This window comes from Pinus tabuliformis, chromosome 4_1 (assembly GCF_031772625.1).
Source record: "Pinus tabuliformis cultivar Carrire ecotype Pingquan chromosome 4_1, CPIR1, whole genome shotgun sequence".
In the NCBI taxonomy this organism is placed as follows: Eukaryota; Viridiplantae; Streptophyta; class Pinopsida; order Pinales; family Pinaceae; genus Pinus; species Pinus tabuliformis.
The window spans coordinates 668,973,242-669,045,330 of record NC_142303.1 but is presented as its reverse complement, the minus strand read 5'-3'; positions in this window follow the sequence as shown (position 1 = coordinate 669,045,330).

Sequence of the window (72,089 nt, the reverse complement as noted above, 5' to 3'; positions counted from 1 at the left end):
TGGATGCATTTTAATAGGTCTAGATAACATATTTGCAACTTTATTGTGTATGCCCTTTTTATATCTGATGACTAAATGAAACTATTGTAGAAAACCCATCCATCTATAGTGTCTTGATTGCTGCAACTTAATTTGGGAGTGTAGATATTGAAGTGGTTGATGATCAGTATGTATAACTGTCTCTTTTCCCATTAATTAATGTTTCCATTTTTTTCACTCTCTGTACTAATGCATACAATTCTTTATCATATGTAGGATAGTTAACTACTGTAAAATTAAATGTCTCATAATGATAACATATGGGTTTACTGTGTTGTATCAACACTGCTCCCATGGCATAGTCACTGGCATTTGTTTGGATCTCAAATAGTCCTTGAAGATCGGGCAGTGCTAGTACTGGTGCTATACTAATCTTTTCTTTCAAGGTGTCGAAGGCTTTATGTAGTTTTCCTCCCCACTGAAACACCTTGTTCAATCCTATTAAAGCATGTAAGGGAGTTGCAATTAAAGAAAAGTTAGAAATGAAATTTCTCCAATATTGTGTTGCTACTAAGAAGCTTCTCAATTCTATAGCAGATTTGGGTTTAGGCCAGTTTACAATGACTGCAACTTTAGAGGGATCTATCTTCAATTCACCACCCCCTACTATATGACCCAAATAATTCAAAGATGTTTTGCCAAATTCACATTTTGAGATTTTAACATAAAGTTTTTCTCTTTTCAAAACATCTAGTGTCCGCATAACATTATTTAAATGTTCTTCCCACGTTTTGCTAAATATAAGAATGTCATCCAGATATACAATAACAAAATCTCAAGAAAAGGTCTGAGTACATCATTCATTATTCTCATGAAAGTAGGAGGAGCATTAGTTAAGCCAAAAGGCATAACTAGCCACTCATACAATCCCTACTTTGTTTTGAAAGCATTCTTCCATGCATCTTGTTCTGCAACTCTGACCTGATGATATCCACTATGCAAGTCTAACTTGGAAAAATAAACAGCTTCTTTCAATTGATCTAATAGATCATCTATGCGAGGAAGGCGATAACAAGTTTTTATCGTTATCTTATTCAGTGCTCGGTAATCAATGCACATTCTCCACAAGCCATATTTCTTTCTCACCAAAACCATTGGAGACCCACATGGTGATGTGCTAGGTCTGATTAACCCCTTCTCGAGCAACTCTTGCACCTGCTTCTTGATTTCTACATTCTCTAAAGCGGACAACCTATACATTTCGCTGTTAGGCAATGGAGCATCTTGCTACAAATTAATATCATGCACTATTTCCTTTTTGGGTGGTAGACCTTTAGGTTCTTGAAACAAGATATCATATTCTGAAACAACTTTTCTAAATCAGCTTGTTGTTTAGCATCACAGCCCTCAAATACACTGGTTTTATCAGGTTTCTTTTCCTTTACAACCATGAGTAAAAATTGTTTGAATGAATTTACAATTCGTTTCATCTGTCCTGAGTATATGAGAGTATAATTATTCTTGAGCTTATGAGCCCTTACAAAGTATTCGATTCCATCTTTAACGAGTAGACACTTGTTCTCAGATCTATAGAAAATAGATTTTCTATCAACAAGTAAGGACTTCCTAAAACAATTTCACATATATCCAGGGGAACTATATCTAACTCAACCTCATCTACAAATGCTGACCCAAAGGAAAAGTTAAGTTTACATAGTATGGTCACTTGTAGTTGTGCTTTATCACTTAACCAACTTAATGGGTATGGTTTCTTGTGAGGTGTAGTCAGTAATCCCAAATTCTTTACAATTGCTTCAGAAACTAAATTTACTTGTGTGCCACTATCAAACAAAGTATCAATATTTTGATGCTTGGAAATAACTCGAATATGGAAAAGCTCATGTCTTTTTCTCTCATTTTCTTCATCATTAATAGATTGTCCAGAATTACTAATAGATGCTTTATAATTTTTACCTTTTATAGTTGTGGCTACAATGGTTGTTTCATCTCCTGAGTCCGACCCCAAATCTTTCTGAATAGTTGCAACAGTCTTCTTCTTCTTTCCCTTGAACTTCTTATGTCTCAGCTTCGGATGCAGAATCCAACAGTGCTCATCATCATGCCCATCCTTCTTACAATGAGTGCATGAAGACTTACTTTTCTGTGCAGTGTTGGCCTTCCTCTCTTTCCATTTCTGCTTTGTTTTCTCCTTATTCTTGCTTGCAATGGGCTTGGATAATCCTCCAACTTCTGGGTTCCAATTATTTCCTCTAGCTTCTAGATGTGTAGCTTGAACATATACCTCATCTATACTAGTGGGATTAAACATGAGGATAGTGTGCCTCATGTAGCTGTGTAGACCACCTATGTACTTCAACGGAGTCTCAGGTGAGTCTAATGAATTTCCTAGAATCAAAGCTCTTTTCCTAAATTCTTGGGTGTAACCTTGTACACTTTTCCCTTTCAATTGGCGAAGAGTTTGCCAGCTCATCATGGCTTGCTGCATGTAAGCTAGTGGATAGAACTGCTTTTTGATTGCAGAAACAAATTCATTCCAAACAGAAAGAATCTTACCATGTTTCTTCATGTCAGATTGTGTCCTGCCTTCCCACCATACCAAGGTAGTTCCTCTGAGGCGTAGGCTGGCCAGCTGAATCTTACTCTTGTCTGAGTCGATACTTTACACTTTGCAATAAAGATGTCTTCTTTTTATGTTTAGGGCTATTAGGAGGTGTGAGAAAGTTTTCTTCTTTCCCTTTACCTTTTGAGTGGTCATGGAGGAGAGATTCTTCTTCTCCTTTTTCTTGTTTGGAGCCTGATGAATCTTCATCTTTATGTTTCTTGAAGTCCTTATACATTTCCTCTACCATGGACCTCATGGCCAGGAAACTATCTATAAATTGGGGATTTGGTCCCAAGGGACTTTCTTCTGACATTTTCTTCTGAGGATAGACTCTTCCAATCTTCAGGTTAGTTTCGACCAACTCTCCTTCTCCTAATTTAAGCTTTGATCTAGTTAGCATTCAACAACAAATCCAGCACAAGCTTGTCTAACCTTAAACAACCTAGAGCTCTGATACCACTTGATCTGAAATCACTCGTGAATGATCTTAGTTAATTAATGAAGGTATTACACACCCATGTGCTGGGGTGTGCCTATGTTATTTTAAGCAATGGATCGATAAGATTGCGAAATACACAGGCACTTGAAACAGTAAGAGAAACACAGTAAGCATATACAAAAACACAACAAATTTTGATAAGGAGTTCACCCAATCCTCCTGGGCTACATCTCTTGGTCCAGCCTTCAGTGGTGGCCTTTTCTATTGTGTCTTAAAGTAGATATTTTACAATAAGGAGCTCAATTTGAGTCTCACTTAACAGGTGATGATCAATAGAGTGGTACTTTGATCCCCCAAGCCTCTAGAGTACACAGACTCCCCCTACCGAGTCTCGACCTCAACTGGTCTCAGTGGTATGAGTCTAATTTGGTACTCAATACCTGACAGGTATACATAGAGGAGTTACTTGAACCTCTCAAGCCTTCTCTGGAGTTCACAGACTCTCGAACTCTCTCTGTTATGTCTGCTCGATGCTGCCTTTTCTCTGCAGGTCAGTTCGGCTTCTCTGTTCTCTGCAATTCACTTCTTTCTCTCTACTTCTGTTCCCTCTGCTCTTTGTCTGTCCGTGGCTTAAAGCCAATCTGCTCCCTGACTGCTCATTTCTGCTTCTCGGCTCTCTGGATCGCACGCCTTTGTCCACTGGAATTCCCCTACTCTGCGTCATCATCACTGTGTAATTCTTCACAGAGAGGTGGCCACCTGTTTCCTCACTAACTGAGTGTTAGTTCTCTTTGAACGGTCATTATTTCCATTGCTCCAAGATCTCATGCAAAACTACTTCCTCTGCCAGCTCAGCAGTAATGTTGGACCTCAAATCTCATGCACCTCAGTCTATTCCCCTATCAAATCCGGTCTTCCATCGGGTTGATTCTCTACCATTGATCTGGAGCCTCCAGATCCGACAGTCTCCATTTATATCCTGCGGGTAAGTTGCTTGATCGTTACTCAAGCGATGTAAGTGGTTTTCTCTCTCATCTGTTGGACGTGTGTCACCTGGTGTGTGGCATCATGCTGAACTCAGCCAAACCCGCTTACCGCTCGAAGTGCATGCGATATCCTGCCAATTTTGGGCACGGGACCCGCCTTCTAATGGTTTCTGCACGGTTTCCTATTTTCCTCGTGACCGAGTGCTCGGGGCTTTCCTTTATTGAGAGTTTTTCCCTGCGATAGAAACTGCCTCTGTTTTCGGATCTGGGCTTTTGATTACCAATTTTCATCCATGCATGGTCTCCATGGCCCAATGGTCAGCGCGCTTTGACCGAGGGTCCTCGTTGTTCCGTGCTGGCCCCAAATTTCCATTGTCCAGAGGTCATTTCTGATAAGCTCGTCATTCATAAGATTTTGAAGCCTGACATAATTTGAAACAATGATGGAAATGTTTAAGGATCCAATTCGGATCACTTCATCATGCCAAAAATTCATGCATTATCAATTCGAACTTGATTAAGTCATTCTCATAATCATAAGATAAGTCATCTTGTCACTAGGTGCAAATGTATACATCAAGGATGAGTCATGCAGATTCCATTTTTCACGCGAAATCACAACTATCATTATTTCAACTGTTGTAAAAATAAATCATCATGCCCATATAGTATCAATATCAGAGTAAATCAAGAATCGTCAAATCAAAACACTAGACATCATGTCAATTCCAAATGCTATCGTAGAGAGATCTATAGTGAAAGCACATCTCAATTATTAATTCAAAGTTATTGTCAAGCATCATGAAGAAACATTTTTCATATATACCAGTAGTGCCAAATCATGCCAACCTCTTGTAGCACAAACATAGTGACATATCTATATGTATGTCCTAGTCACCTGCAAACACAAGTTCAGTCTGCATGTTCATGTTATGGAAAACATTGAACCTTTTCCTATTAGCAAATGTTGTTGTTATCTGCAATACATATGTGGTCCTAATGTCTTCTAGGTTACTATCTCATTTCATGCACAATACTTCATTATATGATCAACAATTTAACGCAATAACTTCATAAATCAGATAACAGTGGCAGAATATGTTAGGAACATCATTATTCAGAGTTCAGACAGCTTCAGATGATGGTCAACAGTAGTCAGCCCCTTGGTCACTCTCTTCAGGTTAGCATGGGAGTGACTTTAGCTGTCTGGATGTTGTCTAGGCCTTAGCATGTGTACGACCAGGGATCTAAGACTCTATTGTAGATCAATACTGTCAGATGCACATAAATGATACCTCAGCAACATAGAATACAAGTAATAAGGGTAACAATCTTGAGAACCGATTCTCCCTCCAACTGGGGATCAACATCATTCATCTTGATTCACGTAAGCAACATGTCTCGACTTGACTCATGCAACAACAAATCTATTAGATCATAAAAATATGGCTATCAGTATCATGACATCAATATTTCATCAAAGGTTAGACTCAAAGTAGCAGATAGATGCAACATCATATCTCAAATATTATGAACACAATAGCATTTTCTGTCAAGTCATTCCATCCAATTACTACATCTAGTTTAACCATATTCCATAAAGACAATACCATAGGAAGTAAGAGGTCTAGAATAGCAATCTTACACTTATACCTCTCACATCAAGGTTATCATGCTCTTCATGACCAATGAGATCCAATTAGGTCATTCAAAAAAGCTTTATAAAACCAACAAGAATATTAATCATTCTTTCCATATGCTTTTCACAATCATTACCAGCAGACTCATGTATAGGAGTCAAGAGTATCATTTTGTAGAGCCAAGGTGCTAGCCTTCTTTATAGGATCAAGATATCCAGCAGATGGATCATAGATGTTAGCAAAACATCAAGTGTATAAATGTATCAACATTAGATAACCTCATGGAATTCAAGAAGGTCAAAATGTTCAACACTAAGTGCATAATTTCATCATAGGAGACATTTATCCAAGTCGCTTTCATATGCATGTATGAGCTATTAAATTTTATTCACAACCATAAATAAAATATTTCGATAATTTGGACGGAGAAGCACGAGCTATGAAGACTGCAGCAATAACCCTCTGGTTCCATCCCTGCTCTGTCCTGGATCCGCACGCGGCTCTACACTCGCCCAGGCTGGGCACCGCTCGCAGGAGGTTCGGCGGTTCTATGAGCAGCGCTACTGGGATTCCCAGGCACCATGGGCTCTTTGCAAAGGACTGCGCGCGCAGACATTCATTTCTGCAGAGGACTTCCGGCAGGAAGAGATCGGAACTCGTTGGCGGCCGATCGGGGCCCAAATACCAGGGGTTAGCAGGCCAATTTCTCAGATCCGCGGGTTTTGTGCTCAGATCCGGCCTGGATCTACACGATCTGGCCAACATTCGAGAACAGCCAGAACCCAGGCAGCAGATCAGTGGCAATAAGCATAGATCGGGCAGAGGGTTTGTAGATCCAGACATGCACAAGGAAAAACGACCCAATACGAGGCCAGATCTGGAAGATGGTTTACAGACAGAGCACACGGAAGTTAGACGCGACATCGGTCTAGGCGGATCAGGAACTCAGTCAAAACCCAGGCTACAGGTATCAACAACTCTTTTTCAGATTTTTATTAAAACCCCTGTGGGGAAAACCTGTTTAGTGTGGGTACATGCAGAAAGCACCATCTTGCAGCTGAAACAGCAAATATGGGCAGTAACGGGATACCCGGTTCAGATCCAACATTTGGTCAGCGGTAGGTGGTCCCTCCAGGATAGTAGATCGCTGGAAAGCTATGAGATAAGTCCAGGATCAATCATTTCTTTAAACCTTAGGTTGAGAGGAGGGGCTCTGCCTCAGGGACAGCCAAGCTCCTTAGGAGGAGACAAGGGGAAAAAGACAGCACCTCAGCATCAACCCAAGGGAGGTTCCTCCTACAAAAACATTTTACAGGGCAATAGAGAACCAGCGTCCTCTCCAGATCAAGGCGGATATACACCTAGGCCATACATAGTAGATCAGCTAGGGCAAACTCCAGCCCTTAACTTCGATTCTACAGGGCTTGATGATTTCGTTAAGTCCTATGAAACGCAGGCCCTAATCTGTCGTTTTAACAGTTTCTGGCCAAAACCAATGGATCTATTCCACTGGATCTTCACCAGTTGGACCATGGAATGTGATATACATCTATGCTCCAAGGGGTTTTTTATAGTAAGATTTGCATCCAAGGAAGTTAGAGATACAATCATCAGTGCTGGGCCTTGGTTTTGGGGAACATCGGGGCTGTTTATGACCCCATGGTTCCCAGACTTTGATCCAAACAAAATGACTGTATCCAAAGTACCAGTTTGGGTCCGCTTATACAACCTTCCCCTTCACTTTTGGAGTGAATGAGTACTGGAAGGCATCGGGAACAGTATAGGGAAATATATCAAAACAGATCTGGAAAGGATTGATGAAAGGGTCTATACTTTTGCACGTATTTGTGTGGAAGTAGATCTAAGTAAAGGGCTGCTAGAAAACATAAGGCTGATCTACAAACAACAAAATTGTTTGCAAGCACTAGATTATGAAAACACTGCCTTCAGATGTAGGCTCTGTAGGCAGACAGGACATTTGCAAAGCACCTGTCCAGAAGTCAAGAAAGTAAACAACAAAAAGAAGCAGAAAGGGAAGAAGAGGAAGGGATGGCAATTTCCACCCCTCGTCTCAGAGGAAAAAGAATCAAAAGCAGAAGAGGAAGATACCCCCGTAGAGAATGCCGAGGTCTCTCAAGGAACAGAGACTCAGAAGGGAACCACATCAAATGACAAGGCTTCACAGTTCCACAAAAATCAGGTAGAGAATGCAAGCGAGGATCTGAATATGGGAGGGACCAAAAGGCATCATCACTCAGACACTTCAGATTCAGACAAGGAAACAGCTATACAGAAAGCAGAAATATAGTTAGTCATAGCTTCGATCGAGCACACTCAAGGAGAGTGGCGCAAGGTCGAAAAGAAAAATGGGAGAAAAACTTGAAGGGTGAGTCCATTACTCACTCCCAGATTCTAGTTTTTCTGCCTTTTCCCCCTCCTTCTCTCTTTCTCTTTTTCTTCTTCTAATGCTCGTTAGCTTTTAACATTGCATGGGGTGCGAAAGCACTTGAGCCCAATGGGCATGATATAGAAATGCTTCAATGCATCTGCTAGTGTAACTTTTCATTTTTTAAATAAAAGGTTACCGATTTTTTTTCTTGGAAAAAAAAATGTATGAGCTATTAAATAAATAGATATTCTCATCATACCTTAGGGCATACCAAACCAATAGTTGAACCACAACAAACCATGCATATCTCAAATACTTGAGCACCTACTCCATAGACATAGGCCACTTGAAGCACTTTATTACCTTTTCATCCAGTACCTATTTATCTCTTTCCAAATATGCATCTCAAAATGATCCTCAAGAAGGATCTACTCATTACATCTCATCAAGGAGGTTAGAAACATTCATATACTCAAATACATATGAAGGAAGTACAAGAAATAAGAATAATCATCAGATCTATAAGTCTAACAAGTAAGAAGTGTCATAAGTCAAGAAATACTAATCTTCAGTGAGAGGTTATCATCTCCCTCTTGAACCAATATTCAAGATCCATCATTGTCCATGGTCCATATACCAATTTTTTCTTCAAGTATCCAATTAGATCTGTTAGGGATTATCCCATCTAGGGCTTCATTGAATCTTCATCAAGTGCTTGAGCATCTTTACATAGACCATGTTAGAGTTTCATATATCTAATCTCAAGTCTTTGCCATAAACCAGGGTTTTTATCTCCAACCCTAACCTCATATAATCCATCAAACCCAAACCATCAAGATGCCTAGGGTTATCTTCAAACCTTAGAATCCTTTTAGGTCTCCACCATCCTCTTCTTGCTTCCATCAATGGTGTCATCATTGGGGTGATCTCCATGGATTTTCTTTAGCCCAGCTCTGATTCCATGTTAATTTTTCTTAAGGTGACATTGTTCTTTGGTATGATAGTTGCATTTCATCATTAATACATTAAGTTCACCCAATTTAATCATTACATTATTTAAATCTATGTCATTATACATCAACATATGCAATTATATAGGAAGAAACATCATCATCATCATCATCATCAATGCAACATAATATAAAAGGGATAGTAGGAGAAAGCATGCACACACATAAAGACACCAGGATTGATCTAAGACCAAGGAAAAACCCACTATGGGAAAAAACCTTGCAAATCTTCTTCTTCTTAGATCGTCATCAAATGATGCAACAAAAGAGAGTACAATGATCCATCACTTTATCTATGTAGCAAAACAATAACGATATCTATGAAACAAATCTAATCATGCTAGGAATAATAACCCTCATACCGATGATCATAATGTGCTAGCACAGGCTGATGTAAACTATTGTCATTGTGCCTAACACTACTGAGTTTTGTTGTCAATGTCGAATACTGCTGAGTATTGTTGTCACTGTCAATGAGACCAATACATATGTTTATAGTGGAAACTAAAAAATCGGCTCTACAGATCTACAGATCTGTATAATAGTAAAGAGAAACCAAGATCAACTTGATCACTAAATCTAGTTGATTCCAAGATGTCAAAACCTTAGATCTGAATTGGGTTTCCCTCATCAACATATGTATGAGCGACTAAAATTTTTGGATCACTCTCACGTATATAGTATGCGAGTGATGGTGACTACAGAGTTGCTCCCATGAAGTCTCTATGTATGAGAAACTGGCACTAAACTGCAAAGACCTAAAGTTTCTCCCTAACCAAGATATATTATCGACCAAAAACCAAAGTTGCACCATTTCTAAGTTGTGAAAACGACCGAGATGACAGGGTCACTCCCAAGGCTACATGGTGTGAATGACCGAGGACTGGAACCTTCTGATATGCCTCTTAACACAAATTCACTCCCATAAGCCTCTATGCTAGTATCCAAGGGTATATAGTCACTCTCATAGGCTTGTGTGCCAGCGAGCAGGGACCAGAATGCCTTTTATGTGCCAACGACTGAGATCTAGAAGACCCTAACATAGAGTGAACCTTTCGCCTATGATTTCAAACCCTTGAGCAAATTGCTTCCGTCGAACCTATGCAAACCAAGAAAAAAGAGAAGAGAAGATATCTCCAAATGATCTTGAGGTCTCTTCTATTTATAGTATTTCCTGAGGGGTCACTTGGGGTTAAGAATGACCCAAGCAGTTACTCATGTGGTTAGGGCCGACCCATTCCATAATATATGTATGAATAAAATAATTCATAACACAACTTCTACTTGATCGAATTGAGTGATATTTAGGTCAATTTTGGTCCTCTCAAAAATAGGAATCTAATGAAATCATTATCTTGGTCATTTGATCTATCCAAGGTGTAATTTTACCGCAGTTGAAAAAATTAACACTCCCTCTCAACTATAGAGAATTATACCTGCCAATATCTATCCATCAAAGAATATGCCATTCTGGATTCTTTGAGGGTCACCATGTATCATCACGAATCATTTATGTTATGTAGTAATCATTCCATGTCCATCTCAAGTGTCTCATCATCACAAATCATCATTATACATCTCAATCTATCCTTTGCTTATTCCTGCTTATCGCTTGATTGTTTTTCTCTTATATTGAACATTCTCATATCTAGAAGAAGAAGAATTTGATACCGGAGGGGAGCTCAAGCTACCAACATATATCCATAAGGTTGCTATCTAGAATCTCTACTGTTATAGCTCCAAATCTCACTCTTATGGTTTGTGATGTTGTACTCATGGCCTAGGGCAACCCCTCCTTCCAGACCTGGTCCTAAAATTTAAAAAATAGTTTTTTATCCCTTATACGTGACATTTCCCTGATTTAAATGCATGTATATGCGGGTCTGTGTATATCCAACCCGCGTGTATGTATTAAAACACTTAAAAAAATACAAAACTCCTTATTTTCGGGCGGAGATCGCGGGTTTTACCTGCTGATCACCTGTTAGTGCCCGTGGCCCAACTATTCCCAACCAACTCCTAACTAAAAAAATACTTTGGAGATGGTATAAAAATACCTCAAAGGGAAGGCCTAAGGGAGGAGAGAAGAGAGAGAAAGGTTATGTTGAGATTTTTCCCTTGACCAGGTCTGAAGTCCCTTGTGCCTTCTGCACTTCCCCCATTTTGTACTGGAAACCTTTGTTTCCTTGTGTGTTGATGTTCATCCACCATTTATGACATCATGGAGAGAGTCATGGAAGGAGTTTGTTAGAGGCTTGAGGCTGGAATGGATCTGGAAGGAAGCTTTGCTTGGAGCCTGCTGAAGGTGACTCAGGTGAAAATATTCCTTTTTATGTACTTTATTTGTCTATAATAAAAGAAACACATGTCTTGGTTCCCGAAATGAATCTTCTTTATGTTAATGATATTCATGTTTAGAATTCATGTGTAAATGGTTGTTTGGATTTCATAGCTAACTACCTTTCTTTATAACACGAAGATGGTTTCTTTATAAGTTTTTGTCCATGTACTACTGTGTTCTTTGAATTGTTTGTTTTGCAGGACAAAAGAGAAGAAGGGAACTCCAAGAAGGGTTTGGACCCTAAGGGCCTTCTCAAACGTAGGACCAAAGGTACGTACCCTTATCATAGAATTTGCTTACAATAGCATAATGGCTGTGTGAATGCATGTTTCTTTGAATAGATAACTTTTAGTCTGCTAGGGTTTCAACCCAAAAATCCCTAGGGGAACATTTCCCTCTATCAGAATTGGCGACTCCACTGGGGACAACACTCTTGTTGTTCCTAGTTTGGGTGTTTTTCAAGCCAATCAGGGCTCAGCTGCCTTGTCTGCTTGTTGTTATTGTCTGGCCTGTTCTTGAACTTTAAGCTTTGCCAGTTTCTTCAGTTTGTTTTTTTTTATTTTTCTTGAAGCTTTTCATATACGCTATTTTTCTTAGATACAGAGGCGTATACACACTTGTTTCTTTGAGTGAACCCGCGTATACGCAGGTTTCCTCATATACAGTCACGTATACACGCAATCTGTACTTCAATACAGTTGCGTATATATTGTAATTTTCAAGATTTATAAATCTTTTTAGTCTCTGAAGTTTCGTCTGGTGGTTTGAGTCAGTCTGAAACAGTCATTTTCCAGTATCAGTTATTTGTTTTACATTGAGCATCTTGTTCTGAATTCTCTCTGATTATAAGGAGTATTGGTCTTGTTTTTTTGTTGATTGCAAGCATCATCGTTTTTTGCTAAAGCACACAAGATTTCTTGCTAGGAATCTTGGCTGCTTTGTTTCATCAGGGTAGGAAGATTGATCACAATTTTTGTGTTAATCTTGCTTTTGGTGACTTTTTGTTTGCTTGACAAAATCATTTTTTGTGACCATCCACTTCTTTGTTTCACGAAAGTTGTTGATTGACACTTTCTTGGAATTTGCCTTTTTGATCTTTTTGGTTTTCATTGCCAAAGCTTTCATTGTTGCTTTTGATTGTTAAGAGCGATTGCAAACACATTTATTTTTGTTGAGTTTTCATCCATTGTGTGGTGTCGATTCGCAAAAGTGTTTAATTGCCTATTCTTCAATCACAAGTTTCGGTGTTGTTGAGAGCATTTTTTCTTTGAAAAGACTCTTTTGTTTGTTACTTTTGAAGAAAATCTTTTTGAAAAACTTAGTTTTTGCTTTCTTGAACTTGGTTTTCATTTGGTTTCCTTTTAGTGAAGTGAAAGTGCTTTATGTTTGTCTTAGAACTTGTTTTTAGTGTTTAGACGAAATGAATGGTAACATCTCATATTCCATCTAGACATTTTAAGTGGCAAGATAAAGATTGATAAGCAAGCAACTTTCATTTTTTGTTGCATCAACATATATTTGTTGCATTAGGATAGATTTGCATATCTTTTTAGGCATCCATAGTTTTGTTAACTTTTGTGAGTGTGAATTAAAGAAAAGAAAAGAAAAATTTGTTTTATTAGAAGTACCTCTGAACCCTATAGAAATTGCTCTTCATCGAAAAACAAAAAAGTGCATGTGCATGTAGTTAAGTTTTTATTAATTTCTTTTGCGTCAAAAAACACCACTAGTTTCACTTCCGTTACCTTGTGACTTAAAGAACAGCCTAATAAAATCAAGCGCTAACTAAAATTCACTAGAACTTTTTGTTTTAGTTAGTTACACCAAAACGATTAGGATTTTAGGGCCTTGGATTAGGCGAGTGGAGAGTTAACTCTCCAAGGCCATATAAACGTCAAACATAGGAGTCTGAATAACGAGAGAAAATCCAATAGCGTTAGGAAGACCAGGAAAGCTCCAGATCTGGGAGTTAAGCACGAGGGTCTATGAAGACAGGGAAGAGAGATACCCCCTCTCCTACTTGTCCGAACTTACCTCACGACTGTTCTGCCTAGCTTTTGTGACGAGTTGGTATCCATAGTTGCTACTCCTAGGGATCTACACAGGTGGCTGCGGAGGGGAATCCCATGGCACCTGAGGTCGATGTTGCATCACTCTCAATGGTACTACTGGAGGGCACCCTTGCGAAGCTTGGGGGCTTGTACCGGCGCAGGCTGTTGTTAGGAGGTCAACGTAACTTCCTCTGTTACCTTCGCTGATAGGACTGGGCCGTCATTATCCCAGACTATCTTCGGAAGGCCCCTTACTCCACTTTATTGTATTTTAGTGTCCGGTCCTCATCACCTGGAGCGGAAATACTTGGAAGTTGTTTGATTGGCTGATATCTTTAGGGACTTTATAGTGTGTGCTCTTTGTTCCTTGTATATAGTTGGCTTTAGGTATTTTTGTCTAGTCACGTTTGGACTTTGTGTTCTGAGTGACCGGCTTACCACTCTACCGATCTTGAAAGGCTTTTGGTCATTCTTTCAAAAGTTGTGGAGTTGCCTCCTCAAGGGCAAAGGTTTTGATTGCTTATCCATATTCCTTGAAAAGTTATTTCTATATTCCCGTAGGGGAAGGGTCTTTGGATCAGTTAGATATGGCTAATATTCCTGTGGAAACCAACCAAGGTACCCTTCCAAAAGGAGATCCTTGTGCTTTTCCTTTCTTTGGAAACGTTGGTACTCCCTTGATGGCCACTTTGAATATTCCTGGGTTGAATGTTGGACTACCCATTTGGCTGTGGTCCACTTCGAATATTACAAATGCTCTTGAAGCTTCTCAGTTGAATGCTTTATTTCAAGGGAATCACATGGGTGCTAATTGTTCATCTTCTTTCAAAGAGAAATTTGGGATTCCTTCTTCTCCTCCTTCTTGTAACAAGATATCTAAAAAGTGGAGAAAGAGGAAGTCAAAGAAGAAGAATAATTCTATCCTTTCATCTTCAACCTCTGTGAGTCATGTTGGAGATGAGCCTTCAGCCACTGCTAGTCATGCTGGGGGCACAAGTCTAGTCACTGCAAGTCACACTAGCACTTCATCTTCAACCTCTGCCAGTCATGTTGGAGATGAGCCTTTAGCAACTGCAAGTCATGCTGGGGGCACAAGTCTAGTCACTGAAAGTCACACTAACACTTCATCCTCAACCTCTGCCAGTCATGTTGGAGATGAGTCTTCAGCCACTGCAAGCCATGCTGGGGGCACAAGTCTAGTTACTGTGAGTCATACTAGAAAAGAGTCACCGACCTCTGCAAGTCATGTTCAGGACTCTCCGCAAACCACTGCTAGTCATGTTGGCGGAATGGAGATTGATAAGAAACCTGGACGTAGAAGTTTTAAACCTAAGTTCCCTTGTAAGATATGCAAGGGAGACCATCTTACTCATTTATGCCCTGGTATTCCAGAGGTTCAAAGGATATGGTCTGAGTCTGAAAGTACTTCTACTCCTCAATCTGATATGGTTTCTCATCAATCCCATCAATCATTGGTTGATAATGTGGTAGAGCCAGTGCAATCGCTGGTCGATTACACTCCTCTTTTGGGGGGTGAAGTGCCTAACAAAAGAGTCTGTTTGATCTCTAGTACAGAGTCTTCTAGTATAGGGGGCATTCCGATTTCTTCAAATGTTCCCCCTCCAAGTTCTAAGAGTGTTTCCTTTAATTGGGATAGTCTTGTTGAGCCTCGTCTTCCTTCCGCTGCACCTTTCCAAATAAAGGTCAAGGTTAATTCCACAAATGTCTATCGATGTATGGTGGATGAAGGATCCTCTGCAAGTATTATATCCTCTTTGACTTGGAAAGCTTTGGGTTCCCCAAAGTTGTTGACAGCTCAGAGTCAGTTGTTATCCTATGATAGAAGACCTGGTGAATCTATGGGTGTTATTCCTCAATTGCCTATCACTTTAGGTGGGAAGACTGTCTTAATCGATATGATGGTGGTTGATAGCCCTTTAGACTTTAATATGCTACTTGGGCGTGATTATGTCTATGTTATGAATGTTGTGTTGTCTTCACTCTTTCGAGTAATGTGCTTTCCTCATAACGGTAATATTGTCACTGTTGATCAGCTTGCATCTGATAATCACCACCCTAATTCGACTTTACTGCAGAATGCCCCTTGGTTTGTTCCAAGTGTTCAAGTAGACTCTACCCCGCCACGGGTGAATTATGTGGCATTGAGTCCTCAATGTTCAATCGCTTCTGAGAAGGATCCTTTGACTTATTATTCTCCTTCTTGGGACTTGGTCCCGGTAGTTGACTGAGAGATTCTTCCTATAGGGACATGGGACCCTTTAATTCCCTCTTTTGATCCTTGTAGTTCTCATGATTTCTCAAATCTTGTTTTGCCTTCACAGGAGGAACTCTTTGAAGCCATGAGTCTTGACTACCAAAGGAGTCCTTGGTCTGAGCCCTGCAAGGGGTTTGTTCAGCAAAACTATTATGCGTAAGCCGCAAGGCTGCGTGGTTCCCTGTACCATATTGTATATATAAGGTACGCATTTTCAAGTTTTGTATTCTATAACATAAGATTTTATATGAAGTTTATATGTGGGATGTATTAACTTCGTGTCTATTGTTCCTATTTATGTTTACAGAACTTGAAATATTTCTCCTTTGGAAGTTTATGGTTGGTCTGTTTTGATAGGTATTGGTTCTCGAAACTAGCATATAGGTTAGGTTTTTCCACCTGCATTGTGCACTTATCAGTTTCCTTTCCCATTTGGCCTTAGGATCGACCCCACCAAGTTATGGTGCGGAACCTTCTCAAAACTTAGAAGTATCATGACTTGTGTGGTAGAGCCTACCTTATCATGGGTGCCCTAGTTAGTACCTTGTTGTCGCTTGGCACTCATGCTGATTTTTCATCCCTAGGCTCGTGAGTCCTCTGTAGTCCCACCATGACTTATGCGTTGAAGACTCATTCCTCTTTGCTTCTTCACTTCGTTTTGGCCTTATACCCTAGAGGCTCCTTTGTGTTGAGTTGTACTACTGCATTGCATGTTTACCACTTGCACCTTTTGGCCTAGAGCCGGCTTCACTTGGACTCGTGTTTAAGCCAACTTGTGACCATGACGACTGCAAAATCAACCTTGCATACCTTTGACTTCTGCAGCTTGACACACCTTGACCCGTGGAAGGAACACACCTTTGAGTGTCACTGACCAGTTTTCACCTCCCTGCATTGAGCATAAGAATGTTCCTTTCCCAGGAACTAGATCATTTGTTTCACCGACACTCGTTCTTTCCACTGTACCATAACATTCTTTTATTCTTTTTCATCTTAACAAAAAAAGACAAAAAAATAAATATTCCAAAAAGAGCGGGAACGGGACATTATTTCCATTTATTGTTGGCAGCTAGAGTCAGTCGTGTCGCCCTTGAACAAAGCACTCAAAACAAAGTCTCCTCCACATGGGTGGGCTTTAGTTTGACTTAGGTACGCCATAACCTTTTTATTGAGTCAGTTCTCCCCCGATTGGTTATCTCTTCCAATCATATGGAGGGTTAGTTCATGCCTCCTGCATGACGAACTTATACAGAGTCATCATATGCTGCCACATAGTCACATTGAGTCGTGCTTTTGTTCAAGGGAAGTTAGCCTCAGTCGAACTCTCTGCGGTGTCTCTTGACTCATTTTTTAGTCGGCCATCCCTGGTTGTCAGTGTCATGTCTATTATCACATCAATTATATTGGTCCTTTACTCGTTCCGGTTTGAGAAGGTCCCCATTGACTTCTTGTTGGCGGGTCTTGTCCTTATCGACGACGACATCTTGCTCTGAGGACAGGCCTAGAGCTGCACCCTAGCCCTATTTTCATTATTGATAGGTCACCTTGTGCTCATCATTGATCAGTATCATGGGTCTTTGACTGAGTGGTTTCCCTTGTGTTCGACATCAGCTTACATTATCACACATTGGGATTCGTGCAGTACCTTGGTTTCCATTTGACCCTATTGGTGGATACCTCGCCTCTGTGTCAGCTTTCATTATTGGTTGGTTCAGAGGGTTTCTGCCGTGCGCTAGCCACATCTTGTGTAAGCCGGAAACGTACTTCGGTTGGGTTACTACATCTTTTTCGTCCGATTCCTTCCACATTATTGGCCTACGGGTTACACTCGCGCTAGATTTATGAAGGATGCCTTAATGCCTTCCTTCTAGCGGATCTTTCCCTATCGACTCCGACTCATTTCTCTGGGGCAAAGATCTAGAGTCCATTTGGCAGTACCTTGGGGTTTGTAGTCATTAGTGGCAGATCCTTCACTATCAATAGTGGGAAACCATCATTGTCTCCTGATCGATAGATTCTTACAGGTGTTCGACTCCAGCTCATCTATTCACACTTGTTAAATTGTATTGGGTACCTTGACGCTCATTATCATTATCGGTGAGTAGTCTCGCGTTTGTTAACGGTATACATCAATGACCGGTAATCAAATGATTTCTCACATGGTTGACTTCATATCATTTATTCCCATGGTGTAGAAATGTACCACGGCGGTCGGTGAAGACCTCAGGTTGTATCAGCATTCATTGGTTCACTTGATAGTTGCTCTTGTTGCTGCTAGTTGATACCTCTCCACTTTATATGTTGCAGTCAGTCACGGCGACATTCTATATGCTGGCACCTAATTTTGCAGTGTAGTACCATCCTATTCCATCATGTTCAGTTGGTACCTTTTGGGATCAGTCTTTGATATCAGTGATCCATTGCATCTTTCAGCATCATTGACAGTCTTATATGTGACATTCAGACATGTACTTGTTCATTATGATCAGATGATCCATTATGTATCTTTTAGTCATTTATACTTGTATACTTAGTGTATCCGCTTGTACTTGATATGCGGACATGCTTTACTTTTTCTAAGCATGGGTATGCCCGCCTCAGACAGTGTTTCTTTCTGATCTCCTTTGGTGGCTTGGCAAGCTGAATTCTGGTGAAGTCCTCCTCGGTTTTTGACAGACTTCCTTTCCATGTACTCGCATAATATATTTTGGCCATCACGTACCCCTTTTGACCTCATATATTAGGGGGCATCTGTTATAGCTCCAAATCTCACTCTTATGGTTTGTGATGCTGTACTCATGGCCTAGGGCAACCCCTCCTTCCAGACCTGGTCCTAAAATTTAAAAAATAGTGTTTTATCCCTTATACGCGACATTGCCCTGAGTTAAACGCGTGTATACGCGGGTCTGTGTATATCCAAGCCGCGTGTATGTATTAAAACACTTAAAAAAATATAAAACTCCTTATTTTCGGGTGGAGATCGCGGATTTTACCTGCTGATCACCTGTTAGTTCCCGTGGCCCAATTGTTCCCAACAAACTCCTAACTAAAAAACTACTTTGGAGATGGTATAAAAATACCTCAAAGGGAAGGCCTAAGGGAGGAGAGAAGAGAGAGAAAGGTTATGCTGAGATTTTTCCCTTGACCAGGTCTAAAGTCCCTTGTGCCTTCTGCACTTCCCCCATTTTGTACAGGAAACCTTTGTTTCCTTGTGTGTTGATGTTCATCCACCATTTATGACATCATGGAGAGAGTCATGAAAGGAGTTTGTTAGAGGCTTGAGGCTAGAACGGATCCAAAAGGAAGCTTTGCTTGGAGCCTGCTGAAGGTGACTGAGGTGAAAATATTCCTTTTTATGTACTTTATTTGTCTATAATAAAAGAAACACATGTCTTGGTTCCCGAAATGAATCTTCTTTATGTTAATGATATTCATGTTTAGAATTCATGTGTAAATGGTTGTTTGGATTTCATAACTAAATACCTTTCTTTATAACACGAAGATGGTTTCTTTATAAGTTTTTGTCCATGTACTGTTGTGTTCTTTGAATTGTTTGTTTTGCAGGACAAAAGAGAAGAAGGGAACTCCAAGAAGGGTTTGGACCCTAAGGGCCTTCTCAAACGTAGGACCAAAGGTACATACCCTTATCATAGAATTTTCTTATAATAGCATAATGGCTGTGCGAATGCATGTTGCTTTGAATAGATAACTTTCAGTCTGCTAGGGTTTCAACCCAAAAATCCCTAGGGGAACATTTCCCTCAATCATCTACCAGCGGGCTACTACCTGGATCATCATCAGTCATCATTGGAGAGCATATCATCAAGGTGTGCATCTCAACTTGGAATCACAACAGGGAGCAATAACTTCCCCCCATATTGAACAACAGGATAATTTTTTAGTCAATTCAATGTTCTTAAATTTCTTACATAAATTATCGACTGGAGTTGGTAAACTTGTGAAGTGCAAGTGCACTATATATACTAGAAGACTTTTTTAGTTTATTAATATGATGATTGTGTTTGTTTTAAGGATTTTCTTTATTCCTATTTTCCTAATGAAATTGAAGATTTACAATTAAGTTCCTACAATCAACTCTTGAAAAGGAAAGTAAGACAAGCTATCATGATCCTATTTAACTGATTTTGTTAGTTTCAAAAGAATTACTATGCAAGGTGATGGAAAAGCAAAACTACTTCTTTAAGATAAATTGTGTTTTTGAAAAGAAAGAAAGTTATTCTGGAATCTATAACTAAACTACTTATGTTCTAGAAAGACAATTATTTCTTCTCTTCAAAGAATCACTTCTATTCAAGAATAAATTTATAAAGCAATCTATGTTAAGATCTACACACTGCAATTAAAAATTCTACTTGAAGTAACAAAACAAAAGCATAAGGAATGCGATCTAATCAAACATATTTGCTATGAAAAGAAGAGGATTATGTACATAGTCCTATTTTAGAAAGCATAAAAATGATGTGAAATTGACAAACAACAAATGGAAGATTGCAAACAAGTAATTACAAAGAAATGGAAGCTGCGATAATGCAATTCTAGAAATAATGAAAATGAAATGAATTAAGATAAAAATAAAAGAAATAACCTCGACTGTTTGCAGGGGCCCTCCACAAAATAGCAGGTTTTAAGACTTTAATTCAATAGCTAACTACGCATGAGATTGACAAGAATACTTCTTCAATTAAAAAGAACAAAGTTATGAAACTTCAAACTGTCAATTAAAGATTACATATATGCATCTTGGCTTTTTGTTTACAGAGTTATATATATAGAATTCGTGCTCAATGGATTGAGACTTTTATGCCTTAAAAACTTAAATCAATCCTAATATGAATTCTAATATTATAACGGAGAAATAACATTTCTCAACGATTTTCTATTTGGAAAGAAAATCAGAGAGTCATGATCTATTTGAACTCTTGCTGCTCTGTTTATCCACGTATTGACCTGCTTCTTTGACTGTGCCACTGGGCGATTTCCTTGATGATTTGGCTCGGGCAAATAGGAGGAGATCCATGGAAAGATAAATCCCCATCTGCAAATATTCTTGTTTGCTCGGTTGGTGTACTGGAATCCGACAAACCATGGAGATAGCTGTGGAATCATGAAACAACTGCATAATCGTGTTAATTTTGTAGATATTACAATCTTTTAACGTAATAATAAGGCACATTAATAAATATGAAAAATAAGACATCATAGTACCTTACCATGTCAAAATCTATAGTTTACTATTTATTTGAGTTGATAGCAACAGTAAAAGGAGGAAAAATGGAGGGAAATGGTGTCAAAAACAAAGCAGTCATGAGAATACATTCCCTTGTGCCGAGATCTTTGCATGTCCTCACGCAAAACACAAAAATGATGTCTCCTATTTGATTACTGCATTTCTTTTGAGACACATCCAACTTCATCTTTTTCCCTTTCTTTCCAACCACTGCCATCCTTGGCTTTTTCATGAGAATCTTGTACTTCATGTTGATGACTTGTCTTTGTAGAGCTCTATTTCTCTGCTTCAGTTTCTTATTTTTCTTATACCACAGACTTAGGTGTAAAAGGATATTGTCACTCTTAGCTATTTGGATTTCACTCTGCACCTTTAGGGTTTGATTCTCCTTCTGAATGTACATGTTTAGTGTCTCCAGCTCGAAAATTTCTTGTTTTAAAACATTTATTACTGGAGGTTCTTGTGGTTTACTAAACTGGACTTCTTCTTGATTTGATGTTTTTTCCGCATCTCTTTTCTCCAGGGACTCAATATAATCATAAATCTCCTGCTGTACAGGATCAATTTCAGGTGTTCTTCAGCCTGGACTCTGAGGAGGTGTGATGAAAGTTGGCAGAGAAACCCTTGAATCTTCCTCTGCTTCTAAGTCGATATGCTCCATACTTTTTGAAGGTTGTTCTTTTGTTTTTGGATTGAGTCTAGTACTTCTTCTTAAGCTTGTCACAAGAGGCATTTGAATTTTTGTTTTCTTTCTTTCTATCTTAGGCTTCTCTGTTTTGGGTGTACTCTTTGTCTTTTGGCTAGCTTTCTTTCTTCTAACATCTTTCTTGTTTATATTCTCTAAAATTTCTACAAGAGGAATGTCATCCTCTGACTACTCCTGTGACTGTTGTTGTCCTTGTTCTACTGGTTCTTCAATTTTTCTTTTTCTCCCTCTCTTGGTTTTGTTGCTACTAGGCTAGTCTTGTTCCACTGGTTCTTTAATTTTTATTTTTCTCCTTCTTTTTGCATTTTCGTTGCTCGGTTGTTCTTGGTTATCTTCCTTAAAATGGTTCCTCACTAAAAATATTTCCCAATTATCACCCATATTTTTAAGATGAAATTCAACAAGGATTTTAACAAGACCATGGTGATACATGGTGTTCTCTATAAACTGAATTTTCCTTTGAACATTCCTTGACATCTTTCTTAGACTATTAAGTAAGAAATATGGAAGATTTATTTCATTATCCTTAATAAAATTCATGAGTAGTCAGATATCATAGAAAAACATGCATCCAAACCTCCCTTCACAAGTAACAATTTTTTAATTATCAGAAGTAAATTTCTCCACTTATTGTTCAATTTTGTTCTCGGAATTCCCTTCTTGAAAATGGTGGTGTCCATGCTAGGGTTCTTCAGAAAATCCTTCCAATCCTCTCTCTCAATACCTCTATTTTAAACCATTTTTCTCCAATTTGAGGCAATCCAGTAGCTTCGGCAATAAAAGATTCTTCCACTATAAATTTTATGTCCCCTATATTGACTTCATCCCCATCAGAGGCTCTGGTGAAGGATTTGGTTACTTCTTTGTGGAAACCGTCAAATTTCTCCACAAACTCCAGCCACTGCACTTTTTGCAACAATTCTCTTTTCTATGGATATCCTTCTAAAAAATTTCTTCCTGCTGGTTCTATTCTGACCATAACTCCCATGGCTGAGAAGCTTTATCTTAAGATTGTTTGTTTGACAAGGTTTGAGGGTTTCATAAGTTTCCAGATTAATGAGGACAAGAGTGTGAATGATGGGAGTGTAAGTGGTAAGGGTATGAAGAAGTGCAACATAATCTAACCGTTGAGAGCATGAATGAGCATGATTTGGGTGATCGGATCAATAAAATTGGGATGTGGGTTGGAGCGTAGGTATAATGATGAGGAGTGAATGGAAAAATAGATCCAATTTGACACGATACTCTCAACTCTTAGTAATAATGATTTTGAATTTGGTAGTAGGATGTCTATATAGTTCATACATTTAATGTTTTTTATCATTATTATCAAATTAAAGAATTTCATACCTTTGAATTATTGCGTTCTAACCTTTGGTTGTCGTCCTTTGTATTGTCTTCAGGTGTTTTGCAGTGGAGGGAGTCAATCACTCTTTCAATTATTTCATCACAAATTTCTGTCAAATTGGCTGCAGAAATCTATTAGAGTTGCAAAAACTCAATAATTATGTAGATATTTTATTTTTTAAAAGAAAAGAGTAGGACATAAAGAAAATGGGTTTAGAACAGATGTGAGGAAAATTTAAGGGGTCAAAAATTGATTTTCACCTTAGATTTTCTATATAAACATGCCAACCATTGTTGGCTTTCAAGTTTATACATTTATTTATTTTAAGAAAAAGACTTTTAGAGATCAAGTTGGAGAAGTAGGAAAATCCTTCTTCACCAACTTTAAATCAGTATTATCTTCCAACTATTTGATAATTTCTTCCTTAGTCAATGGCTTATGATAGATTCTCAGTCGATGACCATTCAAAAGAAAAGTGATGCTTTCTTTATCAATAGTTCTGATCCTAACTGCACCATTGTCAAAGACTATTTCAATCTCATAAGGCCCAAGCCATTGAGTTTTAAATTTCCCTTGGAAATATTTGAACTTTGAATCAAACAGTAATGCCCAATCTCCTAGATGGAATTTTCTCTCTTTGTTATATTTGTCATGCCATCTGGATCTCTGTTGTTGAACTAAATTGGTTCTTTGGATTGCATCTTGTCTTATCTCATCAAGTTCATTTAGTTGCTCCATTCTTTGTTTTTGTGCTTCTAAAAGATCAAGACCCAATTTGACTATTGTCTTGAAAGTTTTGACTTGAAACTCAATAGGAAACATGACTTGTTTTCCATAGACAAGATCATAAGGAGTATGTCCTGTAGTATTTCTCCATGTGGTACGATATGCCCATAAAGCTTTTGGAAGCTTTTCTTCTCAATCTCTTCTATGAAAATGCACAGTTTTGGTGAGAATTGCTTCAATGACTTTATTGGTGGACTCCACCTGTCCATTTTCTTGAGGATGATATGGAGTAGACTTTCGATGTTTGATTTTGTATTCCTCCATTATCTTTTGTACCAACTTGGATGTGAATTGAGTACCTTGATCTGTTACAATTTCTCTTGGAACACCAAAATGAGTAAAGATATCCTCAAAAAGAAATGAAACTACAACATTTTCAATAGCAGAAAGAACTTCTTTAGCTTCTACCCATTTTGTAACATAATTAGTGCAAACAAGAATGTACCTCTTTTGTCTTTAAGGTGGATTGATTGGACCAACAAAATCTAGAGACCATTTTTCAAGAGGCTCAATAAGTACCTGAGGTTGTAGAGGCATCTCATCAGAAGGAACATGTTTCCCCATCCTTTGAAAACTATCACATATCTTAACATACTCTTTGGCATCCTTAAAAAGGGAAGGCCAATATTATCCTAAGAGAAGGAATTTGTAGGAATTTATTTTGTTAGTGAAGTGTCCTTCACATGGCTCATCATGACAACCTTTCAATATCTTTGGTACTTCATCTTCTCTTACACATCTTTGGATGATCAGATCTGGACCTGTTTTCTACAATTATTCATTTATCCATGAATAATATGCACTAATTTGAATTACCTTCCTTTTTTCTCGAGGAGACAATTATGATGGTAATTTTCTTGTAGCTAAATAGTTAAAAATATCTACAAACCATGGATATTTAGTAGATACTACAAAAAGATATTCATTGGGAAAATTATCTTCTACAAGCATGTCATTGTTATCATTTTGAATCCTTGATAAAAAGTCAGCAACTGTGTTTTGTTTTCCAAGTCGATCCAAAATAGTAATGTTAAACTCTTGCAACAACAACAACCATCTAGTGATTCTGCCATTAGTGATTGATTTATTCATTAAGTATCTAATTGCAGAATGATCAGTATGTACAAAAGTTTCATAGCCAGTAATATAATGTCTGAATTTATTGATGGCATGAACAACAACTAAAAACTCCTTCTCTATGACAGTATAATTTAACTCTGTAGGAGTCAAATTTTTACTGGTGTAATAAATGGCATATGGAGTTAAGTCTTTTTGTCCTAGTACAGCTCCTAAAGTTGTGTCTGAAGCATCAGTCGAAATGTGAAAAGGTAATTTCCAATTTGGTCCTCTAAGAATGGGTGCTTCAGATATTTTCTCTTTTAATGACTCAAAGGCCTTTTGGCAATCAGAATTCCAATTGAATTCACAGTCTTTTGTGAGTAGTTTGAAAAGTGGAGATGCAATTTTTGTAAAGTTTTCTATAAATATTCTATAATAACCAGTGAAACCAAGAAAAATTCTAACATCTCGTTGATAGGTTGGAATTGATAATTTAGAAATAACTTCTACTTTAGATGTGTCCACTCTAATTCCATTTCCTAAAATATGGTGTCCTAAAACAATTCCCTCAGTAAACATCATAAAACATTTTTCATGGCTTAATGAGAGATTTTCCTCTTTACATCTAGTGAGAACTTTTTCCAAATTTTTAAGAGCTTCTTCAAAATAATTTCCATAAACTGTAAAATCGTCCATATATACTTCCACACAATCATGAATTAGATCAGAAAAAATGCCTAATACTACTCTTTGGAATGTTGCAGGAGCATTACATAATCCAAAGGGAAGTACTCGGTAAGCATAAGTTCCCCATGGGCAGGTAAAGGTGGTTTTATCTTGGTCTTCTGGGGCTACTTGGATTTGGTTATACCCACTAAAACCATCTAAAAATGAAAAATATTTATTTCCTTCCAATGTATCTAAAACTTGATCTATGAAAGGAAGTGGAAAGTGATATTTTAAAGTGGATTTATTCAATTCCCTATAGTCAATACACACTCTCCATTTTCCATTATTTTTAGGAACAATTACAAAGGGTGAAACCCACTGACTATCTAATATTGGATAGATAAAATTGACATTCAACGGTTTTTGTAGTTCTTCCTTAACAATTTCCCTTAGATTTGGATTCATTCTTCTTTGAGGTTTTCAGATTGGTTTTGCATTTTCTTCAATGTAGATATGATGTTTACAGGTATTAGGATCAATTCCCTTCATGTTGGTGTATTCCCATGCATAAGCAGATGAATGTTCTTGTAACATCTTGATTAATTCTTTCTTTTGAAATTCTTCCAAATTATTGTTGATATTCAAAGTTTTTCTTGGAAATATTTCAATTGTAGAATTGCCAAATTTTTCCATAGAGTGCAAGGATAGTTGATGAGATGATAAATATTCAATATTGCATTGCTCTTGAAAACTCTGACTAGATTCACAATATGATGAAGATTCATTATTTTCCATTAAATTTAAAATTTGATCTTCTTCATCTAATTGTGAAGTAGCAAAGATTGGTCTTATATCAAAGTCATCATTTATCCATTCTTCATTTTCAACCTCTACTGTTGTTTTTTTCTGGTGGATATAGTGTGAATTTCTTTGTTGTACTCCCATAAGAAATGAACATATCACCAGATCTACAACTTATGAAAGCATCAACTGTAGCTAGCCATGGTCTTCCTAGAATCAATGGATGTCCTCCTAAGTTATTCTTGGGTGTTAAAATCATAAAATAAACAGGGTATTCCCAAGAATCTAAGGATACATATATGTCTTCTAATACACCATCAGGTTTGATTACAGATCTATATGCCAATTGTAATAGTGTAGGTGTATATTGAAGATTAGAAAGTTTTAATTAATTCATAGTTTGTTTACTCATGATATTTATGGTTGTTCCTAGATCAATCAATGTATTTGGGATCTCTACACCATTGATGTGTGTTTTCACAATGGGACTTCCTAGATCAAGATATTTTTGAATTGTTGTTTTACCCATCATGATATCTGCAATTTTTCCAACAAGTTGGATTCTTTTGATTTCTTTTCTCTTTCTTCTAGGTCTTTTTATGCTCAAGTCCCTAATTTTTTTTTGCAAAAATTGGTATTTCCATAATGGCTTGAAGTAAAGGAATCTTTATGCAAACATTCTTCAATTCACCTAACATGTCGTAATCAAGCAATAAAATTTGTTTTTATACCCCTTCATCATTTTTTAATATTTTAGGGAAAGGTGTTTTTGAAACAGATATTAAAGGTTTTTTCATAATAGGAGTTGAGTTATTTGAATGTGTTGGAGTAACTTGTTTTTGAGTTTCTTCTTTTTTATTATTAAGAGACTTTTCTTCTTCAGGGATCTTTTCTTTTTCACTTTCTTGAATAACAACTGAGGGGGACTTATTTTCTAATATTCTACCAGATCTAAGTTGAACATTATTTAGATCTAGTGGAGTTATCATGTAGGTTTCAAAATTTTGTCCTTCCATATTGTAAACAGGTTTTGAATTTTTATTATTGTTTGGATTTGGAAGTGGTTGGGCAGGCAATTGATTTCGTCTTTGAGGAAATGGTAATGAAAGTTTTGGATTCACATTGTGAGATTGAGTTTGTTGAACAGACTGAGGATAATATTGTGGAGGACAAGTAGGATATGATTGTTGAAATTGTGGAAATTGAGGATATTGAGGGAATTTTCCAAAGGATTTTTCCATCCTTGTGACCAAGGTTGTGGCTAAGGTTTCCAAGGCATTGGGGCAGTCCAATTACTTTTTGAAGATTGTGAAAATGGTTGAGTATTAAAACATTCAACTGTATTTGGCTGTGGATTCTACCAAGATCTTTTAGCAATAAAATAGAGAGGATCTACTTGATTTGGTACTCCTTCTTCTTGATAAACAACCTTAAGTCCTAGTATTGAGGGACATTCTTTTGTATCATGATTTTCCACATAAACAACACAAGTTTCTATACTTTTTAAATCAAGAGGACATTCTCTCAAGGCATTTTTCTTTCTGCACTTAGAAAAAAAAATGGACAATGCAACATTTTCAACTTTTTGCTTGTTTTGTATTTTAAGGGTGTCAATTTGTTCACTAAGACTCCCTAAAATATCTATTTTAAAATTATCAATAAAATTTCCTAATTATGCTCTACTTACTATCCCAGCTGCAGATTTATTAATCCTTGATAGAAGAGGATCTCTTGGATTTTTTCATGTTCTTGCTTTGCTTCTTGAAATGTGTATGACCAACTCACAAATTTCTCCTAGTGATAACTGAGAAATGTCTCCCTTACCCATTAAATTGACAATATCCATCCACTCATCTCTAATTGATTTCAATAAGAAAGCTTTCAAAGTTTCCTCATCTAGACTATTTGTGTTTTCCCTTTTTACACTACAAGCAAATCTTTAACGAATTATTCAAGATTTTCATCTTATTTTTGTGCCATTTTAAAGACTTCATCTTTAATGTTATGGGGCATACAGTAATCCTTATATTTCTCTAACAATGTAGTTTTCATTTGTTCCCATGTTGTTATGGAGTTTATTCCTAAACCCATAAACCATTTTAATGTTGCATCTTTAAGGGTTGCAGGGAATAATTTCAAATTTTTAGCATCATGTAGATAATCATATGATCTACACAAGACTTCTAATTCAAAAATAAATGTCTCAGGATATTCTCTTCTCAATCGATGAAATTTTGGAAGGATAGAGGGTGATATATTTTTCATTGTTGCAGTTGTATATTCATCGAAGATTGGAAATCCAAAGGGTTCCGAATTTATATTATCTCCTCTTCCTCTTCCTCCATCTCTTCCACCTCCTATTTCACCTTGTCTTCCACCCCCTCTTCCCCCTCCAATCCTAGGTTGTTCACCATTCAAATTATGTACCTCTCCTTCCCCTTCTCCAGCCATTGTAGATTCTTCAAACTAATATAGGGTTCTGATTTGGTTCTAAGATTAGGTTTTCAACCTCCTCTAGTTCCTCTGGCTCTTATATCAATGGTTTGAAATAGGTTTCTTCTTCCTCTTCTTCAGTAGTAACTTTCAACTCTTGAGCTAGAATTTGTTCTCCAGTTGAAGATAGGAAAATTATTCTTGTTGTTGGGAATATGGGATCTTCTTCTATTATGGCTTCTATTGATGAAGTTGGTGAATATCTAGGTTGGATTTCGGATCTTAATACCTCAGGAAGTTGATGTTGGCCTTCTATGGATGGAATTTGAGTTTGTGTGGGTGGTGTGGCACTACGAGGTCGTGGTGGAGTAAGTGATGTTGTTTAAATTAAGTTATTTCCTCTACCTACAAATCTACCCCTAGAGTATCTTTCCCTATGCATATTATGTTTTTTTTTAAGAAATCAAGACTTCTATTTACACTTCCCCGACAACGGTGCCAAAATGTTTAGTCAATTCAATGTTCTTAAATTTCTTACATAAATTATTGATCGGAGTTGGTAAACTTATGAAGTGTAAGTGCACTATATATGCTAGAAGCCTTTTTGAGTTTATTAAGATGATGATTGTGTTTGTTTTAACGATTTTCTTTATTCCTATGTTCCTAATGAAACTGAAGATTTACAATTAAATTCCTACAATAAACTCTTGAAAAGGAAAGTAAGACAAGTTATCGTGATCCTATTTAACTAATTGTTGTAAGTTTAAAAAGAATTACTATGCAAGGTGATGGAATAGCAAAACTACTTTTTTAAGATAAACTGTATTTTTGAAAAGAAAGAAAGTTATTCTAGAATCTATAACTAAACTACTTATATTGTTATAGAAAGACAATTATTTTTTCTCTTCAAAGAATCACTTCTATTCAAGAATAAATTTATAAATCAATCTATGTTAATATATACACACTGTAATTAATCATTATACTTGAAGTAATAAAACAAAAACAGAAGGAATGCGATCTAATCAAACATATTTTCTATGAAAAGAAGAGGATTATGTACATAGTCCTATTTTAGAAAGCATACAAATGATGTGAAATTGAAAGACAACAAATGAAAGACTATAAACAAGTAATTACAAAGAAATGGAAGTTGTGGTAATGCAATTATAGAAATAACAAAACGAAATGAACTGAGCTAAAAAAAAATAAAGAACCTCAACTGTCTGCAGGGTCCATCCACAAAGCAATAGGTTTTGAGACTTTAATTCAATAGCTAACTACGCATGAGATTGTCGAGAACACTTCTTCAATTAAAAAGAACAGAGCTATGAAACCTCAAACTCTCATTTAAAGATTACATATATGCATTTTGGCTTTCTGTTTACAGAGTTACATATATATATATATATATATATATATATATATATATATATATATATATATATATATATATATATATATATATATATATATATATATATATATATATATATATATATGTAACTCTGTAAACAGAAAGCCAAAATGCATATATGTAATCTTTAAATGAGAGTTTGAGGTTTCATAGCTCTGTTCTTTTTAATTGAAGAAGTGTTCTCGACAATCTCATGCGTAGTTAGCTATTGAATTAAAGTCTCAAAACCTATTGTTTTGTGGGGGGGGCCTACATATATATACATATATATATGTATATATATATAATTCTTGCTCAATGGATTGAGAATTTTATGCCTTTAAAACTCAAATCAGTCCTAATCTAAATTCTAATCTTATAACAGAGAAATAACGTTTCTCGATGATTTTCTATTTGGAAAGCAAATCAGAGAGTCGTGATCTATTTGAACCCTCTCTGCTATGTTTATCCATGTATTGACCTGCTTCTTTGACTGTGCCACTAGGTGATTTCCTTGATGATTTGGCTCGGATGAATAAGAGGAGATCAATCCCCATCTTCCCATGTGCTTCTTTTCTTGCCTAGTGTACTAAAATCTGAAAAACCATGGAGATAGCTCCGGAACCATGAAACGACTATAGAATCGTGTTAATTTTGTAGTTATTACAATATTTTAACTTAATAATATGGCACATTAAAAAATATGATAAATAAGACATATGAGTACCTTACCATGTCAAAATCTATAGTTTATTGTTTATTTGAGTTGATAACAATGATAAAAAGAGGAAAAACGGATGGAAGTGGTGTCCAAAACAAAACAGTCATGAGACTCTACATTCTGATTTACTCCCCTGTGTGATGAGGTATCCTATTGCTCGATATGGGTGGAAGTTATTGCTTCCTATTGTGATTCCAAGTTGAGAATGCACACCCTGATGATATGCTCTTCGATGATGATTGATGATGATCCCGGTAGTAGCCCACTGGCAGAGATTCTAGATAGCAACATGATGGATAGAGGTTGGTAGCTTGATCTCCCATCCGGTATTAAATTATTCTTCTTCTAGATTCAAGAATGTTCAACATACAAGCAAGAACAATCAAGCGATAAATAAGAAAAGGATAGATCAAGATGTACAATGATGATATGTGATGATGAGACACTTGAGATGGACATGGCATGATTACTACACGACAGAAATGATCCATGATGATACATGATTACCATCAAAGAATCTAGAATGGCATATTGTTTGATGGACAGATATTGGTAGGTGAAATTCTCTCTAGTTGAGAGGGAGCGTTAATTTTTTCAACTGCGGTAAAATTCCACCTTAGACAACTCAAATGACCAAGATAATGATGCATTAGATTCCTCTTTTTGAGAGGACCAAAATTGACCTAAATATCACTCAATTTGGGTCTATAGTATCTCTCATAGGCTTCTGTGCTAGTGACCAAGGACCAGAATTCTTTGTTCTATGCTAACAACCGAGATCTAGAAGACCCTAACCTAGAGCGAGCCTTTCGCCTATGATTTCGGACCCTTGAGCAAATTCCTTGCATCGAACATGTGCGAACCAAGACAAAAGAGAAGAGAAAATATGTCCAAATGATCTTGAGGTCTCTTCTATTTATAAGATTTCCTTAGGGGTCACTTGGGGTTAAGACTGGCCCAAGCAGTTACTCATGTGGTTAGGGCCGACCCATTCCATAATACATGTATGAATAAAATAATTCATAACTCAACTTCTACTTAACCAAATTGGGTGATATTTAGGTCAATTTTGGTCCTCTCGAAAAGAGGAATATAATGAAATCATTATCTTGGTCATTTGAGCTATCCAAGGTGGAATTTTACCGCAGTTGAAAAAATTAACACTCCCTCTCAACTAGGGAGAATTCCACCTGCCAATATCTATCCATTGAATAATATGCCATTCTGGATTCTTTAAGGGTCATCTTGTATCATCACGGATCATTTCTGTCATGTAGTAATCATTCAATGTCCATCTCAAGTGTCTCATCATCATAAATCATCATTGTACATCTCGATCTATACTTTGCATATTCTTGCTTATCGCTTGGTTGTTCTTGCTTGTATGTTGAACATTCTCAGATCTAGAAGAAGAAGAATTTGATACCGGAGGAGAGCTCAAGCTACCACCCTTTATCCATTAGGTTACTATCCAAAATCTCTTCCAACGGGCTAATACATGGATCATCATCAATCATCATCAAAGAGCATATCATCAAGGTGTGCATCTCAACTTGGAATCACAACAGGGAGCAATAACTTCCACCCATATCGAGCAATAGGATAAATCATCACACAGGGGAGTAAACCCTCGACCCTGGAATTTCAATGTGGAGCTTTAACCTCAACCTGGAATCATATTTGGTCATCTCAACCCACGGGTAATCTCAACCCATCTTATTTCCTACTGATCTTCCTATCGATGACCCAGAATAGTCATGTGGTAGAACACCTGCATCATAATCGCCTTGGGTTGTACACCCCCAAGCATACCCTAAACTCATTGGCCAGATGAGGATTAATATTCCCAACAAGCCCTGCTTGTGGGTATGATTCCAGCTGGGGTATACTCTGCTAAGACCAAGATAGGATGAGCTACAACTCCAACCCTATGGGTAATAGATACGAGTAACTACCTATATAGATATGGTAAAACCCTATTGTACAGAGTTCTTTCAGCCCTAGAAGCCCTCCATCTCAATTCCTCACCCTGGGAGCTCAAATAGGGTAGGAAGAGTTGGCTTAGTGTCCTCGATCAACGATGCCCCTCATCTGGAGGGGATGCCCTTTGAAAACTAAGATGCCTTTGAGAGAATATATCCAATTTGCTTGTCTCAATAGCAGTTGTCTCCTATTCATACATAACATAAAATCAAATATCATGTCAGATCATAAATAAACATATATATCACAAAAAAATAACATAATCATCCTCCCTCTCATGGAGGTGCCAACCACAAGCCTGAGCTTGTTTCAAACAACTACACTATCTCAATATATGAGAGTATCTCGATCCCAACTATAAATATGGGACTTACTACCAATTAGATCATCACAATGTATCCATGGTATCCATGTTATATCTAGATCATGCTCAAACAACCTCTAAGGAGATGATGTATCATGCCTAAGAGCTTTCCATGCTAGCAACATCATGATCAACCTCGGTCATGCTATGGACCTCTCATCCAAGATATCATGGCAAATCGCATACTAAAGAAGCATCCAAATGTGTTTATCAATAACAATCTCAAATATTAGCAATAGATATGTGCATATACATATCATAGGAAAAATATCACATTCTCAAAATAGAACACCTCATGCAGATATTTCAAATCATGCTTGGAGGCAACTCTATGTGAGTGAAGCAACTCACTCATGAATTCATTAAGGTTCTATGAACATCATACATATACAGATGGATGTTCAAAATGGAACATCAATGCTTCAACCATCAGATGCCATGTCAATTTCAACAACATCTTGAACTTCAAATCCAAGTATCCAAGTATCCAAGGATTTTCAATTTTCATTATTCAAAAATATTGTCCAATAGCTTTGAAATATGGAATTTCTTTCCCAAATTCCATAAATTGATTCATCATGCCATGATAAATTATTCCAAGCTTCATAAGCCATCTCCCTCTGATTTAGATCATCATAGGTTCATCACCTGTCACAAGTAGATCATAATGATATAAAACCAAAACCATAATCATTATCAAATCCATACCTTGGAACTCATCAGCCTGACTTCATCAGATAAATGTCAAATCTTGAAATATCTAGATATCAATGCTCTAAGCATAATGCATTTCTAAGCCAACATAATCATCCTTACATAACTCAATGTTGTACCATCAACAACAAAGTCAACTCATCAGAGTTTAGAAGCCAAATTACGATCATTATCAAAGTAATCATTATCATATTATTAATACTTTGAACCAGGAGACAGGTGTATCTCATATCAAATCATGACTTCATCATGCCAACAATTCATGCATTATTAATCCGAACTTGATTAAGTCATTCTCAAAATCTTACTATAAGTCATCCAATCACTAGGTGCAAATACATACATCAAGGATGAGTCATGCATGTTCCATTTTTCATGCCAAATCACAACTATCATTATTTCAACCGTTGTGAAAATAAGTCATCATGCCCACATAGTTCAATATCAGGGTAAATCAACAATTTTCAAATCAAATCACTAGACATCAGGTCAAGTACAAATGTTATTGTAGAGAGATCTATAATGAAAGCACATCTCAATCATTAATTCAAATTTATTGTCAAACATCATGACAAATCACTTTTCGTATATACCAGTAGTGCCAAATCATGCCAACCTCTTGTAGCAGAAACATAGTGACATATCTATATGTATGTCTCAGTCACCTGCAAACACAAGTTTAGTCTGCATGTTCATGTTATGGCAAACATTCAACCTTTTCCTATTAGTAGATCTTGTTGTTATCTACAATACATTTGTGGTCCTGATATCTTCCAGGTGACTATCTCATTTCATGCACAATACTTCATTATATGATCAACAATTTAACTCAATAACTTCAGAAATCAGTTAACAGTGGCAGAATATGTTAGGAACATCATGATTCAGAGTTCAGATAGCTTCAGAAAGCTTCATATGATGGTCAACAATAGTCAAACCTTTGGTCGCTCTCTTCAGGTTAGCATGGGAGCGACTTTAGCTGCTTGGACGTTGTCTAGGCCTTAGCATGCATGCGACCAGGGACGAAATATCCTAGATCTGTGACTGTGATCGAAGAAGAAACCCTAATTTCTGAATGGGCTTCATATCTAAGACTCTGCTGCAAATAAATATTGTCATATGCACATAAATCATACTTTAGCAACATAGAATACAAGTAGTAAGGGTAAGAATATTGAGAAGTGATTCTCCCTCTGACTGGGATCTACATCATTCATCTTCATTCACGTAAGAAACCTGTCTCGACTTGATTCATATATGTTAGATCATAAACATATGGATATCAACATTGTGACATCAATAGTTCATCAAAGTTTAGACTCAAAGAAGCAGATAGATGCAACATCATATCTCAAAGATTATCACCACGATATCTTTTTTTGTTAAGTCACTCCATCAAGTTATTGGGTCCAGTTTAACCATATGCCATCAAGATAATACCATAGGTAGTAAGAGGTCTAGAATCTCAATCTCACACTTATACCTCTCAATAAAGGTTATCATACTCTTCATGGCCAATGAGATCAAATTAGGTCATTCAATAAAGCTTTATCAAAACAATAAGAATGTCAATCATTCTTTCCATATGATTTCATCATGATTTTCAAAAGAATTATCAACAGAATCGTGTGTAGGAGTCAAGAGTATCATTTTCTAGAACCAAAGTGCTAGCCTTCTTTATAGGAAAAAGATATCTAGTATATAGATCATACATGTTAGCCAAACATCAAGTGTTTCAATGTATCAACATTAGATAGCCTCATAGAATTCAAGAAGGTCAAAATGTTCAACAATAAGTGCATAATTTCATCATAGGAGACATATATCGAAGTCATTTTCATATGCATGTATGAGCTATTAAAGAAAGAGGCATTCTCCTCATACCTTAGGGCTTATCGAGCCAATAGCTGAAACACAAAATACTGTGCATATCTCAAATATCTGAGCACCTACTCCTTAGATATAGGCCGCTTAAAGCACTTTGTCACCTTTTCATCAAGTACCTCTTTATCTCTTTCCATATCTGCATCTCAAAATGATCCTCAAGAAGGATCTACTCATCACATCTCATCAAGGAGGTTAGAAAAATTCATATACTAAAATACATATGCAGGAAGTACAAGCAATAAGCATCATCATCATATCTATAAGTATAACAAGTAGGAAGCATCATAAGTCAATAAATTCTTATCCTCAATGAGAGGTGATCCTCTCCCTCTTGAACCAATATTGAAGAGCCATCATTGTCCATGGTCCATATACCAATTTTTTCTTCAAGTATCCAACCAGATCTGCAAGGGATTATCCCATCTAGGGCTTCATCGAATCTTCGTCAAGTGCTTGAGCATTTTTACATAGACCATGCTGGAGTTTCATACATCTAATCTCAAGTCTTTGACATAAACCAGGGTTTTCTCACCAACCCTAACCTCATATAATCCATCAAACCTTAATCATCAAGATGCTTAGGGTTATATTCAAACCTTAGAATTCATTTAGGTCTCCACCATCCTTTTCTTGCTTCCGTCGTTGGTGTCATCATCGGGGTTATATCCATGGCTTTTCTTCAGCCCAACTCTGGTTCCATGTTAATTTTTCTTAAGGCAACATTGTTCTTTTCTATGATAGTTGTATTTCACCATTAATACATTAAGTTCACCCAATTTCATCATTACATTATTCAGATCTATTTCATTATACATCAACATATGCAATTACATATGAAGAAACAACATCACCATTATCATCAATGCAACGGAATATAAAAGGGATAGTAGAAGAAAGCATGCACACACATAGAGACACCAGGATTGGTCTGACATAAGGGAAAAACCCACAATGGGGAAAACCTTGCAAATCTTCTTCTTCTTAGATCGTCATCAAATGATGCAGAAAAAAGAGTACAATGATCCATCACTTTATCTATGCAACAAAACAATAATGATATCTATGAAATTGATCTAATCATGCTAGGAATCAGAACCCGCATGTTGATGATCGTAAAGTGCTCTCACAAATGGATGTCAATTGTTGTATATTGTTTTCATTGTGTCGCACATTTTTGAGTATTGTTGTCACTGTGTCGAATACTGATGAGTATTGTTGTCATTTTCAATGAACCCAATACATATGTTTGCAGCGAAAACTAATAAATCAGATCTACAGATCTATAGATCTGTATAATAGTAGAGAGAAACCCAAATCTACTTGATCACTGAAGCCAACTGATGCCAAGATGTCAAAACCCTAGATCTGAACTGGGTCACCTTCATCAACATTGTCTATGAGTGACTAAAACTTTTGGGTCATTCTCACGTATACAATATGTGAGCAACTGTGACTACAGAGTTACTCCCAGGAGGTATCTATGTGTGTGACTCTGGCAATAAATTGCAAAGACACAAAGTCGCTCCCTAGCCAAGTTGTTTGAGAAAATGACAAACCAAAGTTGCAACCTTGTTGAGTTGTACAAGCGACCAAGATGACAAGGTCGCTCCCAGGGCTACCTGGTGCGAGCAACCGGGGACCGAGACCTTCCGATCTACCTTTGAACCCAAATTCACTCCCATAAGCCTATGTGTCAGTGTCCAAGGGTATATAGTTGCTCTCATAGGCTTGTGTGCCAGCGACTAGGGACCGAAATTCATGCTTTGTGCTAGCAACCGAGATCTAGAAGACCCTAACCTTGAGCGAACCTTTCGCCTATGATATCAGACCCTTGAGCGAACTCCTTCCGTCGAACCTATGCACACCAAGACAAAAGATAAGAGAAGATATGTCCAAATGATCTTAAGGTCTCTTCTATTTATAGGATTTCCTGAGGGGTCACTTGGGGTTAATACTGACCCAAGCAGTTACTCAGGTGGTTAGGGCTGACCCATTCCATAATACATGTATGAATAAAATAATTCATAACTCAACTTCCACTTAACCGAATTGAGTGATCTTTAGATCTATTTTAGTGCTCTCCAAAAGAGGAATCTAATGCAATCATTATCTTGGTCATTTGAGATGTAAAAGGTGGAATTTTACTGCAGTTGAAAAAATTAACAAGGCCCTTTCTAGTTGGGAACACTGTAAGAATACAGATTAAGTCACAAATAGATCAATAACAGGGTGTTTTCATTAAATTCGGCAAAAAATACAATTTAAAGAGTTCTTTTAAAAAATATGGCCACTACATAAATCTCATTATTATGGAAGCTAACCCATCTAAAATAATTTACATTAATATATAGAAGTTTAACCTGGTCGATAAAGAAAAATAGGGCAACATAGAGCTAGGTTTTATTTGTGTGAATATGGGGTTTTGGGAGCAGCTTCCATGATCCATCGCCCAGCCGGCTCGCTGGGATACAAGGTTTCTGATGCACCAGGACAACGTAGGGTCGAATCTCTCGGATGGGGTTCAATAGATGGACGAGTTCAGAGGGAACAAATGGGATATTGAGTTGCGGGAGCCCTAGAACTTGACAAAATAGGAGAAAAATAACCAAATGAGGTAACTGGATTCCGGGAAACTAGATTGTCGCTGCTCTGCCGCTTCCGTTCTCTTTTTCTTTATGGGTCCATAGAGATTGGCCCATACAGGATGGTATGGTTGGCATAGCATTGCTAGATGGTTCAATAGCTAGAGAGGACTATCATTCCCACAACGAACAATGGATTTGGTTTCCTTCAGATAGGTGTCACTGTCCCCTGTTGCGGCCTGTTTCTTGCAGAAAGGTTTGCATTGGGGAGCAGCTTAGTTGTGGGTGGTTTTAGGTGGATAGGTCATAGGCTTATCGATGCTGCAGTGGAAATAAATCCTCTACCACTATTGCATCAGGGATTTATCACTGCGGGGGGCAATTGGAATACCTCATCTAGCGGGTCAGCTTCACCTTTTGCCATTGTTGGCTCTGTAGAATGGCCATTTTCTCCACGTAGTTGCATGATCATCAGCCCTCCCGTGCTTCGGCCATTTCTGGGATTGGTTCAAGGCCCGAATGAGGTGGCCCATTATCTGCTCTTCGTCTGCAAGCTCCCCCCTTAGCCCTCTGTGCCTTTCGAACTAACAGCTTTTGAGTGGTCCATCAATCACATTAAGAAGATAGGCTCCCGGAACCAGGTATGGTCACCCTGCTTCCAAAAAATTTTAAAAACCCCTGCGGGGTATTCAGTTTTAATATGGGTAAAATACATAGGCAACGTGATAGAACTAAAGCAAAACATCTCGAAAAATATAGAAATTTGAATAATATAACACTTATTCACAGAGATTATCCTGATTATACACTATTTGCGGAATGCATGCATAATACATAACCTCCTCTACCATTGATCATCAATTTGCGGAATTAAAAAACAATCACATGCGCACATTGAAACATCAATCAAACATATCAACACAGTATGTAATGGGGAAAGCATACGGCTGAAAACCCCCAACTATCTGTATATTATAATGATAGAGAACATGTAACAATACATAGTACAATAGTCCTCACAAGTACTCAGTACTATCTTGTCGTGGCGGAAAAAGTCGTTTGTGCGGACACAACTGACCTCCCTAGGAGTCTAAACTCTCTAGCGACAAACAAGACAAAATGGAGTGATCTTTCTCTAAATATACCTTTTACAACATGAAAACTACAAGTGTTTAGGCTTACCTTATTCCAAAACGCTGTTGTTGAAGTTTGTCCTTGCCGATCCGGATGAGCTCCTCCTTCACATCAATTCCTGCAACCACAAACAATCAAACCATTACCAAGCACTTGCATTTCATATAATAAAACATATATTCAACATGTAGACCAAGGAACACATGAAATAACTCATTAACACAAGCTATTGAGAAAAATAAACCAGTTTGTATTAATAACGAAACAAAGAAACTCTTACAACCTGGCCTTGGTGTTGTGCAAGTTCCTCCCAGGGTCCATCAAGGGTTTTCCTCTACTTTGACAAAGCTCACCCACTTCCAAGTAGAATCAAGTAAAGACAATCTCTCCTCACAAGGCTCTAAATGGGAGACCTAAATCCTGCAGCATTTACCCAAAGAAAATGTATAGCTCCAACCTCTCCTCCCTCTGGCTCAATGTCTTTATTTATAGTGCTGTAAAGAGGTTATTCAGGTCCACCATCAATGGGATGATCCCCCTCTTTGGGTGGGATAGCTCCCTTATTGATGGGATAAGTTCCCTCTTAATAGAGATACATGAACCAACTGGAGGCGCATCCATTTCATCAAACCGACCTCTAGAATGTTCTAGAAGTAACCACAAGTAACTTTTTCAAGATAAAACTCGCGCATTTTGCCTTTTACAGAAGGACGCACCTGTCCCTTAACATACAGAGCGTCCATGGACGCAGCTTTTGTGAACATGGTCAGCGTCCCCGCAGGTAAGGCTAGAGAGAACCTGCGACCCCAGAGATAAACATAGTTTTTACAAGACTTTCTCTCTTCTTTGAGTTTGAGATGGATAACAGAGGCATAAGACTTGCCTAAAAGGGTAGCATGACTGTTGATTTGAGCCATACTAACTGTAAGTAGTCAAGGTGACATTTTTTAGTGTAACAGATTGCCCCCTAAAGTGCGAAGCCTGGAATAGATTAGGGTTTTGTAATTCTAGGAAGGGTGAAGCGCTTTATCATTTCAAGGATTGTCTTGTGGATGACCTGGTTGGAACCTGCAATTTTCAACACAAAATACATGTATAAGATTATATCATCACTGAGGTAGGCATTCCCATACTCAGATTCAAAACTTTAACTAATGGACTAACTATTCTGATACAGGAATGATCTTGCAGTACATCATTTTTATAGACTTTTGTAGACACAGTATGGACGCAGCCATCTGTTTATGATTAGTCTACATAGATAATGAATACAAAACTCCTCGCAGCCTGGATGGTAAAAACTAGATCCAGGGTCTTCACTTCTACTTCCCGAATTGGTACGATTCTAAGCATGTGATTAAATGATTTGATGTCGAACATGTTAGAAACCACTTGATTACCAGTCAATGATGTAAACTGTTAACAAGCGTGAGAGAGACCACCAGTAATGTCAATGGTTCTCAAAGTACCAAGCACAACCCGTGAAATGTGAATAGATGTTTTGATGTCGAACACTTCACGGAATCCTTTGATCGAAAGTCAATGATGTAAACTGACGTCAAAGGCGAGAAACCTGCCATTGATGCATGCAGACTTCAAGGTACTGTCGATTCCTAAGTCATCTTTCTAGATAATGTGTCGATGTCGATAGAAAGCGACCCGTTGCAGGCAAGCCTGCAACACGAAATCATTGTTCAAGTTGAAGAAATGTTGCTGTAAGGACTGACTCAGGGATGGTCAAATGGATGACAAGTATTTTGCAGATGAAAGTTTTGCTTGCAGACCTCTTGAACACATAACGACACGACAGATGGCTTGGTGACGAATAACTCAAAGTTAATCCCCGGAACCCGGTTAAAGACTTTCAAAGTGATTTGGTCAACTGTGAGGTAAAAGATTTCCCAACCCAGGTGAATGAAAAGTGTCGTGTTCAAGAGTGGTAATAAAGTTTCTTTTGAGATAAAGGTAACAAATAGGTTCATTCTTCTCTCTTTTCCCCCACCATTTCTGGCAAGTACCTCTTTATTTTTAACAAGCTTGAGGAGGATAACATATGCTTGATTATAAGCTCATCCTTCGGACGAGTCCAACCTAGTTTAAATTCGAACCCTAGGAAGGAGTGGTTCGTTCCTGTTTGTAATTGAACAGGTCCTTTACTGTAAAAGTTTAACGAGCCCAGTATAGGAAAACTCGGCGTTTTTCAATTTTAGAGAGTCTGAAAAACTTAAGGAAACTCCACGTTGAACTTTTTCGTATATTTGTGTCCCTCAAGCCCGAAAAAGTATAAAATAATACCTGGGGGAACCGCTTGATCTTGCGACCAAGGAGTACTTTCATAATAGTGTCGTCGACCTGAAAAGTAAAAAGCGATCAAGGACACGTCGTTTTATTTCCTTATCGAGTTTGAAACGACAAAAACCCGGCAATCTTTTCTTGATTTTACGGTCAGAAAAGAGCTAAAAGGGGACCGTCTTTTAATTCCGTTTTAACGAGTGAAAAAGAAACACTCGGCGATCTTTTCATGTTTTAGGAGTCAGAAAAGGGCTTAAAAGATGACTCTAATATTTTATTTGTGAAAAATGACAATTTCCCTCGAAATCCTTTGTCCTGCACAAAAGCAACACATTACTCATACCTGTTTAAAATAGGCAAAAATACGTCGAAAAACATCTTTTCATGGTAAAAAATGAACTAATTCATCCAAAAAACCTATAAAAAGACCTTTTACCATGTCATTTTTACCGTTTGACTTTGGAGGTTGAAAAAGGAGCTTTTGACAAGAAACTTCCCGTGGTCGCTGCGGAAAATCTGACCGTCGGAATCGAACGCCGTTTCATCCAGGTATTTTACACATCCTACTCTGCATTTCTATCCGTTTAGAATTAATTTTTAGGTCTTAGTTTCATTTTTTGGGGGGGTTTTGGTTTTGGAATGCGCCTCTCGGCGGACGCAGGTGCCCTTCGGGTGACCTGCGTCCCCCGACTTTTTCTCATACGGGAAAACGGTCGGGGGACGCAGCCCGCCTTCAGGCCAGCTGCGTCCGGGCGCCCTGTGCTACAAAGCTGGGGTGCGTCTTCCGAGAAGTGCGCATTTCAAAACCCCAACTCCCTCAAAAAACTACCAAAAATCCTCAAATCAATTTCTAATTGCCTTTTTTGATATGCAGGGCATTAATCATGTTAGACTGGAGAGAGAGAGAGCATGTAGAGGAAGATGAAGCTGCAATAAATCACCAACCTTCTCTGGATGCCCTAAGAGCATGCGGATTATACAAATATTGGACCATACCGGGCATGAGGGGCCAGGTAAGATTCTTGGAATGGCTGGTTGAGCGATGGAACGTTCAAGAACAATGCTTTTACATAGGAGGGCACCAGCTCGAGATAGAGCCCTCGGATGTATACTTTCTCACTGGCTTGCCAAACAGAGGTGAGCAACTCAATCTTGCGGGGACTAGGCCGGGTGGCCAACCCCTTGATAGTCTCCGCGAGGATTGGTGCACACGTGGGGCTCACCATTCAAAAGGCATAGAGATAAAACACATCACTCTGCCTGAACTCAAAGTCATAGCGTTCACGGTCACCAGAATTTGCGGCGCGGCCGCTTTACACATTGCTTCCGGATCCCAAATGCGGATGGCAATTGACTGTTACCAAGGCACCATTTTCAACTGGTGTGAAGCTGTGTCGGCTCATATGAAGAGCCAACTGACCAAGGCAAAGAACGGACGACTAAAAACTTTTGGATATGGGCCTATAGTCGTGAGCTTTGCCTTGGAGAGAGTTCCAATGCTGATCCCTCAGCAACTCACTGTTGATATCTTGGGTCCTCGGGAGCCAAAGCTGATACGATGGGTTGCGGTGATGGCCCGACATCCTGACGAGGGTGCGGCAGTGGTTCGATTCTCAGATAGTTACTTTGACTGGTTAGAAGGCCAGCTTTTTGTGATACAGGACTTTCCGTATGCCGGAATGGATTTCAGAGGTGATCCGGACATGGTTCTTCCACAGGGAGAACAATGGGACGACAGAGGTACTTTTATTTTCACAAGTTTTCTAATTATGTATTTTTTTATATTTTTTATATATATCGTCTCAAAACTAATAGTAAAATTTTTCAAAATGCAGATGTTGGTCCACAGCGTCCAGCCAACCTCCGGCCTTATGATAGACTACATCCAGCTGCACCGGTACCGGCCCCACAGGACGCGGCTGCAGACGTACTAGCTGAGTTGGAGCATGATCTAGAGCGTCTCACGGCAGATATACCTGAGACTACTATGGACGACATTCCTATCAGGCTTCAGCGTTTTGTAGTCGCGGTCCCTGGACCGTTTAGGAGATTTTTGCGTAAGGTAGCCCGCGCAGTGGTGTCATACAGAGAGCACCACCAGTGATTGACTAGTCACTTTTGTAGTCACATGTGACATTTTTGACTTTTTGTACTATCATTTTGCCGATCATAAGGTGTTTTCAACCTATGATCGAAGACGATGTATATATTTTTTGACACACTTCTATCTATATATATCACTATTACCGGCTTATCTTGTTTAACATGTATGATGAAATGTTTTTAAATTTACTTGCATGATTATTATAAATGTCTGTCCAACACTCGAGAAGCAATTGCATCTGCTAATGTATTCAAGGACCTTGGAATATGTTGATATTCAATGTAATCAAATTCACGTTCCAAGAGACGCACTCTCAAAAACAACCTTAATAACACAGGATTTCTAATGGCATAAACTCTATTAAGCTGTAATACAACAAGTTCAGAATCTAACCTCACTATCAAACGTCGAATTCCAAATGAAATAGATTCGGATAATAATTCAACCACTGCACTGTATTCTGCAATGTTATTCGTTGTTTGACCGAGGCTTACCCCATGCATAGAAACTAACTCGTCAGAGGGCGAATAGATAACCCAAGCTGCGGAAGAGATATTCCGTGTACTACGACAAGCACCATCAGCAAATCCAATGTATGTTTGGAGAGGCGTCGACATCTACAATATCAAGAGTAAAACCAAGATAAGCCAGAATAATGACGAAAAACCACACTCGCTAAGCTAAGCACACTGACTAAACTAACACACTTGCTAGCTAGAAAGGAAATCTAACCTATCTAAAAATTTCTCCATACCCATCATTTTAAGCATAATACCTCTTTAGGTAAAGTCCATTTCTGGGTTTACCCAAAGAGTCCCCATCAAAATCAACTAACTCATAAGCCCCTTTTGCTAGCTTTCGCTTTACAATGTAGGGCCCATGCCACATGGGAACGAATTTTCCGGCACCTAGCTTATCGTTAGCTTGATCATATAATAGTACTAGGTCTCCTTCCGAAAAACTTCGAGGGGTTACATTTTTATCGTACTGAGCTTTCATTCGTTTCGCGTGAGTCTCGATAGCTAAAGTAGCGTCACGTCGAGTCTCATCTAATTTAGCCAAGTATAATAACCGTTTCTCCTCTTCGGAAGTAGCTGGAAGTAATTCGACAGCCATTTGAAGTGATGGGATTTCGCATTCAATAGGTAACACAGCTTCTAAGCCATAAACTAGCTGGAAAGGGGTGAAACCTGTTGAATTTTTCACTGAAGTTCGATATGCCCATAGCGCCGAAAATAACATGTTATGCCAATTCGTTCGATGGATACCAATGATCCGTCGAATCATGATGACTAGAACTTTGTTGATTGACTCAACCAAACCGTTGGCTTGCGGATAATAAGGAGTAGAGCTATCGTGGCGCAAACCAAGCTGGCTTGTAAGCTCAGTCATCATGACGTTTCGAAAATGGCTCCCATGGTCAGTAATGATTGCTTGTGGGACACCAAACCTAGTTATGATATGATTGAATACGAAAACTGCAGCTGTCTTGCCGCTTGCGTCGAATGTAGGCATCGCCTCGGCCCATTTAGTAAAATAATCAACCGCGAGGATGATATACGCATGCCCCCCGGCCGAGTGAGGGTTACAAGTAATAAAGTCAATACCCCATTTGGCGAATGGACCAGCGGCAATTATAGGGTGGAGAGGAGCAGGTGGAGCGCGCATCTTGCGATCAAACACTTGACAGTTGTGGCATTTTCTGACGGCAAGGATACAATCTTTAAACATAGACGGCCAGAAATAGCCAGCGCGCAACACCTTCTGAGCTGTGGCATACCCAGACATATGACCGCCACATGCTCCAGAGTGACAATCATTCAAAACTCTCTCAGCCTCTTCGTGAGTTAAACAACGTCGAAAAACTAAGTCTGCCCCCGGCGATAAAGTGTATCTCCAATAATTCTGTATTGCTGGGATCGAAACCGAATTTTTCGACGGTCTTCCTTGGAAGCTTCAGGCCGAAAGGTTTGGGTTTGGAGATAGATGATTATATCCCCATACCACGGATCTAAAGTGCTAATAAGAAACAAAGATTCGTCCGCAATGGACTCCTCTGCCACAGTCTCTGTGTCAGCACTCGGGAAATCACACATCAATTCCGCAAAAACTAAAGATTTCTTAGACTTGGACTTCTCGAACTCCAAGTCGAACTCTTGCAGGATGACAATCCATTTAGAGTACTTGCCCCCTAGCAGTTGTTTTGTCAAAATATAAATCATAGGGTTGCAATCCGAAATAACTGTAGTTTTGCGGAGAAGAATGTAGTGACGAAAACGCTGGACAGCTTGAACGGCTGCCAGGGCCAATTTCTCCACATGCGAATATTTTAACTCAGTGGGATTTAAGGTTCTACTAAGATAATATATCACATGCTCTGCTTTGAATTCATCTTCTTGAACTAACACCATTCCAATGGTGGAATGCGAAGCTGCGAGGTATAAGAAGTAGTCCTGGTTGTAGTTGGGAGGATGCAATAACGGTGCATGGGTCAACGCGTGTTTTAATGCATCAAAAGATTGTTGGGCAATCTCGTCCCAAAAGAATTGTGCGTTCTGTTTCAACAACCGTGTAAAACCTTTAGTGACCTCGGCGTAGTTTGGGATGAATCGGCGTAAAAAGTTCGCTTTCCCTTGCAAACTTTGGAGTTGGCGCAAACTCGAAGGAGGAGGCAATTTGATGATAGCCTCGACTTTCGAGGGATCGACGCGAATGCCGGCTTTTGAAACAACAAATCCCAGCAATCGACCTGTTTCTATACAGAAAACACACTTGTGGGGATTCAACCGAATTCGATAATGCCTACACCTCATAAAGATTGCTCGTAAATGGACAAGGTGATCAGCTCGATGTAAAGAATGAGCAGGCAAATCATCGAGATAGGGTTGCACAATGTGCTTGATGTCATGAAATGCATAAGACATCGCCCGTTGAAAAGTAGCGCCGGCATTCTTAAGCCCAAAAGGTAATTTGCAATAAGCAAATGTCCCCCATGGACAAATGAATGCCGTTTTTGGTTGGTCGGCAGGTAGAATATTGATTTGATTATAGCCTGAGAAACCATCCATGAAGGAAAACATCTCACTTCCGGCACAATCATCAATAATTTGATCGATATAAGGCGTAGGATAGTTGTCTTTTGGACAAGCTCGATTGATATCCCTATAGTCGATACAGATTCTTATTGTTCCTTGTTTTTTATTGACGGGAACAATATTCGATACCCAATCCGTTAACGGGATCGGATAAATGAAACCTGCTTTCAACAGCTTTTCGACTTCTGCTTTAATCGCAGCCGCTTTTCGAGGGTGAATCTGACGCAACCGTTGCCGAATGGGTTTAGCATCCGGGTAGGTTTTGATTTCATGAACAACAATGGCAGGATCGATTCCTGGCATTTCCTCGTAAGACCAGGCAAACACGTCGCGGAATTCTTGGAATAGGGCCTTGTAAGTTTGGATTTCTTCTTCAGTACATGCGGCACCTATATGAATGTTCTCCTCGATTCCGGGCTTCACTGAAATATCAATGGGAATAGTACGAGAAATATTCCCTAAATTCAACTCTGAATCAGAATGTTTCGTTGGATCCTGAGCGTCTTTGACATATTCAGCGGTAAAGATAGATGAAAAATCATTTTCAAATGCATCGCCTTAGGTAAAAACGAAGATCTGTGATGGAGATCTTCCCATGGTAGATCATCTACACTTAGGATTTCGCGAAGTTGTTCGTCAGATGACACTTCTTCGGGAAACGTTATCCGTTCTAAGGGTGAGGTGAAAAGTGACTCTTCACTGACCACATTCATTTGGTCGGTTTCGGTTGAATGAAAATCGGTAAAAGACATAAGAGCTTCATAAGCAATTTCATACGGACTCAACGGCATAACATCACCGAGTGAGTCTAGCTCAGAGTCAGATGGAACATACCAAGGATCATCATAAATAATGTTTTCTGACGTGATCATATGAATCGTTGCAAACGAAGGGTCTACGTTGAGTGGAGGGAGAGGAAAAGTTCCCAGTAAACCGGAATCCTTAACTAAACCTACACCAATGTCCCTATAAGGGATTGTCGTTTTACCAACATGTTGGATAGTTTCTGAAGAGGTTGGGTCGGATGAAAAGTATGTCAGCTGATCAATAGTCACGATCTTACCGTTATGTGGAAACTTAATGACTCTGAAGACCGATGAAACGACCGCTGTCATAGCATATGACCAACTTCGACCCAAAAGAAGGTTGTAGTCTAGAGGGGCATCAACCACTTCCACATCCAGACTAACGGTTTTACCTTCGACCCCTATAGGCAATTCTTGTAGAATACCAAACGGACGGAACCCACGGCCATCAAAGGCCTTAAGGATGGTGGGGGATTGGTTCAACGAAGGAGAACCAAGCGATCTCCAACATTGAATCGACATAATACACGTAGAAGCTCCCTCATCAATCACAGTCCGATGAATAGGCCTGTTTTTGACTATCACTGGATTTGGAAAGCCATTTGATGGGGGAGACGTGGTGTACTATTTTCTAGATCAAAGATCATTAGGTTCGGGTCCTGAACATCGACAGCTCCGATAGCCGACAAAAGCAATTTTCGTTGCGCTGGACATGATTGCAGCACTTCGAGTGCCGACATTGCTGAAGGTGAAACAGCTAAGTCCTCAACAATGTTGTAATTCTGGGCTGCTCTCGCATGTGGATTGAAAGCAGACCTTCGAAGTACACCCTTGGCGGGCGGCTTAATCACTAAGTCTGGGTTAGGTTTTTCGATCTGTAGTGGATCGGAACCAGGAGCTGAGGTTGATGGGTTAGAGTGAGAAGATTCTGCTTCCTTACCATCAACAGGAGCCTTACTACCATAATCTTGCGATCGAGTCGCAATCCTGACATGAGACATCATCAAAATGGGTTCTTCACTGGCATTCGAAGAAGAACCTATCATCTTATTCTCCTGCTCTGGAAATGGATTTTTTAACACAGCAGGAGTGGGAGAACCTTTGACTATTTTCACTACCTCGGCCCGATGAGGGCAGTCTCTCGTAAAATGATCTTCTTCACAAATGAGACAAGGATATCGAGGTTTGCGCTTTTCGTCATTGGTTTCCGACTTTTCCGTTTTCTCCTTTGGAGCCTTGTCTGCTTTAGCCTTCTTCTTTCCTTTCTTCTTTCCACCTTTTTTTGGTTTGGCCGTAGATGACTCTACAGCGTGAATGTCGGCGGTAAGTTCAGGAGAAGACTCTCCTGTCGGAGAATCAGGCAAAGTGATAATTGGAGTAGTTGAAGCCTTGGAAGACTTCTTCTTGCTCTTCGTAGTCACGATACCAATCATACCATCAGCGGCATGAGATCCCGAAGGAGCAGCAGCGATTTGGTTTGACTTTGGAAGATCCGGAATTTTCTCGTGTAACGTACCCGACTGAGTGTAAACTAAGTCAAGGTATTGTGCCTGAGCAATGACTTGCTCCTCAGTAACTACTCCGGCCTTAGCTACATCTTCAGTAATTCTTGGTAATAATGATTTGACAAACCATTCAGCTAAGATTTGGTCCGGGATAAAAACTTTCACTAATCTCCTTCGACGTCTCCACTCATGGATGTGATCAGAAATGTACGTGGATGTCGATTGTTTTAGCGAAGTTAATAATTCTGTACCATTATCGTATCTGACTGGTAACTGAAAATGAGTTAAGAACGAGGTAGCTAACTGGCTAAAGTTGTAAAAAGAGGCCCGTGGTAACTCAATGTACCACTTGGCCGCGAGACCAATGAGTGTACGCTGGAAAAGACGTAAGCGGATGGAATCATCTGAGATGGAATTTGATGCACACCAGAGGTGGTAAGTCATCACGTGATTGGACGGATCCTCTCCAGACTTACCTTCGAACTTGGGTATATCGCTGGGCAACTTATTTGGCATTGGCGGCCAGAACTGAAGATATTGAATTGGATCGTTCGTTAGGCGCGTCAAGTCGGGTAAATCTAAAGTCGCAATAAACGGTAACTGCCGGTTAGGATCTCTAAAACTCTGAGTCACAATACCAGCCCCAGGAGGAGGATATCCAGGATAACTAGGAACAGGAGTCGCATTTGGGATATTATATCCTCCTGGAAAACCAGGATTAACCGGACCGTACTGGGGTTGCTGAGGTTGTTGATAAGTGTACCCAGGATACGGTTGATACTGGTAAACCGGTTGTTGGGCAGCTTGCCCAGGTTGATACTGTCCCTGGTACGGAGGTTGAACAAATTGAGGTTGAGTAGTAACAACCGTACTTGTACCAGGTTGGCCTACAGGCATCTGGACTGTGGTTTGAACCGTAGATCCAGACAACGGTACAGATGTCTGAGGAGTGGTTACAGGGACAGTAGAAACCGGAGCTGCCGATACTCCAGAAGTAAGCATGGTAGATGTAGCGGTAGTTGCTGCAGCCGTGTGAGGTGGAGTACCAGGTGCAATTGGCGGCTGAGTAACTACTGAAGTTACAGGGGTCTGAACACTTGACTGGACAGGTTGCGGTTGCTGGGGTGGACCAGGAACTACAGGTTGTCCTGCTTGAGGTACCGACTGTATACTTGGTTGCGACATCTGTTGACCCTGTGACGGATCCCATGTTAACATTCCAGGGTATTGACTCGTAACAGGTTGAGGATACTGAGATCCATAGCCGTATTGAGGATAGGGTTGATAATTGTAAGGTGCAGTCCCATATGATTGCCCTTGAGGTGGTTGATAACTTTGACCAGGGTATTGACCCGTAGGTTGATAACCTTGAGGTAAATACGAGTACTGGGGTTGACCTTGACCTTGAGGTTGGTATCCTTGAGGTTGATACCCTTGGGGTTGATACCCTTGGGGTTGCCATCCTTGAGGTTGCCATCCTTGAGGTTGATATTGATACTGAGGTTGACTTTGGGGTACATATTGAGGCTGGGGTTGACCTTGAGGTATGTATTGCCCCATAGGAGCGTACTGACCTTGAGGTTTCCCCCCAGACACGAATGAAGTACCTTGAGGTTGCCCCCCAGGCATTAACGAAGGTTGCCCCCCAGGCGGTAATTGGCCACCTTGAGGTTGGTTAACGGGAGTTGAACCTGACATCATATAAACATCACCTATACTCAATGGTACATTACCACTGTTTCCAACTAATAACCCATGATCAATGGGTTGAGGAGATGCTCCCGCAAAGGTACCAGAAAGTGATTGATACCCAGTAGGAACAGAAGGACCGCCATGTAAAAATGATTCAGGACTTTGCGTAAACACAGATGACTGACCAGACATATTTACAGGAGTATGAATTCCTCTAGGTGGAAAAGGAGTACGAGGTGTAGAAAAACCTACTGAGTTGTCTAAAAAATTGGTTAATGCAAGGTACCAAGATTCACTTCTAGGAGGACTGTAAAAGATGGATTCACGCTCCCTTAGATCAAGGGTAATTTGATCTTCAAAATCAGAAACGCCTATTTCTTCCTCTGGAACAAGTTCTTCTATAGCAATTAATCCAACAGGAAGATTTTCGGTGATAATTCTTTCTATTCTTGGTGAATCAGGAACACTAGGAGTTGGAGTAACAGGTTCGGAAATTTCAGGTTCTTCGCCTGTTTCACTGGCAGATGAAAAACTACCAGCAAGCTCAGAAACTGTAACAGCTTCGGGATTGTAACCTATTTCTAAACTTTGGTAATCTGGATGGACTACCAAGGAAGATTCTCCTTCTTCAGGTGAACCTACTCTACTGCCACTAGGAGGAGTTACAAGGACCTTTAAACCTTCTAGATTACCCGGGTCGTCTCGAGGAGGTGATCCCCTAAGTTTACGGGATCTTCTCAACAATTCGGCCACAGAAACAACTTCAGGAGACTGCCCCCAATTCGACGGGACCGTCTCGGTAATTCCGCCACAATTAAAGATTTTTAACTACAACACACGAAAACAAAGTAAAAATTTCAAATCAAACCACCTAAAGTCTTCTAAAGAAGCAAACAAATTTGAAGCACACGCCTAAAGAATCTAGAGCGTCAAACCACACACAAACAGTATCTTCCGGACCAAAAGCGCTAGTTGGTGATTAGGTCCAACCTCGCAGGATTCAGTACAGAAATGGCGGGTGGAACAGTTACGCCGACAACCTGCTTAATGAATAGACTGGACCAAGTTCCTCCACTTTAACCGTCTCGAAGTGAAGCGAACCCCCCAGAAAATCCAAGTGAGTATAGCCGACGTCTGCTCCAGGTACAGTGGGACCTTCCCTCCACCGTCACCTTGGGTAGAATCCTAGATATTATGGCCACTAAGGTTACCAATCACAACAATTACACCTGGGGGAACAGTCTAAACTCCGACAGCACGCAAGGGCAGAGTAACAAGCTCAATCCCCTTACCGGCTCCTTGACAGTAATCCAAGGTTTACCGATAAGTGACCCCTGGCTCCTCGACAATGGTTAATCCGAGGTTTACCGTTTGTAATACGTACTGTCTGGCGTCGTTCCCAACGAGGGAGGAATGATCCCCTCACTGGTTCGGACACGAGCTCGTGCTTCTCCTTTAAGAGGAGCTTTCCCAGAATGTAACTGAAACAATTGGATTTGTTCTACTCAAGATAGACTATCTGTTTGGTTTTGTAGTCTTGGAGAGTTAAGTACTCACCTACTCCAAGACCCTAGCCTAAGCTATGTTGGTGTTTCAGAGCCCTAAAAAATAAAAGTTACTAGTTGATTTTAATTTAAGCGTTACTTTTAAGGTTGTTTCTTAAGTCAAAAGGTGATGGAAGTGAAACCAGTGGTGTGTTGACTCGACTCGAAACCACTACAAAATGCACCTAGGATGATTTACCCACTACTTTACTTTTTCGATGAATTGCTTTAACTAAAAAGTTGAGAGAATGCAATCTTTATAAAAGCAACTTCTTAATTGAAGACAATCAAAGAAACAATTCGTTTTTCTTTTCCAAGCATAAAAACATAACCTCTCTTTACATGCACGAAAAAACTCTTTTCTTCTTTCAAAAACAAAAAGCTACTTGAAACAAGACTTTTTAAAGAAGATGTTTTTGTATTTTTCTTTTAATAAAGCAAATAAATCTAATATAACCAAAAATCAATCTTAACGACTATTAAAATCTATGAAAATCCACTCATAAGCAAACTAAAGGCAAATTTATTCTAAGCAATTTAACGAGGCCAAAACTAACAATGATTATTCTAAGGTGTTTTACTTGATCACAATCAAATCAAGGACTAGCTTATTGCAGAACCAAAAACTAGCCAAAACAAAACTCTAATCTTTTTGTTCTTTTTGTAAAATGGAAATCAACACTTTATAAACAAGTAATTCGAAATTTGACCCAAAACAACTTAAATGGCAAGCTGCTCACACAAGGAGACTTTACGACAGGCCCGACTTCTAAGAAGGTTGACTAACCAGAGAGATCTAAGGCTGGACAACTTTCTACTATCAAAGTCACTACAGAACCTATCCAAAAATCAAACCCTAGGTCTAAACTTCGTTGAAATCCACTAAAACACTCAAAGCTCACAAAACAAGTTCAGGTGAAAATTTTTGACAGGGTACTAAAGGATCTGGGCAGAAAACACTAAGGAAAATCAAAATCTAAAAGCAATTTAAAGCAAAAATGGAATTTTCTTAAATTTTACAGGAAGACGCAGGCCACCCGTTATCACAGGTGCGGGCCCGCTCTGTGCAAACAGCAACAGCGCGTCCAAAGACGCACTGTGCAGTACTCAGAGGGTGCGTCCTTCTGGAAAAATGAAGAAAAACCAAATCTAACTAAATCTAAAGCTAAGCCACCCAAATACTAATTCTCACAGTCAAAAACCAGAAAATAAAAATGATTTTCTCAGAGCAAAGTTCACACAAAGGAAAAGACTCTCTCATTAATGGATTCCCCAGCGGAGTCGCCAATTTGTCGTGGCGGAAAAAGTCGTTTGTGCGGACACAACTGACCTCCCTAGGAGTCTAAACTCTCTAGCGACAAACAAGACAAAATGGAGTGATCTTTCTCTAAATATACCTTTTACAACATGAAAACTACAAGTGTTTAGGCTTACCTTATTCCAAAACGCTGTTGTTGAAGTTTGTCCTTGCCGATCCGGATGAGCTCCTCCTTCACATCAATTCCTGCAACCACAAACAATCAAACAATTACCAAGCACTTGCATTTCATATAATAAAACATATATTCAACATGCAGACCAAGGAACACATGAAATAACTCATTAACACAAGCTATTGAGAAAAATAAACCAGTTTGTATTAATAACGAAACAAAGAAACTCTTACAACCTGGCCTTGGTGTTGTGCAAGTTCCTCCCAGGGTCCATCAAGGGTTTTCCTCTACTTTGACAAAGCTCACCCACTTCCAAGTAGAATCAAGTAAAGACAATCTCTCCTCACAAGGCTCTAAATGGGAGACCTAAATCCTGCAGCATTTACCCAAAGAAAATGTATAGCTCCAACCTCTCCTCCCTCTGGCTCAATGTCTTTATTTATAGTGCTGTAAAGAGGTTATTCAGGTCCACCATCAATGGGATGATCCCCCTCTTTGGGTGGGATAGCTCCCTTATTGATGGGATAAGTTCCCTCTTAATAGAGATACATGAACCAACTGGAGGCGCATCCATTTCATCAAACCGACCTCTAGAATGTTCCAGAAGTAACCACAAGTAACTTTTTCAAGATAAAACTCGCGTATTTTGCCTTTTACAGAAGGACGCACCTGTCTCTTAACATACAGAGCGTCCATGGACGCAGCTTTTGTGAACATGGTCAGCGTCCCCACAGGTAAGGCTAGAGAGAACCTGTGACCCCAGAGATAAACATAGTTTTTACAAGACTTTCTCTCTTCTTTGAGTTTGAGATGGATAACAGAGGCATAAGACTTGCCTAAAAGGGTAGCATGACTGTTGATTTGAGCCATACTAACTGTAAGTAGTCAAGGTGACATTTTTTAGTGTAACATATCTCCACATGCTACACACAAACTAGCTCAGATCTGAACAAGTCACGGGTTCAAATCTCCTCCACTATTTGCCTGCCTCTACTGCGCAATCCAAGTTGAGAATAGATGAGATCCAAGTTCGAATTCCCTTTGGCTTGTACTGCGCAATCCTCATTGGCAATCCTCATTGGCAATCTCAATCAATGATTGTGCAAATCTCATGCACAGCTATAGTCACAACGGATAGTAGTCTCACCCTTTCACCCACCTCTAACACTTGTCTCCATTGAACTGTCCATGCACTGAGTTAACTAATGTATTCTTTAGTTGATTTATGAGTTAATAATTAGTGAATTAATTAATAATTAATTCACATCACTCATCACTAGTGTATTTTGCAGTTAGACTAAATACAACTAGTTCAACTAATTCAAACTGAACACAACTCCATCAACTCCTCAGTCAACTCCACCAAACTCAATCACTTGAGTTCTAACTGAATTACATCATGCAATAATTCAACTAACCCATAGGAAAAGTGTATTTCCTTATGGCAGTTGCATGTGCCACATCTGTAGCTCGAACTGAAGTGCTGCAAGAGGATAAGATAATGTTTATAGTCCAAATATTATTAAGAGCTAATAATATTCGACTGTTCTATTTTTTTTACTGCAGTCTAAAAATAGACTCCGCCCATATGTCTAAAAATAGAGGTCCATCTATTTTTTACCAACATGACCAATCATCCATAAATATCATCCTGCAACTCATAGACCATGATCCATATGTCTAAAAATAGACTTTGCGCCAAAGATAGCTTGCGGGCCCACTTAGTGAAGGCAACTTCTTTTCACTAAGCTCCATCATATTGTTGCATTTTCAACAAAAAAAATCAAATACCCTGCCCAATTGCAAAATTTGATTTTTGAAGGCAGAGCATTACAGGACCACAAGTCTTTGAAGGAGTATCATATCCTTGCTTCTCCCACCATTATGCTCAACCCAAGACTACATGGTGGGGTTAAAACAACCAACAAAACAGGATTGGGACGCAGCACAACAAAAGGCTCTAAAACAAAATAGAAGCACACAACTGGGGGACTATCATTCAAGAACATACTTCAAGGGAAAAAGACAGTCATAGAACCAGCCAAACGGGTAGGAAACTCTCCAATCCCATACATAGTGGAGCAACTGAACTACACCCCAGAACTAAATATAGACATGCCAGAAACAAATGAGAATTACACCTCTTTCAAATCCCATGCCATCATATTCTGTTTTAACTACTTCTGGCCAAAACCTGTTGAACTTTTCCACTGGATTTTAACTAACTGGTCATTAGATTGTGATATACGTCTCTGCTCAAAAGGTTTCTTTATTGTAAAGTTCCCAACACCTGAGGCTAGAGACACAATTCTTCAAGAAGGACCATGGTTCTGGGGTCGACTAGCCTTTTCACTACCCCCTAGTTTCCTGAATTTGATGCAAATACCATGGTCATCCCCGGAATGTCGGTTTGGGTTCGGATGCACAATATTCCCCTACATTTTCAGGACAACTGAGTCTTATCTGGCATTGGTGACAGTTTTGGGAAATTTATCGAGACTGATACCCAAAGTGTATAGGAAAGGGTCTACACTTTTGAAGGTATATGTGTAGAAGTAGACCTCAGCAAAGGCATGCCCGACAACATTCGCCTAATACACAACAAGTGAATTTGGACACATATTTTAGATTATGAGAACTCAGCTTTCAGGTGTAGGAATTGTAGGCAAATAGGTTATCTACACAATTCGTGTCCAGAAGCTAAAAAGACACTTGAAGAAATAAGAGCCTTGGGAAACAACCCAAAAGTTGGAAATATCCCCCACCGGAACTCGAAGAGGAGGAGGGTGAAGCTGAGGATGAGCCATCTCCAAAGGGGAATAACCAGACAACAAAGGAACTTGAATCATAAGGGGGAACCCCACAAGACCCAACTGAAACTTAGAATCACTTACTGTAATGAGACTTGATTCCTGAAGAAGGGTACATCAGTGAAAACAAGCATATTCACTCATCCGATAATTCAGACTTAGACAAGGAAAATGCCAAAATGGATGTATGGAATCAACTTGCACTTGTCTCTTCTGATCCATCCCAGGGGGAATGGCGAATGGTCGAGAAAAAGAAGGGGAGAAAAGCTTATCTTTTCCCCATCATGTACATTATCTTGCTTCTCCTGTATGTTTCTAATTATCATCAATCTTTGACTAGATGATGCGTTTTCTTAGCCAATGCAACAAGTAATTTTGTTTTCATTAATAAAATTATGCCTTTTTCCATGGAAAAAAAGAAGAAGTTTAACCTATAATAGTTTGAACCAAGAGACCAAATCTGTAGATCTCTAACTCGTACATCATCAAAATAACCTTGGTTATAGCCATGATAATAAATATACAAAATAAGAAATATATATTGTAACTTTATGGTATGGCTATTACATTAAAATCAAATTTCCATGATGTAAAAAGAGTTGTTGTTGAAAAATATTATATCCCGAGTTATGTCAGTATGATTGGTTAACCCAATCATTAAGCGAGAGGTCCAAAATTATAGGTGTAACTATCAATTTCATGTAGCAACTTCTGGTAGTTCATCATTCTACCTACGTGGTTTGTGCACTTCTGGTAGTTTGTCCAACAACTACTGATCTTGTAGCACATGTAAAGGCTGCAACACCCAAGGTTAATTAGACAAGGGAAGTTACAACCAAAACACAAACTAATTCATGAGAAAATCATGGATAATCACCATATTTAACTTGTAACTATTGAGACCTTTAAATTGACATAAATGGTAACAAAATGTAGGAAAAAGGAAGAGTAAAAAAAGGTATAATGGAACAAAAGGGTATCCAATATATACAACAGATGGGTCAAGGTCGAGACTTGTCATCTCATCCACACCCAGACTATTTCACATACTTGTGCATTATGTCCTTTGTAGCTTGGATCATATGATCAAGCCTTGCTAAACCTTTCGTTTGTCTTGCTTGTAAAAGTTTCAACTTCAAATTTCTACAACGGTTTACCAGTCGAACTAACTTCACATACTAGTGCTCACCCCTCGTGGCTAAAAATGATTTCAGGTAATTGACATGTCCCTAGCTTCTCTAAGTCATGCATTCCTTTCCTTTAGGGTTTGAGTTTACAACTTAATATGCCTATTCAGAACCTTGTATTCTTTGACTCATTGCTTAGGGCTCTTTATCTTCTCACTTCTACCTCTTTTACACAGTGATGTCTTAGTCATATCATCCACTCCTATTCCTTCATTTAATTCAAATCATTCAACCATAGGGACATCAAATATCATGCTGCCTTCAATCTACTCAGGATTTTTTTCCTCTTCCCCCTCATAATCAGAATATATGTATGGTTTGTTTTACTTCCTCATGTATCTCATGCACGACCACTTCCACCGAAGCTGGCTCTTCTATGAGGCTCGAATTAAATGATTTAGGACCAGCTGCTCCCTTGAAACTAATTCTCTTATCATCATGGGATCACGTTTGAGGCCTTTGAGGTGTACTTTTGACAATAATTACTTCATTTGCATCCTCAGATACTGGTTCAATTTCCTCCAATAACTAGTTCAATGTGACGTTAGTAACCCTAGAAGGGGTTACTCTTAGTGCTCTTTGGTTTTCCCCTTATTCTACTACAACCTTTGTTTTCTTCTTCCTATGACGAGCCTTCTTTTTATGTATGGGAGAATCTTCATTTCCCATAGGGGGTTCCACCTTTTCTGTGGTCAAATTTTTCCTGAATTTATTAGAGGGTTTCTTTTTCTTAAGAATATATGTTCCTTCAACCTCCATAAAAAGTTTCCCTTCTACTTTCGTTGTTTGTATTTTATGGTAAGAATCCCTTTCTATGTTCTTATTCTTTTGTTTGAGGAGAGTTGTTTTATGGGATGTTGCAGATGACGAAGGTATTTTCTCAAGCCCTCCCCAAACCAGAAAGTGACTCCAAGTTTGATATTTCTTCTTTAATTCCTCTTCCACCAGTATTTAATTAATTCGTGATGAAAAAAAATGTTTTCAACATGATTTGGGAAAATGCATGTACATATAAACTTGATGAAAAGAGAAATTAAATAATCATGCATAAGAGATACTTATCTTGAGTAAAATATTTTTCAATATGGAATTGAAGAAGGGTGAACCACTCTCCACCCAACCTTAGACTCAACTATGATGCAATATTTCTCATAGATGGCCTCCCCCAAGCCAAATCTTGATGCTTTGAGGGAACAACTAAACTCAGAAATTTAGTACACAAATTTTAGACTAGATTTAACACAAAAAGTGAAGGCCACTCTCCTCCACACATAGGAAAGAATATCAATGTTCAGCCTTTCCATTCCTTGACTAAGCCCATAGATATTCACAAATGACAATGTAGGATTTCATAGCACAAGGGAATCCTCTGAACTCTGCAATCACTTGGCTCTCCATTCTTCAATGCTCTATGTTCCACACACAGATAGGAAAACTCCCAGTCCATAAAGCCGTCTTGTTTAAGAAAAAATCACTACAACACATTCATTTCCTATTACATAAGATGTCACCAATTCGCATGCCAATTCGAATTTATGAGTGAGAGAGGAAAAAAATGTCTACATAAGAGGAATAATGGAGTCATGACTACAAAAAGGAAAAAAGAAAAATCTCCTCTCTAGTTTTTCTCTTTCATTTTTATAAACACACCTTGACCCTTCATCTTCCCAACCATCACATTAAGGGAATTATTAATTCAAGATATGTATTTTCCTCTCAAGGCATCATAATATGTTGGTTGTCCCCCCTTTTCTTTAGTTATAGCATATTTTATTATTAAAATAAAACATTACATCTCATAATAAATTTTATACTCATAGCATCAACGTTGGCATCCCGATAATGTAAGTATTTAATTACAAAAATTTAGCAAAATAAAATCAGAGGGGTGTCACCAGAAATAATATGGAAAGAGATTAATGTGCATAGGTAGATTACAAAATTTATAGAGAAGATATATAACACTGAAGATAAAGTTCAAGAATCTTTATATAAGAATGAATTGAAGCATCACAAGGCGCAACATGATCAATATTATGCAAAACATCATATTTATGCGGGAGATAAGAGTATGGTTCTACCTTTAGATCAATTATTTAAAGTGAAGTGTGGGAATTTAAAGCTAATCATATATTACCCTTACACCATCATTAAGCATATTCCAGATAATGCATTCAAGTTGGACCTACAAGATTGCATGGGCATTCATCTAGTCTTTCATGTTGATCACTTGAATCACTACAAGTTAATTAATAATTGATGGCAATCAAGAAGAGCCAATTAGGTTTGCTCTTAGAGATTTAATTTCTAAATTTGGTGTAGAGTTGGAAGAAGATATAGCTATTTAGTGTAAGAGTGGACCACTAGAGAATAAACCCTGAAACATTAGAAAAATATGGAGATTACATACCATGTGAAGTGGATCACATATTTGTAACAATTTAACACTACAATTAAGTACAAAAATGAAGCATAAATAACATTTTGATTTCTTAACAAGACCACCAATACATTGATAATATTTGCACAATTTAATATTTGTTCAATAATGATTATATGGAGAGGGGGAGGGGTGAATCAATATAATGGCATATTTTAACATTTTTAATAATTCACAACAATTCAAACCATTCAACAAACAATCAAATAAGCAACATATATGCACGTAGAAACCCATGAAGGAAGAAAATCACAAAACTTATGTCAAAATATTTTTGTAGGCTCCAACCTATGGTTACATCAACTTTACTGGCACCAACTAGAAGGAGACACCCATCCCCTAAATTTTACAAGCACCAACCTGAAGGAGGCACCAACTCCCTGAACATTATAGGCACGAACCTGAAGGCGACTCCAACCCCCTAAAATTTATAGGCACCAACCTGAAGGAGAATCCTATCCTCTGATATGCATGCACCAACCTGCTCTACCTAGCATGTCACTCCTTCACCCATTTTCAAACTCAGATCCATAGGCTTTACAACTCAAACTTAGTCATACAAACTTCTTAATCTATGCTCCAACATGATCTTCCACTACTCACACTACCTTTAGTTGTCATCTCAACTAGATATTCAACTATAACTCAAATATGCATTCTTCCCTATTATATTCTCTTCTTTAATGACTCTAATATTGCGCTGTTTATTCTCGACTTATGCTTCCTTCTGTTGTCAAGTTAGTTGCATCTCAACTACAATTTAGATCTTCATTTAGATTTTCTCTAGTCTCTACCTTTGAAGAGCATGCTCAATAACCACACTTAGGATCTTTTTCTATGATATATGATATGTTTGGGTTTCCTATGCATCAGTTTGCTTACTCTTCTTTTCTTGGTCTACTACGAATTTATATTATCCTCTATGTATTTTCGTTATTTAGATATGCATTAGCTTAGAAAATTCATCTTATAGTCTTTCTATATACACAGAACCCACACAAATTCAATGTTTAACTCTATATTTATAGCGTGTGACCCATTATATCATAGGTGTTAATCCATGGTATTTCCCATGGTATTGTAGCTTGACTAGATTGTTGTGCCTTCTTTACAAGTTCAATAAGAAATTTCACAATTTTCTCTCTCACTCTTTATTTTTGAATAGTAGCATCTCCGTTTGTCCATAACGCAATTGCTCTTCGATTTGCATGGGAACTATATGATCTCACATTGTTCTTCATCTATTTATAAATGCAAAACACTCAATTTTGTCTTATGCAAAATTTAATCATTTCTAACCTTTAACTAAAATTTGGCACCCAAAACCACTAAATTTCCAATCTCAACCCTTAAATTTTAAGCTCCCTAAAGCATATGACTGGGAGCAAGAACCGACGTTTTAATCTTAGTAGGCACTTATCCATAGACCTGTGCAATCTGACCCTTTTACATTATAACAAAATTTCCCTACAGAATTTGGCATCTGAGAGTTTGTAGGCATAACCAATTTTCAATAAGGAAGGTCCCTGAACATAATCCAAGCCATGATAAACTCGTATCCATATAAATCTAGGGATCCTATGCTTTCATCCCTTAACACTAGAATTCATCGATTGGCCAGATTTCTAGATGACACTTGTGTTAAGTCTTAGATCTAGAAGATTCAATATTCAATAATTCATTAAGTTAACAATCAATAAACACTACCTGGCCCCCAGATGGTTGGATTATTTTCAAACTTCGCCATGGAACCGGAATCTACCAGAAATTTTGACCATCTATTTGACTTCATGCACATATGGACCTGGGTGTAAGCTAGCTCAAAACCTTGTTGCACCTTTGGATCACCGAAATGTTTGGATGACCGTTTACCTTCAAACTCAAAAAATACAATGAAGCCATTCAAAATGACCTCTTTGAGCGAATCCCAAGGCCTTCCAGATAATCTTCCATGTCACTACCACATCGTCTCTTTGCCACTTGTCATGCCATGTGGTCTCTCTGCCACCTGTCATGCCATATCATTGTCATGTGTCACTAAAAAAAGGGCCACTTGGCCATTAAAAAATGTTGAAACCACCTACCATATGTCATGACCACAAAGTTCCATGTCACTACCACCTGGATCCACTTGGTGCCACCTACGCTACCATCTAGATGCCACTTATATCCCCTACCATTCTCTACCACTTGTTATGGGTGTTGAAATTCCAATGAAAGCAAGAATTTCTTTAACATGATAATTACTTGTGAAAAGGTATAATGTTCTTCTTATATTTTCATTATTATTCATCAAGCAATTACCATTCAAATACAAGAAAATAGAGATTATAGTGCACAAGAGACAAGAGACACCAAAGATTAGGCCAAAGGCCAAGGAAAAACCCACAAGGGGAAAACCCGTCAATCATTTCCTTATAGATTCTTCATCAACAAGAGAAATCCAAGTCAAACTAACCAGTGCCAAGTCATCCTTCCAACTGCCAAGTCAACCCTCCAATTTTTTCCTTCTTGTAGCTCACATCATTAGAGATAGTAGCCTTCTTGTAGCTCATATTACACAGAGATCTGATCCATCAAATAACTTGTATGTCACAGAAGAAAAGGTGCCATAGAGAGCTTGTATCATCACCACAAAAAGTTTGTATCATCATAGCAGGAAGCTCACATCATCATCTCAGGAAGCTCATATCATCATTACAGGAAGCTTGCATTACCATCATAGGAAGCTCGCATTATTACAGGGAGTTCATATCACCATCACAGGAGTATTTTTCCTCAGAAAATTTGGGTATCACAGAAATCTCTTGCCTCAGAAAGCTCACATTTTCTTTTGAACAGATGATCTGAAATTGTATGTCAAATGGTGGAGTAAACGTGCCAATATATAGTTGTTTAATGGAATGGATGACTTGGAACATTGGAGACACAAATGACATTTACAAATTCAGTTTTTTCTTCTTTTCATAGGGTCATGAAGAACATGCTTGACGAAATAATAATAATAATAATAATAAAACTTCTTTTTGTTTTTACATGAAATACATATTGATATAAGTACAATGGAAATTATGAAGACCAAACCTAATTACAATTACAATAGTGGGGTCCACTATGTGTTTGAGAAATCTAACATCTCGTTGTTTTCATAGGTGTTTGTGTTGGGCAAACCCCAGATGCACGGATGCTCGGACACCCTCAAAGTGGCTAGATTTCATTAAAGCCCGTATTGATTTGACATCTTCCCATATAACCTGTCATTTAAATAAGGTTATATTTCATGTCCCAGACCCTGGATGACCAGATACAATGGAACCTTATCTCATATGGAATCGGCGTTGGACTCTAATACTTCAAACTCATGTTTCTCTTCCTTACTACGAAGTTAGACTAAATGTCATATATCATTGGAAAGCACTCTAAGAGGGTTATCTAACCAAGCTCTTTTCATGCTCTTTTGAATAAGGTACATGTAGACAAAATGTCTTCAAAGATAGGTTACTAGGCTACACATCCAACACACAACAAACACACTAGACTACCAACACTCAGTAAGAAACCATGGCATCAATAATATCATAAGTTTAAAACACTACTAATAAACTTGATAGGCTCCCCCTAAACTTGACACCACTTGACATCAATGACAACAAAAACCTCCCAATAATATCCCCATTTTTCATTGATGGAAACTACACTAGACATTGTTGGTCATTGATGGTTGTGGACTTGACTCCCCCTGTCAGGTTGTTGAAACTTCCACTAAATTTTATATTTTTTAAGTTCCATTACCTTCTCACTCTTCCTCGTTATTTTAATTAACAATGTTTTCTCATTCTCCCGCTTTGACATCAGTGGAAAAGGGATTTATCTGCTCATTCGTCCAAGGAGGTTGACTCCACATATATACAAATTATCTATGCATTATGGTCAAAACACCACCTTTACTTATGTTGTTGTTCACTTGTACCAAGATATACCAATACTTGTTTCAATGAGCCAAATTCTCCCCCCCTGGGTCAATATAACAATATTGTTGATACCAATGGTTGTTTAGACTAATTTTTTCTACCACTCATACCAAATGAAATGAGACCGAATCCGTAAGGTCTATAAACTTTCCATTTCATCATTCTTCTAATGCAAATTACTCCCCCTAAACATGTGTTACTCATGTTGATAAAACTGATTTTCTTTCGTATCTCCCTCTAAGAAAGTGCTTCCTTATATCTATGATCTTTGATAATATTTGTATATTCTAGGCTCTGCCTGGACATATGTTTCCCTAAGGTATCTTCTTAAACAAGTGAGGGAAATTTACCTTGGATTCTATTCCATCTCACAACTCCCCCTGAATTGATATTTCCTTTGATGAGTAGCACTCCTTCTAATACTCATTGTACCACATCTAATTTACCTATTTCTCCTTTGATTTCATATAAGATCAATTTGTGCTTCCTTTCATATATGACTCTTTAATTTTGGCTTGTTTCCCATAAACACCTAATTTCTTCTTGTATTTTTCCTATATAATATGCATGTGGATCAGTCTTTACTACACCTTAAGTGTTTTTATCTAGTCTTAAGATGTTTTGTCTCATTTCTCTCTCCTTCTTCCTCCATATATAATCTTATGTGATCTATGTTATTCAACTAATCAAAGGGTTGTTGTGATTCTTCTTCATTCTTCTGACGCGTTGACTCCTCCAAATCTTGATATCATGTGCATATTGGCTATCCTTGTATGAAAACTAAATAGCTAATGAAATTCTAATCATTTGTACATTTTTTTATCTCATGTATTTTTCTTGCAACTTCCATCTCCATGATGTCTCCTTTCATTTCTTGATTCATCTAAGGTTGTACCTACATTTCCTTTGTTACACATGTATGCCTCATTTGTAGCCCTAGTTCCTTGTCTCACTAATGTGGACAAATTTTTTGTATTTTGCAGTGCACCTAGTGAATATGCCATGGTGTGATGGACTGCAGTTGAGTATTGATCATTTTATTGAAAATGTGAAGGAGAGATTACATTTAATCTCTCATTGTTGTATTTGCTTCCTTTTAGTACATGTACATATTCTATATTCTTTATTCCTTTTTCCACTAATTTTATAAAGTCTTCCTTCCAAATTTTGCATCGTTTAGAATTGAATATGACTTCATGTCCTCTGTCAACCATTTGACTTACACTTAGGATGTTGTGCTTTAAACCTTTAACAATTAGAACATTGTCAACATTAGTCATTTTATTATCAAGGCTAACTTTTCCTTTTCCCATTACTTTGGTTGACGTATCACTTCTAAGAATAACACTACCATTCTTGACCTATTTTAGAGAGAGAAATGTGCTTTTATCTCTTATCATATGCTGAAATTATCCATTGTCTATACACCACTAATCATCTATATCTTAAGCACATAAAACTAAGTTGCATTTCTCTTGTTGTTCTTGCTTTCTTTTCTGTATTTGTACTTTGATTTATGTTAATAGCATTTGTTTTTTTATTTCTTCTTCTTGATCTGAGTAAGTTATTTTTATTTGGTTTGTTTAAAGGCTCTAACCACTTACTTCTACAATTTTTTTCCTTATGCCCAAAGTTTTTACATATGTAGCATTCAACATAATATTAGAAGGTTGCAAACGAGTTGTGAATTATGATGGCATTCTTACCATAACCTTTGGGTTTGTTGCTACAAATTCACTCTTTAAGATTTTATATGCTCTCTTACTGCTATTATTCAACATATTTTGATTTCCTGCATAATATCTACAATTTGTTTCCTTATGTCCAAAAATATTGCAAAAAAAAATAGCCATAGAAAATATTTTGATACCTAGGAGCATGTTCCCTTTGAGAAGAGAAGCTTTTGATTCTTTGATGGAGATAAGGTCTTTGTTGATGTTTCAATTGATCTTTATGGTTGTTCAAACTGTTGTTATAAACTTTCGTTTCATGTTGTTGATTTGTATTGTTTTTCTTTTCCCTAATTTGTTGTTTGTGATTTTTCACTTGATCTTTGTGATTATTTGAATTTTTATTATAAAATTTCCTTTGTTGATTCTATTCAAACTTCAGATATTGGTTTATTTGATCAGTGGCCTTTTCTAGATCATTTCTTAGTGAAACAATCTCATCTTCTAGTTTCTCACAATGACCTTCTCATTCGTTCAACTAGTTAGTCACCACTTCATTCACTCTTTCGACTTCTTCTTGATAAGTCTTTAGGATAACAATTGTTTGTTGATTCTATTCAAACTTCAGATATTGGTTTATTTGATCATTGGCCTTTTCTAGATCATTTCTTAGTGAAACAATCTCAACTTCTAGTTTCTCACAATGACCTTCTCATTCATTCAACTAGTTAGTCACCACTTCATTCACTCTTTTGACTTCTTCTTGTTAAGTCTTTAGGATAACAATTGTTTTCCTTAATTCATCAAAATCATGATCCTTGTACTCGTATTATTTTAGCAATTTCTTATGTCTTTGATTTGTTACTATGATCCTCTTAATATCCTCTAGAGCATAAATAAGTTTTCTTCTAAAATATATCTTCTCATCAAGGTCTTCTTCTTCTGTGGATTTCATTTCTTCAGCGTCATCTGATTCAAGATCCTTCTACCTTTTTTCTAGGTTTCTTCATTGCATCAAGCGGACTATCAAGATAATGCTCATGGTCTATTTTTATTTCAAATCCTTCTTTCTCTTAATCCAATCTCTCCTCCATAATCATGAGTAGAATCCCTTCTTCATCACTACTACTAGTACATATATTACCTCCTTCAGACGAACAACCATTTTCTAAGGAATAAATACTTTTCTTATTTTTCTCATGGTTTGTTCTCTCAACTTCATATTCTTCTATATTACTACCATTTTATGAACTTGCATATGGAAATTTAAAAATAATATGACTTATTCTTCTACAATTACAACAAAGTAGTAGCTTACCTATGGATTGTGATGCATATTCTTCAGCTTTAACTTCATCCTGTAAATACAAAATGTTATTTTGATGAGTAGTAGCTTGGGTACTCATGACATGGGATTCTCCTCTATCATCATATTCATTGTTTGAGAAATAAATATCTTCAATATTCATTTATTCATTTTGATTTTGTTCTTCATATATGCACCGCAACTTATATAGCATTTCTTTTGCATTCTCATAGTGCCTTACTTTATAAGAGTCTAGAATTGATAGCCCACTCAAGACATCCTTCTTGGATTTTGTATTATATTCATTCTTCTTTCCATCTACTACAGACAACCATACATATAATCCAAGAGCCAAAAAAACCTTCATTCTTAGCTTCCAGAACGCATTACCTAATCCATTCAATAATGGTGCTCCATTTGGGAAAATCTAATCATGATTATCCATGATCCCTTATGATCTACCTTCTAGTGGCTAAAATGTTCCAAAAGGAACCCGATCTAAAACCAATTGTTGGAATTATGATTATACTGAGAGGAGGGGAGAATTAGTATAGTGGCATATTTTAACAATTTTAGCAATATACGGTAATTCAAACCATTCAACAAACAACCAGATAAGAAACACATAGTAACATGGGATGTACATGGAAACCCATGAAGGGAGAAAACCACAAAACATATGTTAGAATATTATCATAGGAACCAACCTACTGTTACATCAACTTTACTGGTACCAACTAGAAGTTGACACCCGTCCCTTGAATTTTACAGTAACCAACGTAGAGGAGGCACCAACCCCTTGAACTTTACAGACACCAATCCCCTTAACTTTAGAGGCACCAACCCTCTTAACTTAGAGGCACCATATTGAAAGAGACTCTTATCCCCTGATGTGCAAGCACCAACCTAATTTGCTTAGAATATCCCTTGTTCATCAATTTTCAAACTCATATCCATAGGCTTTCCATCTCAAAATTAGTCATACAAACTTCTCAATCTCCGTTGCAACTTGATATTATACTGTTGACACTTTATTTAGCTCTCATCTTAGCTAGATGTTAAACTATAACCAAGACTTTCAATCTTCCCTATTTTGTTCTCCTCTTTACTGACTCTAATATTGCTTTGTTAATTCTTGGCTCGTGCTTCTTTCTACTGTGAGGTTAGCAACATCTCAACTACAAGTCAGATCTTCATTCAAATATCCTCTAGTCTTTGCCTTTGACCAACATGCTTAATCACCACATTCAAGACCTTTCTCTATGTTATATGATCTATTTAGGTTTCCTATGCATCAATTTTCTTACTCTTCTTTTCTTGGTCCACTACAGGTTTTTACTATTCTCTCTATGTTTTCCTTCTTTAGATATGAATTTTTTCAACAACTTCATCTTACAACCTTTTCATATATAAAAACCCCACACAACTTCAATTTTTAACTCTGTATTTATAGCTTGTGACATGTTATACCATAGATGTTAATCCATGGTATTGTAGCTTGACTAGGTCACTTTGCCTTATTTACCAGTTCAACAAGAAATCCCATAATTTTATCTCTTACTCTCGATTTTCAAACTGTAGCATCTCTTTTTGTCCATATACACAATTACTCTTCAATTTTCATGGGAACTATACGATCTCCCATTCTTTTTCATCTATTTGTAAACATAAAAAAATTATATTTGTCTTATGCAGACTTTAATCATTTCCAGCCTTTAAGTAAAATTTGGCGCCCGACGCCACCAAATTTCCGATCTCAACCCTTTATTTTTAAGTTCCCTAAAGCATATGACCTAGATCCAGAACCAATGGCTTAATCATAGTATGTGCTTAGCCTTAGACCTATGCAATCTAGCCTTTTTACATTATTATGAATTTTCCCTACAGAATCTAGCATTTGAGTGTTTACAGGCATATCCAATTTTCAATACGATGGATACCCGAATGTGATTGAAGCCCATATGTCCTCACATTTGGATAACTCTAGGGATTTGATGCTTTCATCCCCTCACACTAGACTTGTGCTAAGTCCTAGATCTAGGAGATATAGTATCTAGGTCTTCCTTAAGCAACCAACCAATATACATTGCTTGACCCCTGGATCACCGAATTCTTTTTAAACTTCACTGCGGAACTAGAATTGGCCTATAACTTTTAACATTTGTTTGACTTCATGCACATCTAGATTTGGGCTTAATCTAACCTGCAACCTTGTTAAGCCTCCGGATCACCGAATTCCTAAATGGCCTTTCTCCTCCAGACTCCGAAAATATGAAAATTTTCAAGATAATATAACATGGTGAAGCTTTACAAAACAACATCTTTGCATAAATCTAAAGGCTTGCTACATCATCTACCATGTCACTACCAAATTATCTTCCACGCCAGCTCTCTACCACCTTTCATGCCATGCCACCTATATACCACATTTCATGCCACATCACTGCCATGTGTCACTAAAAAAAGGGCCACTTGGCCATCCAAAAATGTTGAAACCTCTTACCACATGTTAATACCACATATTTCCATGTCATCATTCATGCCACGTCATTACCACCTAATGCCATTTGGATGCCACTTACGCTGCCATTTGAATTCCATCTATATGTCATGTCATTCTCCACCACCTATTAGGGGGTCCAATCCCTATCTGATAAATTTGGCATTCAGTTGTTTTCATAGGTGTTTGTCTTGGGTAACCCCCATGTGCCTGAATGCCCAGATACCCTCGGAGTAGTCAAATTTCATCAAAGTCATAATTGATCTAGCGTCCATGCATCCGATTTGTCATTTGAATAAGAGTAACTTGCATGTCCCAAAACCCAGATGATTGGATACAACATAACATTGTCTCATGTGGAATTGGACGTGGACTCTATTACTTCAAACTCAGGTTTCTCTTCATTCTTAGGGAGTTAGACTAAGCTCCATATGCCATTGGAAATATATCTGAGAGGGCTATCTAATTAATCACTTTCCATCCTCTTTTAAATAAGGAACTTACGGATAAAATTCATTCAAAGATACGCTAGTAAGCTACACATCCAACACATAGCAAACAAACTAGATTATTGACACCCAGTAAGCAACAAATACATCAATGACATCATAAGCTTAGAACACTACGAATAGGCTCCCTTTGAACTTGAAATCTATGACTAGACTTGACTTTAACGGAAAAAACAAACTTCCAATAGATAATGCATTCAAGTTGGACCTACGAGCTTGCATGAGAATTCATCTAATCTTCAATGTCGATCACTTGAATCCTGTAAATTATTAATACTTGAATCAATTTTCTTTGCTCTTAGATATTTAATATCTAAAGTTGGCTTAGTGTTGGGAGAAGATATAGTTATTTAGTGTAAAGAGTGGACTATTATAGAATAAACCATAAAACTTTAGAGAAAGATGGAGATTGCATACCATGTGAAGTGCTTCACGTATTTGTAACAATTCAACACTACAATTAAGTACCGAAAATGGAGCATAAATAAGGTTTTCATTTCTTATCAATACCTCCAGCAGATTTACAATATTTTCATGACTTCATTTTTTCAATACTTTGGATTCAATGTTCTTAGAGAAGCTTATTCACATTATAATTAGCAATGCTCTTGGTTTTAACTTTGTATAAAATTATAATCCAACACATTTCGAGTGGAACCACTCACTCATCCTCAATAGAGAAAGGACAATAGAAAGAAAGAATAGAATGGTGAATCTATATTACTATCTTCTTCCTTTCTATCTTATTTATTGTCTTAATGGCTAGAGAAAGATCTACTTCAAATGCATGGGCTCATACTTTTATATGTAGTTAAAATCAAAAACATTGATAATTATGATGCTTCCCAAATTGCATAGATCCAATCCTTACAAACTCTTTGATGACCCCAAAAAATGAAGAGTTTTGAGATTATTTACCTAAGGACCAAATTCCATTTTTGTTCATTGGGGAGATCACAAATTACATTGTTATGCAAGGAAAACTCTTATGAAATCGTAGGACACTTTGGACTGGAGAGTATAGCTATAAAATTGTAGAGGTATTTTTATTGATAGAAGATGGCATAGATGGTAGAAAAAATTGTGACAAGTTGCCCTCTCTTCAACATATCCCAACAAATAGAAATATTGGTAAGTACATTCCATTGCTAGCCATAAGTATACCCTTAGAGTTACTTTTAATGGATTTCCTTTTTATGACAACTATGAGGCATTGACTATCTAATGATAGTTGTGGATCACTTCAATAGATGATCATTTTGATATTATTAATAAAAATAGTTTTAAAACAAAATCCAACATAATTTCCCTTTGAGGAGGTATGTGTGCATGTGTCTTATCATCATCAATCATATTTGATCATGATAGTATGTTACTTAGTTACATTTTCCAAGCATTATGTGGATTATAGACAAAAAAATATAAAGAGAAGTATTAGCTCCCAACTTTAGATAGATAGTTAGGTTGAGATAATAAATTGCACTATTAATCAGTATGAATCTTTAATCACAAGAATCCAAAGACATGGATTCCAATATCACATATATGCAACACAATTATAACTACAAGCTATATAGTGCAATAAAACTTCATCTTTTGGATTTGTGTTAGATTTTTGTTGGATCCATTAACAACTAGTGGTCTTATGTTTGAGGCATTGA